Consider the following 69,028-nt stretch of genomic DNA (forward strand, 5'->3'; position numbering starts at 1 on the left):
ATATTTTTTATTTCATGTTCCTTATATTATTTTAATAGTGATGTAATAAGGTGACTAAATGATGACATCAAAGCATTAAATTAATTGATTGAGGAAAAGCAAACCCTTAATAAACTAAATCATCTGAACCGATAAGGGCAATAAAACATTGCATCAATTCCCCTCTTTTTCCAGATATGTAAAGGTGTTATTTAAAAAGAAGACAGTAGAATACAAAATCAACATATTTAATTTAATAATTGTCAGTGATTCTGCAGATTGTCCCACTTAAAATGACGAGAGAGGTCTGTAATGTTAATAGATACACTTTAACCATAAGAGACAGGATACAAAAATAATCCTGGAAATTACATTGTTAGATTTTTAAAGAATGTATTTGTATAATGGTGCAGTAAATGAGTATTTGGTTCCTGTAAACAAGCAAGAATTCTGTCTCTCACATGAATCCTACTTCTTAATATCCTCCACTGTTTAGACTGGTTATCTGCATAAAAGACACCTTTCTACATCCTAAAATGTCTTCAGAACGACTAAGACCAAGGAGCTGTCAAAGAACACCCGGGACAAGATTGTTCACCTCATCAAGACTGGGATGAAGCATCTTACAAAAGCAGGTTGCTTGGTGAGGAGACATCAACTGTTGGGAGCAAATATTAGAAATTTGTAGAAATACAAGATCACTGTCAATTTCCCTCTACCTTTAGCTCCATGCCTTAATGCACCTGGTGGGATACAAATGATCTGGAGAGAATTATGAAGAAAAAACCCAAAACCACACGGGGTTACTGGTCAATGACCTGAAGAGAGTTGGAACCACAGTAACAAGGATTACCACAATCAAATGTAATGGTTGCAAATCCTGCAGTGCTCCTAAGATTCACTTCCCTGCTTAAGCCAGCACATATCCAGTCCTGCCCAAAGTTCTCCAGAAACCACCTGGTTAATCCAGAGAAAGATTGGGAGAGTGTCAGATGGTCAGATCACACCCAGATGGAATTCTTTGGCCTTGTTCGGAGGGGGGAGAATGCTGATTTGAATCCAAAAGAGCACAGCACCCACTGTCAAGCACGGGGATGGAAGCATCATGCTTTGGGGCTGCTTTTCTACAAGCTGAAAATGATGAACTGGGCCACCCTGGGTGAGATTTGGGATAAAATACAGTTTTGTGGATAAAACTGGGCTGGATCTCCCAGCATGAAAATGATTCCAAACACATTTCTAAAAAGTAACTGCTTTCATGTTTTTTTTGAAAATGAAAAGAGCAATTAACCTATAAGAACTGATGTGTTTTAATGCTATTCAAAAATCTTAAAATAAAGACAATGTTTTTAATCCATTGGTAACCAGCTTGTTGTCTGACTGTCTCTGAGATTTCAGTAACATTTCTGTCATGATGAAGTTTGTTGTATGTATTTGCAAAGCTGAAACCTGTAAGGACCATTTCTAATGAACTCTTGCCGCTCTGCACTTTTCTAACTTCTTCAAAGGCCCAAAGCGCTTCTACAGCCACAGTCCTATTCACACATTCACACACTGATGGCGGCTCGGCACCCGAACACTGGCGCCAACCTTCCACCAGAGGCAAGGTGGGGTTCAGTGTCTACCCCAAGGACACTTCGACACATAGGTGGCCAAGGCAGGAATCGAACCTGCAGTGTTCCAATCAGAGGTCGACCGCCCTATCACTGCACCACGGTCGCCTATCAAAACAAATTGACCTCTACCATTTTATCATTTTAACATGAATTGAATTTATTATAAGCGATATTGGAAAATACCATTTGGATTGAGGTATGGTAGTTTTATTTTACTATACCGTAAAAAACGAAGGACCATCACACATTTGGATGGCAGAAAGAATGATCAAGCCATTATTCCAGTCCAATGTCTGGAAACGCTTTTAATTTAACAAAGACATGTGACCATACAGTGTGGTAAAATGTTCTAATAATGTTCCGTTTGTAATATTAAAAAAAAAAGATTTATCAATTATTGAAGATGGTTAAAATGATTGCTTTCTAACTGTATTAATTCACTTGCTCCAAAAAGTCATGATTTGTTATATTTATTTTCTGATAGTGTTATTTTTAATCATACACATGATTTTTCTAATGAAAATTATCTGAATATATTTTAGATAACTGATCTGTATGAAATCATGTAGTCATGTAATCATGAGTGTTACAAAATGGTTACAGTAGAACAGGGGTGGGATTATGTAAATACGCTTCCTTCCACTCCCTTTCAAGCAATCTTTGATTTAATATCTAATTATGTCTATGAAGACTCTCATTCATCCAGGTTGGTTCCATTGTAGTAGGTTTATGGGATGTCATCTGGACTTGGTTTTTAAAGTTAGAAGTTGGTCAGATTTTCTGAGAACGTTTAAAGCTAGTTCTGATCCGTCTGTAGGAATACTCAGACTCCAGATGACCGCAGATGAACTGTTGTTGCTTTATAATAACATATTTTAGTTTGAATGTACTGCTGCTCTGCGCTGCAGTCTGTGGGCGGGGCTCTCTTCGTGTTGCAGGTACTCCGCCACGCCTCCTGGATGCGGGAATCTGTTGACCAATCAGAACACACAGACTTCGTGACGTCATGATCACAGCAGCGCAGGGATATCGTTCCCATCCATTAGCGGCTAAATGGCTAAGGATCGCTAACGCCAGCTATGATTCATCTTTTAGCTCTTTATAAAAATGAAGACTGTTTCGTAACAGAAAAAATGTTTGGATCAAAGCAAAGCGGAAGCAAGGAGAGTGTTGGTTTATATCGTTAAGGAAGCGAGGTAGGAGATCGGGAGGGATTTCCTTCCAGAGTTATCCATTTGGAAACATGCTAATTAGCTTAACGGTACCACAAGGAGTCGCCTTAGTACTTAAAACGACCATACATATGTTGTTGTTTTACCTAAAAAAATACGATTTTATTAACTTAAACAAGGCCAATAATTAACAATAGACGGTTTTAAATATTTAGTAGTTTTGTTCACAATCAGACAAGCTAAACGATGCTAACACACTGGCAGCTTATAAACTAGATCTGCATCATCTTTACATGTATGTGTTGTTAGGTTGTGGTTAAACAAAAGCTAATCGACACTTTTTCTTGTGCTCCATCTTCAGATCTGTAAATAAATCACGTCCACTGATGTCTAAAATGTAGGATCTGCTTTCTTCCAGGGATGTGTTTGTCAAACTGATGCCAGGCTGTAGGTGGCACCAGTCAGGATCATGAATGGAGGTGTGGACCACACAGATATCCTGACCGTGGGAGATGTGGTCAGGGACAGGTGGAAAGTGGTACGTTTTCTTCCGCAGGAGTCTGTTTACTAAGGGGGGGGGGGGGGGGGGGGGGAAAGAAGTCCTAATACCTTAATCTGATTTCAGATCAGGAAGATAGGCGGGGGCGGCTTTGGGGAGATCTATGAAGTTCTGGACCAGTTGAGTCAGGCCACTGTGGCACTGAAGGTTGAGTCCGCTCAGCAGCCCAAGCAGGTGCTGAAGATGGAGGTGGCTGTGCTGAAGAAGCTTCAGGGTGAGTGATGGTGCTCCTGACTGTGGGAGGGGAGCTGCCTTTTTGTCATTACCTTGTAATTCTTTTACCACCTTATATGTTGATTCGGTAGCTTAACCAAAAATAAGTCCTTAGCAATGCTGATATGTTTCTTTTTGCACTTAAACTAGCAGCAGCTGTCATTATAGTTGCTGCATTTTTGCTCTTTTCCCATTTAAACAGAGACAACTATAGATGTTTAATTTAATTCAGTCATTTTATTTAATTTAACTATAAACATTTTATTATGTAAACTGTAAGCACTGATGCTATCTTACACATTTAGCAAGCTAAAAGATGGTGGTATTAAAGTGTGAAGGTTATAGTAGGCAGCTAAAGTCTTAACATCATATTCCACTCAGTTTTGAATCTATTTTCAAAATGTTCAGTGTTCTTTTAATTATCTTTATGCAATTCTTAGGCTAAATCAGAAATATGCCACAAAACCATGTTTAAAAACACAATTTTTATCAGACATTTACTTTAAAAAGTAAATGTTTGAACTCTGTCAGCTAAATATAGAATCATTTCGCTTTTATCTCTCATAATCAATGTTTGCTTGGAGATAATTTATAACTTGCATATTGATTGAAGTTTGTAAAAATTAATATGAATATAATCTTTTTAGGCAAAAACCATGTGTGTCGCTTTGTGGGTTGTGGCAGGAATGATCGCTTCAACTACGTGGTGATGGAGCTGCAGGTAATTTCTATTTCTACCAGTCATGCTTATAATGTTGCTGCTCCACTTCACACATGTGACAAACACCACTCATTTGCTGCGTTAAGGGGAGGAATCTGGCAGACCTGCGCAGAACTATGAGCCGGGGCACGTTTTCCGTCTCCACAACGTTGAGACTTGGCAAGCAGATTTTAGAAGCCATTGAAAGCATCCATTCTGTTGGTTTTCTGCACCGTGACATCAAACCAGTAAGAAGCTGTTTGTCCTTTGGGTGTGTGTGTGTGTGTGTGTGTGTGTGTGTGTGTGTGTGATGAACCAAAAATAAAATTTGACTACATCAAACTAAAACTGTTTATTTTAAATGCAGTCGAACTTTGCCATGGGAAGACTTGCCAGTACCTGCAGATGCTGCTATATGCTCGACTTTGGTTTGGCTCGTCAGTTTACCAACTCAAATCAGGAAGTCCGACCAGTAAGTGCTTTAACTTAATCGACTTTTTAAATTAGGTTCAAAATACTTCCAAAAATTAGTTTGTAGTGGTTTTTATTTAACATTGTAAGCCAATTTAACCAAACGGTTCAACTTCCTGTGTTTTGACAGCAGTTCTTGCGCTCTCTTTCAGCCTCGTCCGGTTGCAGGTTTCAGAGGAACTGTGCGATACGCTTCAATCAACGCTCACAAGAACAAGGTGGACTCTTGATCATTGCACATGTTGAAAGTTTAAATTTCTCTTTGATAACACTAAACCACAGTGTGTGTCTTGTGGCATGTCTGTCTTTGCCTTTTGCAGTGGTTTATTGCAGGAGTTCCGATCTAAAAATAACCCACAATAGGCAAAAATCAGCAAAATAGTCAGCTTTTCTTTTTAAAAATTATAATTATAGATGTTGTAAGGCTGTAAAAACACCTACTACACACTTTGTACACTTTTTTCATATGGACATGAACATTTTCACACTTACCCCTCATTTAAACTCTAAGTGTAAAGACCCACTCTGATAAAAATTGTGTCTTTGGTGTTTTTAACATGTTCTTGTGACATTTTTCCAATGATGGAGGACATATATAAAGAAACTTGAACTTAAAATTGCATTTCTGAATTTTTTTTAATTCAAATTGTAGTGAAGCAAGAGCAGCAAAAGAGCTTAGTTGTGATATAGAAAATACATTTGGAGGGCTTAAAGCTCCCTGCTCCGCTTCATTCTGAAGCATCCATAGGCGACTAGATCCAAGTGCGTCTGTTTTCCTCCTCTGAGCTGGAATTTGGCTCGAAACTGATGTTAACGGCTGTGAATTTGGACAAGTTCTATCCTTTAGATAATTCCAGCCGTTACATCGGTGAATGTCTTGTCGCCTAGCAACCGTGACTCCCGAACAGAGAAGAGTAGTGAACCAGGCATGGAGCTCAAAATTTTCCTGGCTTATTTGATCCAATTTTTAATCTTGGAGGTGTAATTATAAAAGATGAAATTATCTCCAACCTGGGTCCCGCTTCACAGTCCGCCATTGTTTTTCCAAATCTCCGGGTTCGGCTGCAATGCATCTTGGGATATGTATAGCATAGAAGGATACACCAGACCAATCCTTGCAATCGAGGAAAGGAAGGCCGTATTCGTTGGCCGCATTTGAAGGATTCGTTGAATTTGGACAGCGCTGGGATGTGAGCAGCCTTCAAATGCTGCCCAGGAGGAAAGCAGCCCTACAATCTGGACACAGTATGATTAGACTGGGACTCTAAACTTTTGTAAAAGTCACACAGCTTGTGATCAAAGATCTGAACACATTCTGTGCAAGAAACCCAGCACGGAGGAGATTGATTGACAATGCCCTACAGCCAACCAGGACGCACAATGCCTTGTAAGAAAAAAGCAAAATTGCACCAAAAAATTGACAAAAATGACAAAACTTCATTGCTGCAAAAGATGAAAGGTATTATAGCGATGGACTACTGTACATCTATATATTTACATCAGCAAAACCCCTTCGTCTGCTGCGATGCAGTTTCTTTTTCTTTTCTGCAGTTTGTCATAAATCCCCGCTCTTTTTCTGACGTTTCCTTATTTGTGTTGCAGGAAATGGGTCGTCATGACGACCTCTGGTCTCTCTTCTACATGCTAGTTGAGTTCATGGTCGGGCAGCTTCCCTGGAGGAAAATAAAGGATAAGGTGTGTTGACTGTGTAACTATAGGTGCTGTCACGCATGAACGCCGATCATCCACTCACTTTAGCGTGTTCTCGTTTTAGGAGCAAGTAGGAAATCTTAAAGAAACGTACGACCATCGTCTCATGCTGAAGCACCTCCCCTCAGAGTTTAGTACGTTCCTGGATCACATTATGACCTTGGACTACTTCACCAAGCCTGACTATCAGGTTGTCTATCTTTTGTTTTGATTGTTTTGCATACTCTGTGATTTTTCTCTGGCTGTCAGATGCTGATGCATGCTTTTTTTTTCTACCCCCCCAGCTCCTGACGTCAATGTTTGACAGTGCCATGAAGAGCCACAATGTGCTGGAGAATGACCCCTATGACTGGGAGAAATGTGACTCGGAGGATGTGCTGACCATCACTGCCGCAGCGAACACTGCTCAGCAGCTCACTCGCCTCACACCGGCTTACCTCGGGTACTTAAGGCTAAGAATATTCTATTACCATTGACGCTTTCGAGCTGCTGCAGCTGCGCCTCTGCTCTCAAGACTTCCTACTCTTTTGGAACTGAAACCCAGTGTGCAAGAAACTACAGCTAAAAATCTGCACAGTCAGAGATCCCCGGCAAAACTTGGCTCTAAATTGTGTTGTGGAAATGAGCTGCAGGGGTCACCTTCCTTGCTTCCTCCCCACAGCATGGCCAACGCTTCAGTGCTGCCAGGAGAGCTGCAGCGGGAGAACACAGAGGATGTCCTTCAAGGGGAGCGCCTCAGTGATGCCGACAACTGCCTCCCCATCCCTACACCGACAGCCCCTGGTGGAGATGTGTGGGAGGAGATGGACCGCAACCGAAACCATAAACGTGCCCAGCCCATGATCAGGAAGGTGGGGAGGGCACTTTACTGTAAAAGCTCAGCAATACATTACTATGAATTCAGTCATAAATATAACATGAGGATTACGTTCTGTTAGCTTTGAAAAACAATGACTCTGCTGCTCCGCAAGAGAATTCTGGAATTCTTTTGTGCTTGGAAGGAAAAGTTGTTTTGTCATGCAACATAAAGCCGTATTATTTTTGCCTCAAGTTTTGTTGTTTGTCTGTTTCACTCATACAGGTGGTGAGTGAAGATGAACACAGTCAAAATCAGGGGAACCAGAGTCCCAACACCGGCTCCATGCAGAGTTCACCCAGACGAGTCCGATCAGAAACGATGTTCTTAGACAGAGCTGCTCCGCTGCTCCGGAGGATGAGGCACAGCCAGAGCTTGGCGTTCGAGAAGAGGCTCGCCCCCGAACCCAAACCCACCATCGAACGCTTCCTTGAGGCCTAGTTAGTGCTTAAAAAAATTCCAATCAACCAAAGCTAAACTGTGAAGCAAAGAAGTGGATTAATTGTTTAATTTATTTCAGTCTAGGAAAACAGCGTCCAGTCCTTCCCTGTGTTGGGGAGAAGTCCATTCCTGAGAAAGAAAATGGGATGCACACCCCTTCCTCCAATCAGGAGCATTCTGGGACACCCACGGTTGATCCAGAGGAGGGTGCAGCCAGCAGCGGCTTTGTCGCCGTGACCGCCAGCCCCGTGCCACAGGAGGGAGACTCTCAGGAGTGGGTGATGCTGGAGCTCGAGCAAGGCAGTGGCTCCGCAGGAAGCAAGCCCCCCGCAGATGTGAAGCACGAGGACAAGCGTGGGACCCACATCCCTGTTGAAGCTCAAAAGTCAGAGCCGCATGATGAGAAGACCAGTCCTGCAGCTCCCAGCAGCCCCGTCCTGTCACAGATGGCCATGCCCGGCACGTGGTTACTGGGTCACCGGAGGCTGCCAGGAATGCTGGGACAAATGCCCTCAGTGGTGATGGGAAGACCCCCGATGGAGCAGGTAGGGGGTAACAAGGTTCTGTTGTTTCAATGTCAACATTGTTAAAAAAAAAAAAACTCTCTAAATTCAAGATTAAATATTCATGGTTTCTTAATTCTAGATATTTTTAAGTAGATTAGTTTGTAGAGTTTCAGACAAGTTTGATAACATTATCTTATTTTTGGGGGAAATATCTGGCACTTCAAGATTAAAAATAAAAAGTTTTTGCTGTAAAGCCTAAAAAGCAACAACCCAATAACAGCTGTTGTTAGAATATCTAAAACAACACGAAAAAAAGAACAAATCCAGTAACTTAGACACCCTTTTGTCACTTTTTTTGTTGCCAATTATTGCTTCTTTCAGTTTTACTGAATCTATTATATTAAAGTCCCACACAGATCATCTTTTGATCTATTTTAAAAGTGTTCTTAGTGGTCTTTTAATAATGATTATTCCATTTTAAAATGAAAAAACCTGTTGTGTTTTTTTTAGGAAATAGTTTCTGCAGAGCAACAGTTGTTCATTAGAAATTCACCTAGCTGGGGGGCTGTACTGTTGATGCAGAACAACACCGTCCCCCATTCCCATCATCCATAAGCGAGCTATCGATTTAGATGCTCTCCTGCTAGCTTACAGCCCCTCACAACCCAGGTTCCCGCTCAGAGGAGGAAAACAAAGACGTTCATGGATCTACACAGCATTTTTTTTCCATGTGCTTCTGATTTATAAGGATTTGAGTAAATGCAAATTTGGAGCCTAATTTTCTTTATCTATGTCCTCCGACACCAGAAAAATGCCACAAAAACATGTTAAAAACCCTAATAAAAACACAATTTTCATCAAAGTAGGTCTTTAAATCGTGATCTTTTTAGGATCTACTGTCATTTCTTTTACTAATCTAACCTGCATTTGTGCCCCACAGTCACCAGTTCTGAAAAACGATGGCGTTGCCTTGGAAGAAACATCCGTTCAATTGGAGGAACTTGCAGAAGAAGGCTTAAAGAATGGGGGCCACTTGGATTCAGCTGCAGCATTAAGCCCAGCTAAGGCCATTGCAGCCCACCTGACTAAAGATCGAGACCCTGAGAGTGACTCTGGTCTGCCGGACCGCTCCTCTGAACCGAATCAGCAGTTGCAGGCTGACACGGTCGGAGGCGCTGTGGAGAGCACAGTCACCGTCTCCTCTTCTCCTCCTCCAGCTCTGCTTAGACAAAAAGATTCTCCCTCTTCCCCGAGACTCAGTCGAATCCCAGTAAGAGACCCCAGCAACCCCTTGGACTCTCCAAGCAGGGACCTGAACCTGGAGAAGCGACACCGCTGGAGCAGCCCGGTCCCCGGCTCCCCTACGCACTCCCCCTCGCCCTCTCTGTCCTGCGATAACCTGCCCTGCGCTTTGCCAAGAGACAGACTTTCCTACGAAAGAGGCTCTCGGTCGGATTGCGTGGGAGAAGATCCCCTTTCTTTGTCGTCTTCTTCAGGGAGTAAAAGTAAAATCCCTCGTCCTGTAAGCGCTTCGTTTCTACCGGAGCAGCTCAACAGCAGATTTCTGCCTCGACCGCCTCCTGGAAAACCCCCCATCCGTCCTTGTGTTGATAGCAGGTATGAAGTATGATTTTTTTTTTTTTGTTTGTTTTGGGCAAGGTTTTCACCACTGCCACATGCTCAAAACACACACAAAAATGTACATGCACCAAGTACCTGGTGAAAATGAGTTTTGAGCACAGTGAACGACCCGACGATGACATCACAGCGTCAAAAAAAATCAATGAGGCCAAACTCTCTTATGTTGTTCAAAAAAAAAATCCACTCACAAAACCAGAACACAGGTCGGGGAAATCCTAAGAAAGTTTTGAAATTATTATAGGATGGCCACAGGACCTTTGGCATTTCACACATATGCTACCAGGTGAAGTCTGCAACCACAACGGAAGTTTTGTTTACCGCCATCTTGAATTTTCCATAAAGATCCCCTTTATATACCTTCTACAAATGTCAACTCCTCCTGGGGATTTCAAACGATGCTTGAGGAGTCATCTCATAACTCCTCAAGCATCGTTGGGAAGCTACTTACGAAAAAAATGTTGGATTTGGAAGTTGAAGATCTCAAACGGTGTTAGTGTGGCGAGCTCACAAAGTGGTGTTCCCTTTGCTCACACAGTTTTACTGGATTATTGTGATAATGTAATACATGGCTCCCTTGCACAAGCTAAACGAAACGAAATGACCTACAGTAATGAACATTTTAGGAATGTGGGTATGGTTAACAAAACAAAAAAAACTCTGTTGCTAAGGAAACCCAAAAGTTTACTTTTGCTGATTCTTGACCAAAACATAAAATGGTTGCTATGGAGATATAACCAACAGAAAAGACGCAGTTTAATAAAGGGGTTTTGTTTCTATATGCATTGGTCGCGTCTGACCAGGGTGGCTGGGGAAGAGGGTGGAGTAGCAGCCGCTCAGACAGTGAGGCTGGGTCAAAAGGGGGCGAGTACTGCCAGCGCGTCATACAATGCTGCCCATGGCTTTAATTTAAATTCTTATTAGTCTATTGTTTGTGTTTTGAAAATGTGAAACATTTAAAAAGACAAAATTGCTTCCACAGGATCCAACGTGACAAAAATGTCTCACTGGTTTGTTTTCTCGCAGGCGACGGCGCTTAAGGGTTCGTGCCAGCAGCACCAGCGATGCAGACTTCTTGGCCAGCCTGACCCAGCTCATGCAGGATCGTGGAGGATTGCTCCTCAGCCCCCCACATCGCCTTCGCAGCTCCTCATCCTCACTTCAGCGCTCGCTAAGCTCCTCCCCTTCGCGACAGGAGCTCCGGGAAGGCGGGGCGCTGCCGGGACGCTGCCATTCCCCATCCAGCCTCTCGGGCTCCCCGCCCCCGAGGCAAGCTGACCCGCAGGACCGGGCGGCAGGACCGGGTCTTTGGGGTCGCGGTTCCAGAGGACGGGGGCTACTGTGTGAGGGTAAAGGCAAAGTGACCCGATGACTGTATTTACCTCCGGCTGACCGATCTGGACAACTGTAGAGACACGGCTTCACTTCCAGTCCCTGACAGCATGTGTACATGTATTTACTCAAGGGAATGTACTGTATGTAATTTAAAATGTATGATAAAACGAGTTTATTTATTTATGGGTTCGTTGGATGTTGGGAGGAAAGTCCTAAGATTGCCAACTCCGTTTACTCCCCCGTTAAAACTCCAGAAAAGCCTGATATAAGACCAAAAGGATTTAATACTTTGTGGGATTTAAAAACCATACTAACTGTAGATATGTAACATCAGAAAAGTAGTAATCAGTAAATATAAAAACCATTTACTCACATCACAAGCTAAACTGTAGAGAAAAAAAGAAACACCACATGCCTGATTCAGCATATAAAATACAGAGCAGGAGCCTGTACTCCTGCATCAACCTTACTTTTATCAACTATTGTTGTATTAGCAATGAGCTGCTCATTTTGGCAAAAATCTGTGTGTTATTGTGCTTTTACTTTGCTAATAAATGTATTGCAGCTAGCATATTAGAATGTACATTGCAAGTGCACTCGTTTAGGTATTGTACATTTGCATGAATATTATTGCAAATATTTTTTTAAATTATTTATTGGTACAATCAGCTGAAACATCTGTATTTTTATTGAATTGCTTATCAAAATACATTGCAGCATAGACCAGCAAATACTAGTCTGCTTTGTTCCTCGTTTTCTTTGCGTTTGTCTTTCTGTGATCAAAGCATCACTTTCTTCTGGTCATTTTTTTTTCTCAACTAGTTGCAAAAGACAAAGTTGAAAATCGAGCTTTACAGGTTTATAGGAAGCTAAAGAAAATGTTAACACACACTAATGACAGGAAGAAAAAAGGTTATCTCCGTCCAGATGGGACATTTGTCTTGTGGCATTTCAGTGATCCCTCTTAAAAAAATTATCTGAACTCATAACCGATGTAAAAAAAACATATAGAATAGTCAAAGCCTTAGCCAGCAGTATAAACATGTTGATCTAAAAACTGCAAGTGTGATGCTGGAGGTCTAGAAAAGAGGTGCAGACTGTCTGGGGTCATCTGGTAGAACACTGATGGAGTCCTCTGCTTTTCCACACAGCATGCAGAGCATGGTGTACTCCTGGACAGTATGAAATGCATGTTAAGACAGCAATGGGCACATCTCACAGAACTGTCCTGAAGAGACAAATCCAACATTATTACCTGGTATTCATCAACAACAGAGAAGGTGTACTCATGCCTGGCGATGACATGGTCACAGTTCTTACAAACATCTGGAACGAAAAGAGGACAAAACGCAATGGAGATGATCACAGGTAATAAATTGGATATGGGTGTAAAAACTACTGCACTTTGGAAAAGTATTCACCATCTTGGATGTTTTTCCTCAAACACTTTTAATGTCAAAAGTGAAAACAGATTCTGACAAAGTAATGCCAGTGAAACAAAAATATATAAAGAAATATAGTTGCATAAATAACTTATGCCAAATAGCATGTGGAAGACTCCATGGAGTGGAAGAAGATTCTTTGGTCTGATAAGACCCACATTTAACTTTTCGGCCATAAGACAAAACAACACTGCACGTAATCGAAAACACACCATCCCCATTATGAAGCATGGTGGCGGCAGCATCCTGGTGTGGGGATGTTTCCCAGTAGCAGTCCCTGGAAGGCTTGTAAAGATAGAAAGGTGTATGAATGCTGCAAAATACAAAACCATTTTGGAAGGAAATCATTTTCAGTCTGCAGGGGAACTAGACAATGATCCAAAGCATACTGCAAAAACTAGACAGGAATTGTTTTTTCACAATACATTTTTGTGTGAAAAAGATGGTAAAACATCCAAGGAGGTGAATACCTTTGCAAGCCACTGGTATATTGCATTAGACAGAGACTCATTTAAAATGTTTGGATAAAAGTCCATTAATTCGAGATTCTCCAACACCAACAGATGGGGATTTTTCTCAAAGCAAATATGACTGCAGTTCATTCATACACAGGTGATGGTGATCCTGTCTACATGACAAAAGCTCTGATTTTATGTCAAAGTTGGAACACAAAAGGAGACACTAACGATCGTATGTCACTATCTCCTCTCCATCATCATCCTCGGTGGATTTGTTGTTGATGAGCACGAAGTCCCTCTTGTGGCAGTTAGCACAGCCCAGATAGTTCATCAGATACGAGCCATTCTCCAAACAAGTGTTACCCTGTAGTGAAAATAAAATACACTAATTTATTTCCGAGCACGATGATTCATTAACTCGTTTCAGCAAAGCTGGAAGCGGAGAATATCGTTAAAGAACGCTATTTATTGAGCTTAAATGTTGCATATTTGCTGAAATAATTGGTAAGGCTTAAATAGTAACAACCTACCCGGTCTGGATATTCCTTTTGCACGCAACCGTTGCACATTTTAGTATAAAATTTCACAAAAACAACAAATTAAATGGTAAAACTCTGTAGTAGCGAACTCATGCAGTTTAACGCAAAACTCCTCTTCCGTCAAAAACGGGATGTGACTGTGCAGATCTAAAGAATACACAACGGACCGCGTATGTTTCAAGTTCACATCTTGTTCGATCGCTATGTTTTGTAAATCTGCACTGTGCAGCTAAACGTCCTGTGTCGTGCCAAAAAGAAAAGTGTTGCCGGAAATTGGTTTGTCTGTGCGGAATTGTATTGTTTTGCGACGTTGGTATTTGCTATGTATTTATATGTAAATATAGTTATGTGAGAAAAACAAAGATTATTATACAATATTATTTAGTGAGGTAGATTATAAGATTATTTATTTTCATCTTGAACACATTTAAAGTGACAAGGCAATTGTAACTGTAAGCTTGTAAAAGTCTATTATTACTTAAAGTTTCATAATTTGTTTGAAATCACGTTAAAGGGAAAAACTTGACAGAGTTGGCGTACCTCCCATGACTGTCAAACTTTTTTGTGCCCATTGCTCTGATGTGGTGGTCTGCAGCACGGGGGCACCTCAAGGGACTGTGCTCTCCCCATTCCTGTTTACCCTGTACACATCAGACTTCACCTACAACTCCCACCACTGTCATCTGCAGAAGTTCTCAGATGACAGTGCCATTGTGGGCTGTGTATCAGGGGGGGACGAGCAGGAGTACAGGGGGGGGGGTCATCTCTGACTTTGTGGGCTGGTGTGAAGTTAACCACCTGCTGCTTAACACCAGCAAGACAAAGGAGCTGATACTGGACTTCAAGAGGTCCTCACCATCACAGTCACCGGTGAACATCCAGGGTTCAGACATTGAGGTCGTGGACACATTTAAATATCTGGGTGTTCACCTGAACAACAGACTTGACTGGTCCAACAACACGGATGCTCTGTACAGGAGGGGCCAGAGTCGCCTTCACCTGCTGAGGAGACTGAGGTCCTTTGGCGTGTGCAGACAGCTGCTGAGGACCTTTTACGACACTGTGGTGGCCTCAGTGGTCCTTTATGGAATTGTGTGCTGGGCGGGGGGCAGTGCAGGCAGAGACTTGAAGAGGCTTAACAAACTGGTTAGGAGGGCCGGCTCTGTCCTGGGCTGCACACTTGAGTCCATCGAGGAGGTGGCGGACAGGAGGATGTTAGCTAAGCTGACATCCATCATGGATAACCCCTCCCACCCCCTGCACAAAACTGTAGAGGCGCTGACCAGCTCCTTCAGCACAAGACTGTTGCACCCTCAGTGTAAGAAGGAGCGCTACCGCAGGTCATTCCTCCCCACAGCCATCAGACTGTACAACACCGTGTCAAAGTGACACTCCACGGTCCCAGGGGTGTTTTTCTGTTTAGTCATTGATTCATTTACTTTTGCTGTAGTTGTTGTTTTTCAATTTTAAATTGTTTTTTGTTCCTGAACAGTTGTTTGTTTTTGTTTTTGGTGTGAACTTCATTAGTTATTTCTGTATTTTGAAAAAATTTGTAATGTTTTTTTACAGTTTACATGTTTTGCAGACCGCATGTTTTTTTACACTTTTGCAGCTGTATTTATTTAATATTTATTTCTTTATTTAATAAGAATCTCATTTTTGATAATAATTTGTCATAATAATTTTAGTAATATTTTTAATTATCTAATATAAATGTAATTTGTGATGTCCTTTATTGATGTTATATTATATAGATTATTTCTGAATGTCGTGTTGCTGCCACAGATAAATGAAATTTCCCCATTGTGGGATTAATAAAGTCATCTATCTATCTATCTATCTATCTATCTATCTATCTATCTATCTATCTATCTATCTATCTATCTATCTATCTATCTATCTATCTATCTATCTATCTATCTATCTATCTATCTATCTATCTATCTATCTATCTATCTATCTATCTATCTATCTATCTATCTATCTATCTATCTATCTATCTATCTATCTATCTATCTATCTATCTTTTATTTTAGACAGTTATTACACTATATTTCCTAAATATAATTAACTTTGAGATTCAATTTAATGTGATTTACTGTTTCATATATTTCTTTTATTAGTTTGAGTCATTTAAGACCATGCAATTATGATCATTTTTGCCTTGCAGCGAGAAACACAACAAACTGAACCAAAAAGTAGCTTAATATATAAAGAGAAAGGTTTAGTGATAGAAGATTTAGATAAACTAGTGCTTCAGTTAATTTTAGGAGCAAATCCTTTTAATAAACCTCACTAAAAATTAGCAAAAAATACTTTTGCATCATGATTCGTTTTATTTAAACTTTTTAATTGGATGGTTTCTGTGTTACTCAGTTTTTATTTTGTCAGCACTTTGCTGTGGGAATGATCATCAAACCTTATAAAACATTGGTGGTTTATATATTTGTTAGGTATATAAGGAAGTTCCAGCCTGCTAAAGGCATTACATGCTCATAAATGCTTATTTTACCTTACATTCCCTCAGACGATAACAACCAAAATGTGATATACTGTTAGGTGATGTGATAATAAATAAGCTTAATTACAGACTCAAGGTCCATTTGCAGAACATATAAAAGACAAGGATAAAAATAAAACACTCAAACAAGTACAAGTATAAGAACAATGACATAAAAAGTATTTTAAAAAAAAAACAATGTCATAAAAGTATAAAAAAACAATGACATAGGAATATAAAAACAATTACATAAAAGAACAAGAACAGTAAAACAACCAATTATGATGAACTTATCATGAAAAAGACTAAAACTGCTGACTTAAAAAAATAGCTTGAATGATGACATTCAAGCTATTGAAAAAATATCTTACTCTTCTTTATTTTTAAGCAACTTTCATTTCAACTGTTTTGTAACCAAGTTATTCAGCTTCTTAATTAAATACCTTCTTTGACATACAGTTTTACACACTTGTGATTTGTATGTTATTCGGAAGCTCTAATGCAAAAAAGAAGAAAAAAAAAGCTTAAAATCCTTCAAAATGTTGTGTTCTCTATAAATGATAAAAAGTATAAAAAACATTTCAGCTATAAGAATTTTTCAAACATTTAAACACTTTTTCTTTAACTTGAACTCCGTTTGTAAAATATTCTTGTGGTTTTATGTAAAATATTATGCATAAATGCATCAGGTTATTGATTTAGGGAAAAGAAAAACTATTTTTCCCCTTTGTCCTTTATTTTAAAATTAAAAGGATTTTTTTTTAATGCAGTGCTCTTAGATTTTTTTACCTCTTGTTTGCGACCATCATATTTTAATTAAAAAGAATTAATGAAAAGAAATATTCAGCAAACTCAACAGAAGAGTTTAAATTTCCACCAGAATTGAAGAAAAAAACAAATTGATCAAAAGGTACTGTATTATTTTATGTAAGTAATTTCGAAATTTTGGCAATTATTTCAGCCATACAAATTCTTTTGTTTTTAACATTTTATTCCCGCAGGGTCGCTGACCGGAAGCCCACCTACGTCATTATCTTTTTCCGGTTTGAACCAGGAAGAATGCAAGTTGTATAGCAAACTACTCCAAGCATGTGATGCTCCCGCTGATCTGTTACATAAAATCCAGCCAGTGCTATTTTTTGAAAAACCAACTTGAACGTTTCAAGGTTTAAACTTTATTCATGTCATTTTTTACGGTTTTTTGTGACTCACAACCGTAATTAGAAATGGCAGCTGTTCAGAATCCGGCGAGGAACGTTCGTGTAAAAAAACACCCCAAGTCTTTCAAGGCTACAAAAGTTTACTGTATTTTGTGTCGCAAGGACTACTTAAAACCTGTAAGTGACTTTCTGCTATTTGAATGTTGCTAAATGTGAACTGCATGCAAAAATAAACAAACACAAAACAAATATAATGACATATAAAATGGCATTGATATCATGTCTGAAAAATGCAGGATGGACACGAGCACCTGCATAGCATGCTGCATCACAGAGAACTGGAGGCAGTCCTGGGCAAGTAAGTGACCATCAAGATTGATTCAAAAATATTAATCAGTTCCATCAAGTGGTTTTTGCATGAACTTAAATGAAAACTGTGTTGTTGAATCTTGGTGACAGCTCTTATTAAGTATAATATAGTATTCTTCATTTAAAAGAGATATAGTTGTTTTACAGCTAACTGAAATTGTTTTGTCTTTTGGATAGGAAAAGTCAAAAATAAAGTTACATTATTGATTAATTTTTATTTAAAAACATGTTTGGTAATGAAAAATAGTTTTCTCGGTGTTGTCATTTAAAATACAACTAAAGTGAAATTTACTTTAACCACGTTTGCATTAAAAAAAACTTAAAAAGCAGGATTTTCTCTAAAGCATTACCGGGAACTTGGTTTAAAGTAAAATTGAAGTGGATTTGATTGAATTGAATTAGACTTTATTCATTTCTCAGGTGAGAAATTTACATGTCACGTCAGCTCAAGAGAAAAACAAATAATGACTCAAACCACAAATGACCAAATAAACAAACAAATACGTAAATAAATTGATACATAAATAAATGGAAGTGACTGTTCGCACATAATTAGGATGGGGTTAGGGTTATGATGGAGGAAATATATAAAGAAAATTAGGCTTAAAGTTGAATTTCTGAGTATTTCTTTATGAAAATTGTTGTGAATCGGGAGCAGATGCAAAAAGTGCCATTTGTGAAGTAGCAAAAATGCTCCGCTGCTTGGATCTACGAAATGTGGGGAAGGGGGGCGGGGTTTCTCCGTGCCTACGGTCTCACCCACAAATCGGAGGCAATATCTAATGAGCTACTACCGCTCCGCTGAAACTATGTCCTAGAAAACGTCAAAGGTTTTTTTTTTTTTTTTTGGCTAAAATCTGCATTATTATAAATAAAAGACCAATAGGAATGCGTTGAAAATGAGTCTGACTTTAATTTTGATTGAGAATCTTTAAAATATTGAAAGCAGAGATATGTTGAAAAAGAGGTTATAAGCAAAAGAAAACCTCAGTCTTGAGACATGTCCTATTCTAAAAATAACTCAAAATATATTTCAAAAATGTGAAGACTTGTTGGTAGGTTAAGTAAGAATAGTAGATGTTATTTCACTATTTTGACTCTGAATACATCAGATATTTACATAACTTGTTTTGTTTGTTTTTATCAGGAATGCCCTCCATGATTGCCAGGCATGCAAGAAGTCGTCCCTGGGTCTAAATGAGTACGCAGAGCACATCTCAACACCACAGCACCAAGCAAGGTTGGAAAACCTGATGGCCAAAAACGTGAAGCCCGTTTCCCTGCATAAAAGCTTGAGCAAGGAGACAATCGAAAAGATCTTGAAGAGAAACAAGGCGCTAAAAAAAGAAGAGTGAGAATTCCACCTTTTACAGCTCCAATTGAGAGTAGATGCTTAAAAATTTTGTTTCAATGGTTGTTGATTTTCTTTTCTTTTTTCAGGCATAAATTTACTAAAAAGCATAAAAAGAAAACTAGGCAGGTGGCTGGTCAAAGGTGGGCTGGTCTGCAGCAGGGAACCATTACACAGAAGACAAATCAAAAACCCGACCAAATGCAGATGAGGTGGTCAAATCAGATGCAGCAAAGTCCCTTTCAGGGAAACAACTATCCAGTTGTGCAAAACAAAGAGAACAACATGTCTGGACCTTTCCTCTGCAGAGACCCGGCCCTGCAGAACCAAAGCTGGAGGCAGACTTGTTATCTGGGAAACTTTGTAGATCGACCGCAGCACCAGCTTGCTCAGGATGTGTTTCCTCAATCAGCTCGCCACCTCAGGTTTGATGACAGTTTTCCTGGCAGCCACCTGCCAACGAATCAGGTCAGACAGGAGAGTTCTCAAAGCGACGGACCGCAGATGAATCAAGGTTTCCCTGTCACGCAAAACCAGAAGACAATGCCTTCTATCAACCAGAACCAGTATTTCTATGGACAGCATACCAGTTCAAGACAGAGAGACTTCCGTAGGGATATCCTCCCGGAAAATGGATCTTTTGGGTTCGAACGTTGCCAAGGTGACAGAACGGAGTCCAAGACTTCCAACCCTTCAGATCGACTTGCATCTGAAAACAAAACAGCTCCCCAGCAAGACGTGGACGTCAGCACCATGCTCAAGCAAATCCGACGAGCTCTGGGTGTGAGGGAGCCGTGCAGAGCCGACAGAGAAGCCCGGAAGCAGAACAGCGAGGCCTGCAGCCACATGACCGTGTGCAGCACTGCAAAACAAGCAGAGGTAGCGGGAAACTCCCTCAAGAGTCACAATTGCGCTCCGACTGTGCCCTCCTCTGCTGGTGTTTGTAGCTCCAGAGTCACTGCACAGAAGCCAAAACTGTCTATAACTGTAGAAGGAATGTCAGACAGTGGAAAGGAAGACTCTCAGGTGAACAAAAGTTCAGATTCTCTAAACAGAAGTACTGGACTCTCTGAGCCCAACATGGGTGGCAGCCGTAAGGTTCGAATTGCTCACAAATCAAGTGGGATTCATGCGGAGGAAGAAGCTGTATCCAAACCCCCAACTGGAGCCAACGATAAACTGAGCTGGAGACAAATGTATGAGATGAAAATCAACAAAAGAAGTGAAGGGAGTCCGAGGTAAAGAAGACGAGATCTCTTGAAACACATTTGGTACAAAAGGTATTCAGACGCCTTTTTCTCATTTCAACCCTCTGCCAAAATCAGGAATGTTCCTTTTTTTCTCAATGATCTACACAGACGGGCCTGTCTTGATAGAAAAAAACACGAGCAAATATTTCTGCAAATGTACAAAAAAAAAGAAAAAAAACACTTTGCCGTGAGTATTCAGACCCTTTTCTTAGTATTGAGTAGAAGCAAATACAATTCTTCTTTATAGATCTTCTTCAGCATCATCAGGTTAGTTGGTGAACGTTGCAGGTCTCTTCAGAGATGTTCAATTGGGTTTAGGTCGGTCTTCTGGCTGGGCTACTCGAGAACGGTCACAGAGTTGCTTTGAAACCACTCTTTTGTTATTTGGGCAGTGTGCTTTTGGAAGGTGAGCCTTCAGCCCAGTCTGAGATTTTCTTCTAAAATATCTCACAGCATTCATCTTTCCTTCAGTTGCAACCAGTGGTCCTGTCCCTGCTGCGTAAAAACACCCCAAAGCATGATGGTGCCATGAGGCACTCAGTAAAGTTTATTGAGAAATAAGATGAATTTTCCTGATTTTGGCAAACGGCTGCAATGAAGCAAAGGGTGCAAAGGCGTCTGAGTAATTTCTGTACTCACTGTATTTGGCTTTCAATCCTTTTCAGATGACTTTTTTTTGTTCCTTTTAGGTTTGGAATCAAGTTGTCAAACCATCAGACTGAGCTTCAAAGCTCAGTAAATGACTATGACCTGCCTCTATCTGAAGGTTTTCACTGGGAGATGATTCCAGACTGCTCCACCGAGCCACATCTTACTCCACCGCCTCCACCCCATTTTAGCTCTACCGGGGTGGTGTCAGATGCTCAGGTGGAGTCTCTGCTGGAGCGTGAAGCAGCTCAGAGCAGCTGTAAGGGTCAGACCACAGTAAAGGTGAAGGAAGAGCCGAATCTGGAGGATTATGAGATGAGCACTAATGCCAACAAGAGAAAATTGAATGCATTGACAGTAGGTTGTGCTTTGATTTATTAAACATCTGACTTTATCATATATTGCTTTGATGCCTTTTTTAAAATTACATTGCAGGACAATACCCTAGCTGACAGTTCAAACAGAAAAAAGAAGAAAACAAAGTCAACCTTGAGTAACTCTCCTATTTTCTGATGTTTTCTTATTGTTTTTGTCTTTAAAGTTAAATGATGTATGCTAAAATGTTATCTATTCACTTTTAGACCAGGATCAGATGGACCATCTGCTTGCAGTGTCTCTGAAGGAGGATGAGCTGAGCCGCTCTCTGCAGGATGTGGACACATCTCTGATCCAGGCCAGAAATGCAGTGCAAGCTGCTTACGCGGAGGTCCAAAGACTTTTGCTGCTAAAACAGCAGGTATGGTCACTGAAACAATGCTTTCTCATTGTTTTTTCCCCTTTACATTTCAATTAAATATTTTTTCTTTTAGTTCACAGTTGAAGTAAACAGTCTGAGAGCAAAGCGCATCGAGATCCTGCAAGAAATGCAAGGTAAAGGGAAAAAGGTGCTAAACAGTTGGACTCTGAGTTATTTTGCCAAAGCATAGAATTTTTCTCCACTGATCTTTTGCAGAAGGATACTCTGGAGCATCTAATGCAGTAGAAAGAGCAACCACCTCTTCTGCAGTTGCAGCATCTTCCAGTCAGCAGCCTTTCACAGCAGCCCCTGCTCCATTTAGCACCCAACCCTTTTCTAATCCCCTTGTGCTGTCTGCTGTCCCATTAAATCAAGAAGTCAGCCATGTGGCCACGACTGGACAGGCCAGCCTTCTGCCCACAGCATTGTCCTGTACCGCTGATGTGCCTCAAGTGACTCTGACTCCGCCCGTGCCTTTGTTCCCACCCGATCTGCTCCCTCCATTGCTCCTCAGGCCACCACTTGTACCGCCTCTTACAGATGCTACCTCTGCTAGACGAGATCTGACAGAGAGCGGCAAAGCGGCATCTGAAGCCTCTGCCCAGCAGAGAGAACATGACACAGGAAAGGGAATAAACAAATCCCAATCAGTGGGGACAGGGTTGGTAGAAAAGGTTGGAAATGAGACTGCTGCAGACAAGTCTGTTCCCGAACGACAGAAGAAAGCTGACAGAGCAGAGGATGAAGGGAACGAGAGCGATGCCTCAGTTGAAATGGTCAGCTCCTCTAAGGTGGAGGTCATAGAAGTGGACGAGTCAGAGTGCGAGAACTCGGTGGAGACGAACTCGAAGGATCCTCCGGAGTCCGTGAATGTGGAAGTCAGTTCTACAAGCACACAGACATCTCAGCAAAACCAAACTGATGGGTGAGGCTCAGGGGAACCAGTTTAGCCAAAACAAATCACAAACTCACTCACAGATTCATGTGACTTTTAACTACTTTTTTTTTTTATCTTTAACTCCCAGTAAATTCAAGCCAGTAAAAGACGACGTTGCTCCTGCAGGTGAGTTCTTATGAGATGCTCATTTGATGAAATGCCAGACTAATAAAAAAAGCATTTTTCAGATTCTGTGGAGGATCAGGAACCATCAGTAGGATCCTTTTCGAGTCACGCTGGCCCCGTTCATGGCCTGCAAATCCATGACGGCATCTTGTACACGTGTTCCGCGGACAATACAGCTCGAGCCTACAATCTGGTGGTGTGTTTTTTCTCTCCTCTGCACCAATGCAATCCATTTCCTACATGAAATCATTTCAGTAGTTCTTATTGTTTTTAATGGACAAAGATTACACGGGATCTTCCGAAGCAGATGCATCCAGGCTAAAATGGTACGGAGGAAATGTCTTTTTCTCCATACTGGTGATACATTTCTTTTCTGTGTTTAGACCAGAGAGTGCCAGGCGGTGTTTCAGGGTCATACGAACAAGGTCAACTGTCTGCTGGTGTCTATAGTTCCATACCTGCCAGCACGTCTCTATACAGGCTCCAGCGACCAGACTATCCGCTGCTACAGCCTGAAGGTACTAAAAATCTTAACCACACTTAAACCAGAGTAGGGAATCTGCATGGGAAGAAGAACATGGGAATTTCTGGTAGATTTGGTTCAGTTTGCAGCCCAAACATCAGTTTTTTCCATTTTAAATGAATAAATGGAGGATTTTTGTCTTTTACTAAGAAGCTTTCTTCATCTCTAACTTTTTGTTGTCCAGTCAAAGAGGTGTCTACAGCAGATCTCCCTTCCAGACAGGGTGTTGTGTTTGCACGTAGCCTGGAATATTCTTTATGCCGGGCTGGCTAGCGGCTCTGTCTTCAGCTACGATCTAAAGGTGAGTGGAAGTAATGCAGAAAGCTTTTGGATTTATAAAAAAAAAAACCTCCAAACATGCCACATATTCATTTATTAGATTTTGACTTAATTCTTATTCATTTAAAATACTTACAAAAAAATGAGTTGCTTTTTCAAACCTGTCAGTTCAGAGAAATGACACATTGAATTCTGGGAAAGAAAGGCTTGAGAAACATACAGGATCAGTGTCAGATTCTGTGTTTTTAAATGCTACAACGGGCGCTGACGTCATTTAGAATGGGTGGAGTAGTCAAGTCTCAATGTACGTTTCAAGTATTTTTATGCATTTGTAGCTAATTCTGGCAATATATATAATAGCATACTACTCCCTATATCAGATTGACGTGTCTGTAACTGTGATGAGCGGCCAAAGTTTCACACCATTTGCCTCACTAGCTGTCTTTCAATTGAGAGGACAGCATTGTTTTCTGTCATTGCAGAGAATGTGGCATATTTGAGCCTTTCTACTAGTAGTATAGATCAGTATTTCCAGAACCCTGGTCCTCTGGGAACACATCTTTTGAATCCAACCCTGCTCAAACACACCCACCTTTAATGACCGTCATTGTCATGCCTCTGCAGAGGCTGATCAGCTTAATCAGGTGTGCATAAGGAGGGCAACATGGAAAACATGCAGGAAGGTGTGCCCCGAGGGCCAAGGCCAAGGCCCAAAGAAAAGTTCAGGGATTTTTTCCTTGCCTGACTTTCATTCCAACTTGGGAAACACTAGTATTGATCTCTATTATATTAAAGTAATATCAAAGTATCATAGGGCTAATTTTGAAACAGACAACTGTATTCAGGACTTATCGCTATGAATTTTCAATTTCTTTCAACTTCTTTGCATCCATATGCCTCGATTTCTCCTCATCTTCCTTGGTCAGGATGAGACGTTTTTGCTTCATGTCTGTTGCATAAGCAAGCGCCCTAAATTCATTAACCAACCTACCAACTAGCAAACTACGTTTCCGCAGGTGGTCCTATAATTTTCCCCTTAAATATGAATCATAACGGCTAAGTTTCGCCATGTTTGCCGTTCGATGGGCCTCGACCTGTGGAGCCGCACATATTCAGTCATATCTGTGAACTGGTCTGTTATTACAGAACTATTGTTTTCAGGATGTTGTCCCGCCGCCTCATGCTTTCTCCAACCACGTCTTCATTAGACTCTGAAGGAGCTGGATGTGTTTGAGTGCCACGGCCCCCGCGGGGTGAGCTGTCTGGGCACCGCTCAGGAGGGCGCCCGGCGGCTGCTGCTGGTCGGATCGTACGACAGCACCATCAGCGTGCGCGACGCCAAGAGCGGCCTGCTGCTGCGCTCACTGGACGGCCACACTAAGACTGTCCTCTGCATGAAGGTGATGAAATCCTGTCACTTTTGAACATCTAAACAGATTTTAGGTCCATATAATTGGTGCAAAGAGACAGGAATTGTGTTAGTTGTTACAGTGAGATACAGTTTTTGTTTCATAAATAAAATATTTTTAATCAGACATAACTTTAAGGACTAAAAACTTAGCCAACCATCTCTTGGTATTGAGTTTTCAGTGGTTGAGAAAAGAAAAAAGTTAAATCAATATAAATAAAAAGCCCATTTTATTACTTGCTTCACCCGAATTTTGTTATTTTTTTAGGTGGTGAATGACCTTGTCTTCAGCGGCTCCAGTGACACGTCTGTGCACGCCCACAACATCCATGTAGGTTTTGAGGATGACCAAACTATCTGTACTTCCGATTTCCTTCATGGTACCTTTGTCGCCTGCAGACCGGGGAGCTGGTCCGTATCTATAAAGGTCACGGTCACGCCGTCACGTCCATCGTAATCCTGGGTAAGGTGATGGTGACTGCCTCTCTGGACAAACTGGTGCGAGTTTATGAGCTGCAGGTATTTAAACTTCTTCAATTATTGAACATACGTTTTTCCATAAATGCCCGATGATGTGATGTTTTTTTTTTCTGTAGTCTCATGACCGCCTGCAGGTGTATGGGGGTCACAGCGACATGGTGGTGTGCATGGCAGTACACAAGAGTTTGGTGAGTGCATTTAAACAGACATCCACATAATGATCAATTTCACCAAAATCTGTACATTAAAAAAAAAATGTCTGCTGAACTTCCACAGATTTACACTGGCTGTTACGACGGCACCATTCAAGCCGTGAAACTCAACTTGATGAAGAACTACCGCTGCTGGGTTGGAACTCCCCCTCTCTTATGTTACATCCTCGTATCTTTGACCTCATTTGTTGAGTTTATTTGTTCGGTTTTCAGTGGCAAAATTGCTCTCTGATCTTCGGCATGGCGGAGCATCTCCTGCAGCACCTCGTCGGCGATCACAGCCACCCCAATCTGCAGACGGTCAAATGCCGCTGGAAAGGGTGCAATGCGTTTTTCTCCACGCAGCAGTCGGTTAAAAAAGTATGTAGTTTAAATTGATCTGCACTGTAGTCCTCAAACCGGACGTTTTCTGACGTTTTTTAACCTTTTCTCCCTGGTAGGAGCTGCCTGAACACATGCAGAGCCACATAGAGAATGACAGCATGCAGCAGCCTTGATGAGGTGATTGATTCTAGACACTGTTCTTCATCTGCAGACATCTGTTTGAAGATGTTCCAAAAGGCTGACGACCTAAGTTAACATAAACAGTAAATCTCATGATGTTCACTTCAACGTCAATAAAATAAACAGCAGTAGGGCAGATTTCTATATTCCAATTGATTGTATTCCTCTTTGGTAATTATCCTGTAATTCCTTTTTTAAGGAGGGGTATTTACAGGGGTTTTTTTTAGGACCGTTACTGCCTACATTACCCATAATGCCAGGATCCTTTTTCTGCCTGTGTCCCAAATCTTAACACTGTTGCTTTTAATTCATATTGGATATTATAAAATAAAAAATAATTTCAATCAAACTCCTCCTCAGATCTCATTTTTAACCCAATTATGCTTATACCATTATAAACTCATTAAAAAAACAACATGTCCAGATATATATATATATATATGATGCTGCGCAGAGTCTAGGGAGATTTATGGATGTTTAAACAACAAAGACAGATTCAAAGGTTTATCTTGATTTAAAATACTGCAATGTCTTCATATTTATAAGCAGAATTGCATCAAAGATGCAATTTAAAATTCATTGCAAAGTGAAGCGGTTAATCCAAAATTTGAACCATCCTTGGCTAAAAAGTGAAAGTTCAGTCACGTCAACAACAAAAAATGTTTTCATTTTCTCCACAAGTTGGTGATTTAAGAGTACATGGTCAGCTGAAGCCACTGGAAAAGAGACACAATGAGGATAATTAATGCATTTTATATATTATGAAATTCAGTTGCAGTTAGTTCAAATATTTTTTTATGAGTAAAAATTTGTATACAAAATAACTTCCTTAAGTTTTACTGCAAAAGGCTCAAACTCTGGAGATCATATGGTGTCGAATAGGACTGCTGCTTTTTTCTTTTTTCGGTTTTGTCTTCTGTTCATTACTGCTACCCAAAATAAAAAAAAAGTCTAACATTAAAAGCCCAGAAGAAATTTGTCGTTTGGTCTTACAGGGTTAAGTTACTTTGAAACTGCTATGTACATGATTTTTTTTTTTTTAGAGAACCTGAAGGTTTCCTAAAATAAAGTAACAAAATAAATCTTTTATTGTTGGTGCCTATTTGGAGTGTTTGCAGTTTTTTAAATTATGTTGTTTAAGACATAAGAGTATCTTGTAAGGAGCAGAAAAACAGTGGGGCTCACCTCGAGCACGTTGAGTTTGATTATTCCATCTCCATCTTTATCAAACGCATTGAACGCTCCTGCAAAGACAGAAAAAATATGAACAATATTCTGTTTGAGTTTTTTAACCAAAAGCTTTTCCTTTTCATCTCAGTGAGACAGGTGTCAACAATAGGAAATGCATACATAGCGTTTTTAGTTTATGAAATAAACCTGCACTCCTAAAAGTCTTAAATCTAGGTAAACACATTCAGAAACAACTCCTGGATTCTTTGTAAAAACACCACCAACCTCCCACTGCCGTGCTTTGCAGTTATGTAGCACTGACTGGTCATTTTTGTCTGAACATCTTTCTCTTCCTTATATTTTTTTTATTAATTTAGATACCCATCCATCCATTTTCTTAACCCGCTTAATAATCTTTCGGGTCAAAGGGTTGCTGGAGCCTGTCCCAGTGAAGGTGAGGTACACCCTCGACAGGTCACCATTCTGTCGCTGGGCATTTTTGACATTAAGACTAAAACACATTTATTTGATGACCTAAAGCTTTACATGCTCTTCAGTTGTGTAAACTTACTGAACATGCCCTCCAGTCTTACGAAACAGCAGATGTAACTGTCAAAGTCGATGTTGAGGTGCTTGTCTGCATAGCGCATGGCGATGATGTCATATAACTGTTTGTTGAGATTAAACCCTGTAGAGACACAGATATAATATGCAACATAAATGAGAAGAGGGTGCTTTTACGAGATTAAATGTTCAATAATGTTCCTGCCTTGTTGCCCACCTGCGTCATTTACAGCATTCCTCATCTCAAAACTGCTGATGGAGCACTTTCCATCTTTATCGTAGCGCTTAAAGATGAGCTGCAAATGTCAAGTGACAAACGGTTTTACAAAAAACATACAGCATATTAAAAAGCTTTCAAGGAAAAGACCTAAATCTTCCTACCTGCCACTCCTTGATCTTTTTCCACAAATGTTTGAACTCCTGCAGGTTCAACTTTCCAGACCCATCAGTCTGAGGACCATGAGTTACAGAGACGGCAACTAATATTACTCCGAGTACAATTAAAAAAAACATTTCAGAACCACACAAAACTTTGAAAAGGACCAAACTAACTGTATTTTGTAAGATTATTTAAATATTTTAGTTTGAAAATAAGTCGTTACAACTCCTTGACTCCACGAAAAAGCATAAAACCATGAAAAGGAACAAGAAATTGTTAGGTGTCCATCTTTGGCTCCTCATCTGGAGCTGCACCTCCTCAGTCGTTCTCAAAGGATACATCCATCAAAGCAATCATACTGCGGCATGTCTCAAGACTAAAGCCGTCTGACTTTATTTCGCTATCTGTGAACAGGAACAGAATTATGTTTTTGCAGAGAGCTGCAACATTAGTCTTCATATTTTTTGTCATGCTCACGCTTGGAGAGTACGTTCTTCATGATCGCCATCAGCTCGCTGGCGCAGATCTCCATGTCCTGTGGGGATGGGAGCCGTGATTATCCCACCACCAACATCTATGTCTGTTGGTGGTGGGGTGGGGGTGGGGGGGGGGTCAACTCTGATCAACCTACCTCACCAGCAATCTTTTGGTAAATGACTCTGAACTGCTTTTCCTCCTCAGTCTCTTCCACGGCTTGTAGCGGTTTACGCTAGTGAAAACAAAGAAACTGTATGTTGAGAAATTCTTAGAAATCAATTAAACAAAAACAACGGCTTCATTCCAACCCCTAAAAGAACGTTGAGATTCTGATTTAAAAAGCCCACACTTTGATAGTTCCACCGCCGTGCAATACAGTTTGGTGTGCTTGATGGTGTACCCAGACATCTAGAAGTCACAATTTTGCAAATTGAATAGGGATGCAGTGATTCACTTTACCCATAATCCTGGTCAAGGTTTTGTTTCATATATATATAATAATATAAGATATATAATTTGTGTGTTGCAAAACAACAAAAAATTTTGAAAAATCATTTTTTTTATTTTTCAAATAACCAAATAACAATGACAAAAAAACTATTCAGCTGACCCATACTAAGACTAGTATAATGGAATAAAACAATAAATACGGAATCCTTCTCAAATTTAGCACTAAACATGTGTTTGACACTTTCAATGTAAACATACCGTACTGGTATGCTGTGGGGATTCGGTTGAATGGTGTAGCATATAGTTCGGTTATCAATAAAGCATTGTGGCATCCCAGTGGCGACCCCCGAAGGAAGGACAGTGTCCTCTACAGCATTGTAAAATTATATTTTATGACATTAGGTTTGCATTAGAAAGGCTAATAATATGCAAAATTATCTGTATATCTATGTACGCTTAATTAAATATTCATACACTGAAGTTACTTTTACTTAAGTTATTGCTGCCAAAATGTTTTTTTCCTTGTGTTACCAGACGGGGTCAGCACTGAGGCACAGAGGCTGGGCAGGGCAACAGGTGGGCCTGAGCCGCTGGAGTTCAGTTAAAGGCTCTTGACATCATTCCCAGGAGCGTTACTTGATCCGTTTAGGAGAAATGATGTCGAAGCAGAGGTGTCAGTTGGCGGCGTGCGAGTTCTCGGCTCTAAGAGTGTGTGGAGCGTCAGCTGACACCCCGCTTTGACCCCCCACCCCCACCCCCCACCCCCTGGGATCTCACCTTTGGTTTCTTTTTCTTTTCTCCCCGAATGCCCTCGTGCTCAATTTCTTTATTGGTGCGTGCTCTGTCGGACACAAACACGATTGGCTGGTGTGTGGGATGACAAAGCAGAAGACACAAAATTAATACAATTACCATTTATAGTAATAATTTTGTAAAAGGTTATTGACATTAAAGGTTATGCTTACCTTTCCTTTCTTATTAGGTTAATGGCCACAGAAGGAAGTTTAAAGGGAAATAAATTATTGCGTATTATTAAGTTAAAGCATACATTTAATTAAATAAAGATATTTAGTTTTCTGAAATGGTTATTCAATAAATCACTAAATGTGAATGCAATAAACTGCATTAATTAAATAACATCTTAAGGTAATATGCAAAATGTTTTACTATCAACTTGTCTTATTTTGGGTACGGTACCTCAATTTTGTCAATGCTGGTCTCTGCCTCCCTGTGAAGCAACAAAGCACAAGCTTAATTATTCTACTACTCATTACTCCTTTGTTTTACAATTATTTTGAGTAGATTTCGCTTTGAAGATGACATTATTTTGATCACAAATCCTCACTCTGATGTGCTTTTGTTCTCAGAGAAAACCCGCAGGAGGAACTCTCCTTCTTCATGAGCTTTAAAGGTTGTAGGCAGGATGACGTACTCCCCCGGAGGGAGACGGAAACGCTCTGTTACCTCCCGCAGGTTAATGTAGGCCTTGCACTTTGCTTTGGAGGCATTGTAGAGGAAAAAGTCCTTCTGCAGATGCTGATTCTGCCCCTGCAACTGAGGATGGAGGAGTAGAGAATCAGTCAGATTCAAAACGAAAGAAATAGTTTAAAAATGTGGCCATTTTCATCATTACTTTTAATTATGACACCAGATTTATAATTTTTTTAATTAAACATTAGGAAGTACCTAATCAAGTACTTTAAAGACACACTCATCTTTTGATCTATTTTGAAAGCTTTGCCAGCAATCTTTTCTAATAATGATTATGCTGTTTTTAAGCCAAATTTGAAGAAAAAAAAATATTATTTTAGGACAAGGTTTCTGCAGAGTGGCAGTAGTTTATTAGAAGTTCATCTTGGAATTGTGGGCTGCACTGTTTCCACAGAGAGTAAGCCTGCCCTGACTTCCCATCATCCTTGTGTTTACACGCTTTCCCACTAGTTTACAGCCACTCACACCCCCAAGGTAGCATGACAGGTGCTACAAAATTGGTTAATAATATTCTAAGTATTCAGTCGCACAGTCTGAGATGAGCTGTCTGCAAGTGGTCGCATCTGGACGGAGCAGAGCAGTGAATTGGAGCACCTACAACAACGTTTTTTTTCTGCTCCTGATTCACTACAATTTGAATAAAGAAACACTAAAAAATTGCAATTTCAATTTGAATTTTCCATATATATGTTCCCTATCATGAAAAAAATGCCACAAGAACATGTTCAAAACACCAAAATCACAATTTTCATTTAAGTGGGTCTTTAAAATGTCTGTTTAGAATGCAGAATTTTGTAGCTGGCAACCCCTATCGGTTCCTTTTTTATAGAAACAAACAAACTGTAAGTCACTATTTAGATTGTAAGTACTGCAGAGGTTTATAAAAACGTTGATCAGCAACCAAATACTGTTTGCATACTGTTACAGTCAACCGAAACCAGAGGGGAGACAAGCCAAGGCAAAGTGATGAGATCATTAGAAACCCATCCTCCTTCAAGATGCTCCTACCTCTTTTGGCACCTGCAGAGAAAACAAGGGAGTAAGATGTCAAACTGACAGCGGGTAAAATATGGATGTGAATGTAAATCATTACCTCATAAATGGAAAATCCAATGGTGAGGAATTTGGCTCCAGCATGGCGCTGCATCCTCCGACCTTTCTGCATCAGAGCCACCACAACTGTGCAGAGTACCTGCTCTTCCTCGGGGTCGTCCTCTTCGTACAGCCGCAGCCGGTATTGAGGGTTGGTCCAAAATGTGTCTAGAGAACGCTCTTGTTTCAAACAGTCTGCTGGACTTGATTCATTTCAACAACCAGAAAGGAAAACAAACACCTGCCTGGAAAATTTCTGCAGCCACCAGCAGAGCTGCCCCTCACCCAGCGACCCTCGTTGATTGACACCGTCCAGCTTTGTCTCTCGTCCCCCGTGAGAGCATCAGGGGTTAAGTTGCACATCTCAAGTTTAGTGAAATTTTTCTTGAAATCGTCAAAAGACATCCTGGAAATAAAAATGATTTAGGATAAACACTGCAGCATAAAAAGTGGCCTTCTTTTCTCAAATGCACTTAATTTCTCACCATGCATGTATAGAAATTGGGTTATAGAGTCCTGCACACTGTCCAAACTCTCAAAAAGGCTGATTATTTCTTCAAAAATTCTGCACCAAAAAAAACTCAAAACTTAAATAAAACAATATTGATTAGAATATACTATAAGGGATTGACACATAGACAGAATAGCTATATGGTGCATGGAAAGTGGCTTATTTATAGTATTTTATCTATAGTGGGACAAGCAATCTAAAGTGGGTGGAGATGGAGCTAAAAGAAAGGTTGTCTGTTTATGAGCTACAGAAAGACTTCTTGTGAGGCACTATTTACAGTATCCAGAGAGACCTCTAAATGGGTTGCATTATACTAGATAATCATTTACAGAATGCATTTAATGCAACGTAACAAACATACACATTTGAAAAGCTTTCATTTTGTTCTTCCTCTAGTTTCTTTTTGTCAGGGGTCACTTCTATTAACTTTTGCAATTGCCACAAAATTTCACACACACACACACACCTAAAGGTTTAATTCACATCCACCACGAGAGTTTCGTTGACCTCTGACCTTAGGAACACCTTCAATATCAGCCACAAATTCAAACCTCTCCAACTCCTCCCAGGGCCTTGCTTCTATGGCCACCTTACTTCTTGAGCATCACTGAGAAGCTAATTGAGGAAAAAATGTTCGAACTCCAAGTTGTAGATTTTGAACAGTGTTAGCGTGGTGGGTTTGCAAAAGTGGTGTTCGCCGTTGTTGCTCGTAGATTTTTTACGTTCAGCTAGTGGGCCTAGGCCAGTAGGGGCGGCAAGGAGAGGGACAGCTTTCATTCTTTCATTTTTTTACTTATAAAATATGACAACCAACCATATTTTTACTTTTAATGTGCTTAAAAACAACAGATTTCACTCACCAGAACTCACTCATCTCCAACGTCTGTTTTTTCAGATTATCCCTGTCTGCAGTGGAGACGGTCGACCACTCCTTTGAACTAGATTGTGGTAAAGAATAAAAAGAGAGAATCATCACACCCTTAAGAGATGTGGTTTGTTGATTGACTTGTTGATTTATTTGTCCCTCAAATGTCCTACTTCACACTCCAGGGTCCCTTCCAGAGGACCCAACCCCAGGGATTGCGCAAACGAATCAGGCGAATTTTGCCGTCCTCTGAAACCTGGTCACACTGCAAACATGTTTTAAAACGTCTATTAAATTGTAAATATTATTAAATGGCATTTAAATAGATATATTTTTTAGTTGACCTCTTCCAGGGCTATGATGGAGTAGGCGTGACCTCTGACAAGCCCTTGATTTGTCCGGCTCTCGATGTCATTGGCTGTTGTGACCTGATGCACAATGCAGAGACAACTTAACATTTTGTTTTCTATCTGAGAATGAATGTACAAGTGCATCTACTTGAAAGAAATGAAAACAGAGCTGAATTTGAACACTCCATGCCTTTGTTATGTGATGCAAAGAACCACGTTTACTAATTGAGACTTTCATTGTTGTGCCTCTGCTGCCACATTTCATCATTCGATGCATTATTTGACTTTCCTGGACATTTTTCTTGTCCGCTTACATCAATGGAGCAGCCCATCAGTGAGCCCCTCTCCAGTGCTTTCTTCATGATGATGAACAGGCCTTTGGGCGCCTCGGACAACTCAAAGAGCTCGGTGACTCCTCCTGTGAAATCCTCCATGGCGTCCAACGTGTTCCCCCCTTTCAGTGCTTCATAAGACCCATGCAGCCTGGGAGAAAGTTTGGTTAACGTCATAACTGCAACTGCAAGGCAAAGCTTCTCCTGTCGGCTGCCAGTTTATGAAACACGAGTAGTTGCAAAAATATGCAAATCATTTGGGCACCTGGCTAAAATTAGAGAGAGCTTGTTAAAATATTTGGAAATACAAAAAACTGTAACATGAGAAGCATGACTTCAGAAAGCTCCTCACTTGGCATAAGCTTTCTCCAAAAGGGCACTCCAGAACTCATTCTCTCTGAATGACTTGGTGAAAACTAGCAGGTTGTTGCAGGTGGGGATCCGGTCGTCCACAACTATATCAATCCATTCACCATAACGCCAGAACTAGAAAGCAGACACACAATAATAATAAACCAGAGGAGAAAAACTTAACGGCCTTTTGATGACTTGCAGAAAACTCAGTAAAGGTTAGATATACTTATTAATAAGAACTGATTGTGCAGTGATGCTAAAAATGCTACTGTCTCTCACTATTATTATTAATATGCAATTTATTTTTTGTTATTCCTAAAAGAATGCAAGTAAGGGTTTTGTATAATGTCGAACAACATTTCTTTGAGTTTGTCAAATTATTGTGAAATAATGGGTATTTATTGTAATGAAATATGACAAGATATGCTTAATCCCTTGATGCCTATTGATACAAATATGCCTCAAACCAATTTCTCTTCAAAATGACATTAATTTAATATCTACATGAAAGCAAAAACCACAAGGGAAGTTTTGTTTTCACTGCTGTAAATAAATTCAGGCGTCAATGGGTTAAAATGTTTTAAGTGTGGTAAATTTCACATTGATTATTAGTGTTTAAGTATAAAAAAAAACTAAATTATTTATCTCAAAATGCTGTTTTTTGTTTCATACTTTCATACTACTAAAATAATTTAAGTAACTCTGACAACTACTAAAACTACTAAATCCAACAAAATGCTTTAACCTTGCAGTTACTGTTTATTTCAGCAGCTGTACGTTTTGCAACCAGATGTGAATTTATAAACCCCCATGGTTCAGCAGCTACTCTTTGTTTTTGTTTTTTCTGTTTTTTGTGCGCAAATTTCTTTTTATTTATGTATTGGAAATAATTTTAAAAGGTAACCAATTCAGAACATTTACAAAAGCTCTTTTGTTATTTTCTGTAAACCTCAACAAATTTTCTTTGTGAACGAAGAGAAAATTCAGTTTCTGAATACCTGGAAGTGAAAGATGCCAGCATAGTTTTCTGTGAAACTTTGCTCTGGTGGAATGACTCTGTACAGCAGCTTTTCACTCAGGGTGAGACAGGCGATGGCAGCAAGCAGCCAACAGTCACCTGCCAACAGAAGATGCATCAGCTGTAAGAGATGATTCATTTAAAAAAAGTTTCTTTACAAAAACACCACAGTAAAAAACTACATTTCTGCGGTATCTGAATCCATGCACCAAACTATTTGTGACTTTATGTCTGGTTTTAGGCTTTGAGCTCAATCTCTGGTGTTTCCCATAATTTTCTGATTATTTATAACTGCAAAATAGGGAAAAAAATAAAATATTTATTTTTAAATTGGATTTGCTATTCATCAAAAGGTCATCTATGTGATTTCATACTGTTGTGACTGAAATGTACCTGTTTTATTTTAGAGAATGTTCAAACTTGGCCAGAATTTATTATTTATTGGAAGATCACATCAATTTTATAACCCTTTCTGTGAAGGGGTATATTCGATTTTCATTACAGGCAACTCTAGAAAATATTGCAAACCCCAAAGGCTGTTTGTCTCAGGGGAGACAGAGCTCTGACTTCTGACACTATTACAGATAAGGTAATCCGCTTATACTTTGTTTTAATTGTGCTTTTTCTTTTTTTGCTTGTTTATGAAGGTTCTCACTCACCCAAGTGAAATTGCTTTGAAGATGAGTCATAGCATCCTGACACATCAAGAGGACTTACCATGACTCAACTTTAGGGCAACCACCAATTGTGCAAGTTTTCCCACTTTAAAAGATGAGAGAGGCCTGTAATTTTCATCATATGTGTACCTCAACAATAAGAGACAAAATGAGGGGGGAAAAAGTCAAGAAAATCCCATTGTCTGAGTTTTAAAGAAGTTATTTGTAAGTTATGGTGAAAAAGTTCAATTCAGTACTTTGCTGTGTACCTTCTGTTGTCATTTGTTCATTTTTAAAGTAAAATCACATTTATGACACTCAGAAATACAGATAATTCTGACCAGTAATGGTTCTATAATATTTTTTTTTGTTCCTGAAAAATTTATTTTCTGTTTTTAGTTTTTTAAACGCACAGACCGATGTTTCTGAAAGCAGAAACAGTAAAATTGTTACCCAGTTCTCCTTGGCAGATGTCAGTTCGGTTGGCTCCATCTATGATGAACTGAGGGTTTTCACAGATTTCCTGCAAGAGGCAAAGTGTAAGTAAGCCTTCTTTCTGACATTAATATTAAGCAGGGCATTGAATAAAAAAAAAAATTAAATAATAACAAAAAATCTGTTTTGTTGATATTTGGTTGATGATGTTTGGGCAATAGATTTCTGAATTAAAAAGTTAAAAAAAAATCTGACTTTTAAAGTAATAAACCGCTATTATTATCATTAATAATATGTTATGGAAGAGATGCACAGAGCTTATTGTGCACAAGATTCTATAGAAAATACTTTCGAGAAGTCACAAGAAGTTTCAGGTTGCAGAGAAAGACGACAAGACTGATTTCTTTTGTGTTTTTTAATGATATTATTCAGTTATTATTAGAGAGAGAGAGACAGAGAGAGAGAGAGATAGATAGAATTTATTCCAGACTTGTTTATTTATTTGTTTATTTTCTTAATGGTGAAATGCACAAATGTAACATATGGCTAAAAGGTTTTAAACAAAAATGGATTAAAGATCCCTTGATTTGCTTCGTTTTAAACCGTAACAAACAAAGAAAACATAAACCAAATTCAGCATTTCCGATTATTTTAGCCACTGCAACAGAAAAAGGGGAGTTTTAAAGGCACATTTAAAGGAAGGATTTTGAAGAAGTAGTACTTCCGTCTATATCTTCATGTGTTTTAAAGGAACTAAGGCTGTAAAACTGCAGCATAAGTTATGGGCCCGCCTGTTCTGAATTTAGAGCTGGCTTTACTGCTGACCTCTGGATGAGATGCACATGACACTAATCTGAGAAAAGTGTTTCCACCTACTGAACTAATCTGCAATCAAGCATTAATTATACCACAAAATGGGGCAGTTTATAAACACATTAGAGTGTATTTAAATCTAGTTATTGAGATTTTAGAAACTGTTTTGCGAACGTTAAACGTAGACAGTGCATGTAGTCACGTTATGGTTGTAAGCAGTGCTGTAGATTTGTTATATTTGAGTTTTTTTTAGAGGTCTGTCATTTTTGTGATTTATAAAGCTGATTATAGATTTTTACACTATTTTTTATGAGAAAAAAATGTTAGCTGGGATCGGAGTTAGGGAGGAAAACCTGTGCAAACTTTTACGTGCAAAATTCACAATTTGAGTAAAAAAAAGGTTTCAACAAATAAAATTTAAAAATGATCATGACAATTATGACACAGGTTGGTCATTTTCCAGGTTTAAGATAGTAAAAATCCAACACCATAGAACAATACACCTCCAACTTGGGGCTTTAAAGATTTTATTAAAAAAAAATGCTTAAACGCCATACAAGTTTACTGTTGTGAACATCTATAATATATTAATAGTTCATTTTTCACATTTTCTTTTGAGCTAATTATGCTTCTGTTTTTTTTTTAAGTCTGCAAATAATTTTAAAATAAAACTGTATTTTGCCAAAAACATTTCACTTTTCAAGTTAAAATCTCTGCCAACTATTAGGCTCCACTGAAGCCGTCACTGAGTCACTCTTGTGTGTTGCTGTGAGAGTCAGCTGTGCATGATCGGAGAGGGTGATAACCTAGAGATATGCACCCCATGCTCTGGCAAACACATGACACCCCACCCATCTGCCATGGAGGAAGTGTTGAAATACAGAGGCTTTTAGCTGAGGGTTTTCATAAACTTGTCAGGGACTCTTCTGGATTAAGTGCAACTTGACCTTAAGGACATTATAACAAAAAAACAAAACAAATTGGCACTCACTGTGGGACGTTTCCACTCAATCTTCATCGAAGGTTTGTGACTGTAGAAAAGACTCGAGTCATTTGCAGGGAACAGAGGATCCTCAAACAAAACCTTCTTCTTCACATATTTATCTCGCAGTTCCAAAAACGTCTTCAAACGCTTGGCATCTTTGACGGCCTCGTTTCTGCTGAGAATTGCTGAGTAGATGGAGTTTGCTCCAGTGAGGCTGTAATCAGTTACGCCATCAACATCGAGGGTGGCCTCAGTTTCATGAAGCACCTTCACCTTTGTTTCTTCTACTAGAGGAACCTTCTCCATGTTTTTCTTGTCCCCCATCACCTCAGCCTGTAGGGTCACTCTTTGAAGGAAGAGGAAAGTGTTTTTGTTCTCTTTGCAAAAGCACCAAATGAAGTTGCAAAACAGCCCTATGAACTTCCTGAATCCTCTTGATTTTTAAATACCTTTTAGTTCCTTTACTGGTTAGCTAAACTGTCACTACTTATGGACAGTCAGCAGGCTGTCCCATCATCGATGTCCCTGGAGCAGGCTGTACCTAAATATAGGTCTTCAGAAAAGGGGAGGAGGATCATAAGCAAACGTTTCCAGCCTGCAGTATTTGGAGGTCAGGTGTCCAAGATCTGTGAATGAATTTTCTCATTAATTTCTTTAAACACCCTTTATTTGACCATTGTTAGGGGTTTGAAATTAAATTGCTAAACAATTGACTGAATTGATGCATGCTTGCTGAGCAGATTTTAATAACAAAGAGTCACTTTTGTGTTTTCACCATGTTTGATTGCTTTATTTGAAGTTTATTGGTGTTTTTCTATGCCATGAATGTAAATCTAGGCTAATATTTGGCTAAATTCTGCCGGTTTATTTCAAAATTTCACACTTTAAATAGAAAAATAGGGTTTGGTTCAATAAGGGTTGCCAGGTTTTTAAGTGCCTTTAGTTTATACATTATGTATTTTACATATTTTTCTGATCCCACAAATTAAATGTAGCTTAAATTTAGCTGGAATGTTTTCCTAGAAAGAGTCGGATATTTTTATATGAATAAAAAAAATAAGTAGTTCTGAAAAGTTTTTATCGAACTTTTTTGCTTTGGAAGTATCCTGGATAAAAGACAGTACTGGATTCACTAGTAAAATGTTGAACAACTAAAATAGGGGATGACCGAGCGCTACCTGGCAACCAGCCTGGCCTGTGACGTGCAGATCAGGAGCAGCATTCATCTGGAAGTTGTCGCCATCAGCGGTGGCTAAATATTGAGCGAGCTCTTTAAGACAGTCAGCTGTTGTGTTTGACGACATTCAGTTCACATATTTTTGTTTTTTGATGTCGACTTTCTTTTGTAATATTAATAATCAGTAAACGCGTTTTGTGTTGTTTTATCACAGTGGCAGCAGAAGCACACATCTGTGAGTCTTGAGAAGTAGCAGCGATACAGCTAGCTAGTTAGCTAGCTAGCAGCATCGTGGGATACTTCGATTTAATAGACTAAAAGCAGATTTTCAGTTTTGTTTTACGGTTTTTCGGATGGTTTTTGTTGTTGTCAACAGATAAATTAAGTGTTACCGAAGTAGCGACACGCAGTTCCGCTGAGAACCCGGTCAGATTTAAGGCTAACGGAGCTTAGCAGCCTTCTGGGGGTTGGTCTGTCAAGGTGGAAATCTGATAAACTGGAGCTGGCATCGACACATTCCCCAACTTTAGCAGGTTTGTACGGATATCTGCTTGTATTTGTGATAAATGTATTTCTCTGCACTTTGTGTATTGGGTTATTCTCCCTGCTAACCTTTAGAATAGCTACGGCTTCGAACTAGTGACATGACATGTGAATTGAAACTAGCTCCACGGCGCTATCGCTTTTTGTTATTGTTGTTTTTGTATTCCGGACGGATTTATCGGGTGATATTTCACTGGAAATTGAGCATCTCTGTGTCGCGGAACAGGCTGCAGAGCCCGACAGCGAATATGTCCGAGGGAGAGAGCAAACACGGCCCGGACAGCGGCCAGGAAGTGAAGCCGGAGTCCGCGGCCGCTGCGCCTGCAGGCCAAGGCGTGTCATCCGTGTCCCCCCCGGTGTCCATGGTGACCCAGCCTCCGGCTGCCAACACGGAGGATGAAGAAGAGGAGAGTGAGGATGAGTCGGAGATTTTGGAGGAAAGCCCTTGTGGACGCTGGCAGAAACGCAGAGAAGAAGTAGGAGAAGGAAACACAATATATTATTGTAAAAAGTTGTATATTTATTTACTATAAACGCATCACTTTCTTGTTTTTCCCCATAAAGGTGAATCAGCGCAACGTCCCCGGTATTGATAATGCATATTTGGGCATGGACACGGAAGAAGGAGTGGAGGTGGTGTGGAATGAGGTCATGTTCTCAGAGAGGAAGAACTTTAAGCTGCAGGAGGTGGGTGGAAAGCTCGGCCATTGAAGCCAACACTTATTCCAGCTTTATTACACCTCCTTAGAATGAGCTGGAGATAACATTAGCACAAAATCTATGCTTGCAATGGTCAGAGTTCATGTTATGATTTGTATATGTGGTGAGGTAATGGAAAAAATGTGCTCATTGTTTGCACTCTTTGGGCCAGTGGCCTCTCTGTTAAATGTATGGTTAAGTGTTAATGAATCAGATGTGTGTTTATACAAAACAAACATATTTCAATCATGTTGACATCTTGCACTCAATTATTCTTTGATACGTTTTAGGTGTTTTGAATAAAAACATTGGAACGAGGGTAGTGTTTTGGGGTTAAATTAGTTCACAATATTGTTGAGAAGTCATTCACTTTTTAAAGTATCTTAAAAGCTTTTTTGTGTTGTTTTTTTCAGGAAAAAGTCAAAGCTGTTTTCGACAATTTGATCCAACTGGAACATTTGAACATCGTGAAGTTCCACAAATACTGGGCAGATGTCAAGGAAAACAGAGCCAGGGTAGGAAGTTAAAACACAAAATAAATGATCTCCTTCTTACATGAATTGTATTGTTTTATCCCCATTTCATTTTTGTTTTCTAGGTCATTTTCATCACTGAGTACATGTCCTCAGGAAGCCTCAAACAGTTTCTGAAGAAGACAAAGAAAAATCACAAAACCATGAATGAAAAGGTGTGAAATTCTGCAGAAATATGGTCTGGAAACTGATTTGGAAATGACAAAATCAGAAATACTGATCAGAAATCCCATTTTGCCTTTAAAATAAAAAATCATTTTCTTTATGACTTTTTTCTCCATTTAACAGGCCTGGAAGCGTTGGTGCACGCAGATTCTCTCTGCTCTCAGGTGAGTCACTGTTAAATGATGAAGCAGTTTCCAGCCTGTGGAAATAAAAACCTCTTAAATTGGATTTTAGGAGATTATTTGTCACCCAAGTTTTTTGCCACATCTTCTTAGCTACCTGCACTCCTGTGATCCTCCTATCATCCACGGCAACCTGACCTGTGACACCATCTTCATCCAGCACAATGGCCTCATCAAGATTGGCTCTGGTGGGTTTTAGCCATCTTCTCTGCAGCGAATTCCTTAAGTAATCACTTGGGCGAGGATGTTATTAAAGTGTTCTTCTCTCAGTTGCTCCGGACACCATCAACAACCACGTGAAAACCTGTCGGGAAGAGCAGAAGAGCCTTCACTTCTTTGCTCCAGAATATGGAGGTGAAAGGAAATGTCATTTATTCCTAGGTGAAACAGTGTTTCTATGATGCTGATGTGTGTTTATTTGTTTGCAGCTGTTGCCAACGTTACCACAGCGGTGGATATTTATTCCTTTGGAATGTGCGCCTTAGAGGTGAACATTTTTAAGTTGCAGAGAGTAAAGTTTTGTTCTGCGTACACTTTTATGGGACGTTCTCGGCCTCATTCTTCGTTCCTCCCCTCCTCAGATGGCTGTGTTGGAAATCCAGAGTAACGGAGATTCCTCCTACGTGTCCCAAGAAGCCATAAACAGTGCCATTCAGTCGCTAGAGGACCCATTGCAGCGGGTCAGTGAGGAAAAATCCAGGTTGCATCAAGAAAAACTGTGCAAAAAGTGGGCTTATTTTTCCTAGTTTTTACTGCACATTCAGGAATTCATCCAGAAGTGTCTGGAAGTCGATCCCAGCAAACGACCCACAGCCAAGGAGCTGCTGTTCCACCAGGCCTTGTTCGAGGTACCATTACTGAAGCTACTGGCTGCACACTGCATCGTCAGCCACCAGCGTGAGTCCACTGTTTAAACATCTCAATATTTTGTGTCTAGGACTCTCCTTAAGCAGGAAATGTTCAATTTTTGTCCCTAAATGTGCAGACATGATTCCAGAAAACGCGTTAGAGGAGATGACGAAGAACATGGACCCAAACCTGGTTATTGTTGAAGCTAAGAATGGCGTCCAGATGAAGTAAGATGATGTTTTAATTGCAAAAACAGCTGGATATCTCTTCTCTAAAAAGTCTTGGATCAACACAGTATTTCTCATTATGACTTCTCAGGCTCTCCCAGTTTCCTGCCCTCGAGCTGGACAAATTTTTAGAAGACGTGAGGTAAAAAAAACAACAACATTTTAGCTCATAGAAACATGAATAAATCTAAAATGTAAAGTTTCTGACTTGAATGTTTGTTATGCACCTCGGTGAGCTTCCTATTGCTTACAAAATACAGAGTTTATCAATTTAGATTCACAAATTTATGATTTCACATGATGTAAACGTCAGGATTTAATCAAAGATCAATTCATGTTTGTTAATAACTTTTAAAGTCAAGTTTTAATGAATATGACCATCTGTTTTATATAAGATAGCAACATTGGTAAAAGTTTTACTAATAAAATTATAAACTCTAAGTGATCATAAAGAGCTGTTTTTCTTACAAAATGATCAAGAAATAGTTTTAAGGGAAATCTAGGTATTGTTTTGATGAATTGTCATTTTTGCCATAGAAGATTATTTTAGTCCTTTATATTTTCAAACCAAACCCAATAAAGTTATCTTCTGTTTTTTATTGAAGGCGTTTGTGTTGCAAGTCTTGAGTTTTTCTGTGTTCTCTCTGGTTCATCAGGAATGGCATTTATCCTCTGACCGCGTTCGGGATTCCGTGTCCACAGCAGCCTCAGCAGGAGGCCGTCAAGTCACCCATAGTCCCCCCCTCAGTAAAGTCCCCGACCCCTGAACCTGCAGAGGTGGAGACGAGGAAGGTGAGAAACGGACGTTTTTCAGATATGCTGTTGTGCCGAAAAAGACAGCTTTTTTATTTTTATGTTGACACATTTCAGAAAGTATGTAATCACTTTCAGTCATTAGATTTCACAATATCTGTGATTCCGATTTTTTTTTATTTATTTTTTTAATCCCTATAAATAAGATATCAGAAGATATTTAGCAACATGAGATGCCCACAATTGCTGAAAAGGTCAAGTGATTGGCTAGAATCGTATGGCAAAACTGAAATACAAGTGATTTACATGACAGAAATAAGCATTTTAATACAGTACAGGTAAGAACTTGGCACAGAGTTTTGGCACCCATACCTTTGCATGACCCTGCATGACCTTACCATGACAATTTAAATACCCCCCCGGACATCTTTTGATCTATTTTAAAGCGTTCCCAGTGATCTTTTAATTCAGATCAAGTCGTCTTTATCCAAAATTTTTAAAAACTGTCGTTTTGGCGCAGAGCAACCCCGCTCCCGTTCCCCTCTCCGTTGCAAAGGGAGTTAAACCAGGAGCTTGTGCTCCTTCCAGCATATTTTCTAGGGGTGTAAGAAAAAAATCGATTAGTTCATTTGGCAATACTTGTATCGATTCAAAATGCTGCCAGAACGATATTTATTTAATTGTTTGTGAGCGTCCTTCAGTGTCTGACTTTTGTTGTCCACTTCAACCTCTGACCGCTAGTTGGAAGCAGAGAACACAGAGCCTCTTAGAGCAGCTCTACTCCACACAAGACAACAGGAAGACTGTAGCCAGAGGCAGCTTGTTCTGTTGTTATGAGACATTAAATACATGGTTTTTCTTGGGATGGATACCAAACAGACACTTTGTGCCATGTTGCTGCCAGCAACATATAAAAACGAGGATTGTGGTCATTTTTAGCGGCCCAGATAAATACGAGTGAAGCATGGCAGCGTTTAATAGGCTAATGCGCTTAGCATCGGCTAAAATGCTATCGGCAAAGCGGGCCAAGGTTCTGTAGAATCTCCCAGCAATGGATTCTAGTTTAGTGACCTGATGGATCAGAGGGATGTGTACAAAGGTGCAGCAGAGCAGACTGATATGTAAACAACCCTAACCCTAACCTTCTTTGTCAAATTAAAGCAACTTTCCTTCATTCTGTCATGCTGCCTCATCATCAAACTTTATTGTATCTGGAAAGAGTCAGTGTCCCACCCCTTATTTTTGAAGCACCATTCAGGCTCCTGAACCGTTTAAAAGCACTGGAGAATCTACATTAATGCTGAAAATAAACAGCATTTTTTCCCCAATATAAAATTATTGGTTAAGGCACATTCATTCTTTGTTTTTTTCTTATACTGAAAAATATTTTATTGTGGAAATCATACAATGTTGACTGTTCCCTTTCTATATTTTAACTTATCAAAATAAAAGCACTATGAATTTGCTTTGGTAAATGCAACTTATCTATGGGATACAGTTGCAGTGCTTAACATTGTGATCATTAAAATAAACTGAATTTGACCATTTCATTACAGTGAAAGACATTAAAATTCAGGTAGAGTTTTTTCAAAGTCATATTTAAAGAAAAAAAAGAAGAGAAAATATGTTTTTGTAAAATATCGGGATGCGTATCGTATCGCGAGGCGTATATCGGGATACGTATCGTATCACCAGACTCTTGCCAATACACACCCCTAATATTTTCTACACCACAAATTAATTCTTTTTCAAATTTCATTTTTTTGTTTACTTCTCGTCCGTCATGATTTGAAAAAAGAAACACTCAGAATTTTGAGCTAACTTTTCTTAATATATATCCTCTGTCATCAAAAAAATGTCACAAGAACATGTAAAACACGGCAAAAACACCATTCATTGAAGTTGGTATTTAAGAAAATTTAAAAGTTCCTCTTTTGTCTCCTCAGGTCCTTCAGATGCAGTGTAATATTGAGCCCGTTGATGAGGGCACAAAGCATCATGTGAGTCGGTTTTGAAACATATTTCTTTTGTTTTATGCTTTTTTTGTAAATCTTTTTTCTTTTCTTTTTTACAGCTCACCTTGTTGTTAAAACTTGAGGATAAACTGAACAGGCACTTGAGCTGTGACTTGTTACCAAGTACGTATTTGTCCTGCTGAGATATATATGTTGCATGATCCTATTTTTTAAAGGCTGTGCTTTGTGTAGATGAGAATGTGCAGGAGCTGGCGGTGGAGCTCTTTCAGCTGGGATTCATCAGTGAGGTAGGTGGAGTTTGTCCCGCCTCTTGAAGCGGTTTCCGAAAACGCCGTCTCACGCGTCCGTCTGTTTCAGGGCGACCAGCCGCGACTCGCGTCCGTTCTCGAAGAGGCCTTCTCCAAGTTTTACAGCCGAAACGGTTCTCTGAATCCGGTGACGGTCTCGTCGTAGCCCAGGACTCAGGCCTTCCCTCAGCACCTCCTCGGGCTCCTCAACAGGACTAGCTTTTTGCTCCATGAGTTGCCGGAAGAAGCTTTGCGTGGACCGGGGGAGGAAGCCTTGATCTGACTGCAGATCCTGCCGCCTGTCCTTGTATCTTCTAGCGGGAAAAGCTGCCACTAAGTGGTTTTCGCTTTCTATATATATTTTTTTTCACTCAGTACAGCCATCTGCTTCTCTTTGGAAAGAGGAAATTCTAGTTACAACTTAACAGAAAATACGAGCGTCCTCACTGTTTGGCTTATTTCCTTACATCATATAGAAACAGTAGAAATAAGCAAAATTAAACGAGTGAGGAATATTTTCCTTTAAGTCAGTGTTATAATTGTATTTTAAAAGTTTTTACCTGAAATTGTTTGCTAGTTGTCTGTCCTGCATACCGGCATGTGTTACGGTGTTGTGAGGTGAAGTCTGGTGGGTCTGACTTTTTGTCTTGAGCAACGAGGGAGGTGTCTGCCAACCTGGCGTTTGTGTCACCTAAAGAATTCAACAATCGCACAACAAAAAACTCAAGAGGCAACACAATCTGAAACCATTTGGACCGCCGCGAGTGCGTTCCTCGCTCCCAGCGCCAAGAGGCCGGTGTTTGAATGTACGAATCATACTGAAATTAGTGGAGTAAGTAGAATGTTTCACCAATCAGAGCTTTCTCACTGATATTGTTTGGAGATGCATTTCAGCGGTTGGATCTTCTTTGGCGTCTACATGGAAAGTGATGCGTGGAATAAACTTGCTTCTGGAGTTGGCTCTGTTCTCCAATTTTCAGATCTGTTTTTTTTTTTCGGTTCTTGGCTGAAATCCTGTGCATCAGCTTTGCCTCTTAAGTTGCAGGCTCAGACCACTCGTATCCGTCAACTGTCTAGGGATCTCTGCTAGTTTGCACATATGTAACACTGCTGTTGGAAATGTCCCGTGGCCTCCGAGCTCATGCACACCAACAGGAGTGATTTAGGAAAAAAGCAGAGGACTTATCGAAAGATGGAATCTCGTCGTCAATGCTGTGACTAGTTGCTGATGGGGGTTTTGTAAATAAGGCGTGGGACTGCCTGGCATGCTCGTAACCATCCCAAACACTGTATGCTGGACACTTCTGTCTCCACACGGCTTTTACTCCCCACAAAACCCCTTTTTTCCAACTTCCTTCAATTAAAAAAAAACAAAAACCTTCATGTTGTGGATTCTTTTGTTACCAGATGAGCAAATAATTAAGAAGCAAGTTTTATCTTTGAAATCGAAACTTTACATTGTAGAAGACTGAAGAGAAATAATGTGCACGCAGACACAAAATTCAGTAGTTTAAATCATACAAAATCTAATTCCCTGCTGGAATTAGCAAACGTTAGTTTTAGAAATGATAGCCCTTGTACGTCATGTACATAGAATGTGCTCACACATTTCATGCTGACAAACATTAGAAAATCAAAATACAGCAGTAAAATAGAAGTACAGCAAGACTAAAAAATAGATTTTATATAAAACACATTAGAAACACAATCTAAATAAAAAGCTACCAAATGGTCACATCCCATTTATGATTTTTTTTTTTTTTTTTTTTGCTGTGTGGGGTTTTCAGTTTTCTACATTGTGATAAAAGAAAAACAGTACATAGCACTTCAAACACATTACTTTTTCACATTAAATTAGTGTTTTACTTCCAAGTTTGAAAGTAATGTATGTAGGCACAGTATTTAAATCCATGAACCGTCTTTTATAGTTCGGCTTTAGCTCAAGGATGAAGCAACAGCTGCTTAGTTTGCCTCCTCACACAGCATCACTGCCTAAATGTCTATGAAACACCTTAAACTGTGCCTCCTCAGCAGGTTACCATAGCAACAAATCCTCCGCTCCGTATCCTGTCCCAGTCAGCAGCCGAGGCTTCAACTATTTTTTTATCACATTTTTAAAGATACGATTTGAAAACTCGAATAAAACCATTTTTTTTGTCTGAATTTCAGCACAATTTAAATAAATCCCTATTTACAAACAACTTGCCTTTAAAACTTGTTCTCCTCAAAGACTCATCATTTGGACCTAATATTCTATGTTTTATCAAATTAATAGAAACATTTCATGGCAGAAATTCACAAAAAATTGATTTCTTTTTCCAAATTTGTTTGGTGAATTAATAAAAAGTTCTTTTTGAAGTCATTGATACAAAATTTGCTGCATCTTCAAATTCCAAATACTTGGGATTTGTGCGTTTGCATCATCAAAGCAGAGGTCTGACATTCATTTATGGCTGAATTCCATTTAGCTGCTTTTACCTGATGCAGAGCAGGAGCCACAATTTAAAAAGTAAAAACCTGCAGTACTTTTGTGAAAATTTTCCATTTCAAATTTTTCCACAGTTTAAATACTCAATAATGACGTTTTCTAAATAGTTTTTAAAAAATGTACAATTGCGATACTTGTGTCAAAAACAGTTACATGTCAGGATGCTCACTTTACAAAGTGATTATCAAATATCTAATAGCTGCAGCGGTATTCTTTTGGTTCCTTCAATTTCTAGGTAGACGTACCTAAAAGTACAAATAATGTGAATATGTTTACAATTGAACAGAAGTGAAATACAGTTTTGGTTTCACTCTTTTTTCTTATCAGTCGAGTAGGGAGGTCCAGCATCACACCGTCCATCTGCAAAACTTATAATTTAGTGATAAAAGTAGTTCCACATGTGGGATTCCTCGGTTTAGAGCAAAACCATTGGACTTTGAGGAGCTAAATGTAGCGAGTGACAAATCAAGGTAGCACCAAGAGTGCAGCAGAAGGCATTTGACCTTTGAAGTCTGGAACGGTCTCCTCTGGTGTCGTTTAGCTCTGTGATGCCCTCCTTTGGTCCTGAAGAGAGGAGGTGAGGTGACGTCAAAGCGGCACAGCGGCCTCTCATTTCTTCAGACACTGGTACATCAGCGCCCGCGGATTCAGCATGTAGCGTTCAGAGTTGAGGAGCTTGGTGAGGTATTGAGGCACCTGTGGCCGAGGAGCCACATACGACACGTCGGGGCTAACCGCCATCACCTCTGCGATCTTCCGCTTCATCTCCCGGATCTCCCTGTCCTGCTTCTTTACTTTATCTGTCAGACAAGCAAAGGTTCATGTTATGACAGGGACTCTAGAAGATAAAACATCTTTAATGTCCCAGAAAACCCAAATACTGAGATTTCTGCAAAGCGTCACTGCAACTGAATCTCACATTCGTCTGCAGCTGCAGAATCATGAGACTAATGGTGATCAAATCGGAAATACAATGCCAAAAATAAAAGCTGTTCAAATAAAATCTTTACTTTTTAGAGTATCTTCCTCACATGCTGTAATAAAACGCTACAATTATTCCGTTTATTTTTAAAAGTTACCAGCAGGGGGCAAACTTTACCCCTGTAAACTGAAAATGAGGCTGAGTAATTACATCTAAAAGCATAATAACTTTCTTAAAATATGGCAAAGTTATTTAAAAATATACAATTATGTAATTACGATAGATTAAAAATGTAAAGTAAAACAAAATGGATTGTCAGAATCTTTCTGTCAGTAACCTCTTTGTGTAAATCAATACAAACAAACAAACAAACAGTTTTTAATTTTTGCAACTGGACTTCAAATGAGCATTTGGTATCAGCCTGGGAAAGAGTGTGAATTATGTCATTTTAAGCTGGTATGGATTAGCATTAAGATAAACAGAGGTAATTGAAACCCAGTTATGGAGTAAAAAAAAAAGAAGGAAAAAAATTTGTAAGATGAGTTTGCATTTTAGAAAACCAAAGAAACTTTCTTCGTTTTTGCACCACTTCTTGGTAGAAAACAGGAACGGCAGTTAAATCTTTTGCACAAGAGAAGCTGAAAAGTGACCTCTGTTGTATCTTTAAATACTCTTGCTAGATTTGTTTATCTGCCACCCCTTGAAATCTGAATTTTTATTTCTAATTATAAAAATAAATTAACCCATGTTTTTCCTTTCAAGTAGATGCTAAATTAAAGTAAGTTCTGATGCGTATTTGCATCACTAGGCATCGAGGGGGTAAATCTTCTACTTTTTGATTTAAAACAAAATTTTCTTCTGAGTCATTGTGAGCCCACAGCTATGCTTAAGCACATTTTAGAGAATAAAACGTTTTCTTAACGTGCTTTAACAGAAAAAAATATTTAGAGAGTAAAAAGCTTTAGCTTTTAGACAATATACTTATTTTTAAAAAGATGTCACTTCATTATACAGGTGGACACAGATGCCAAAGTGGAAGGTAATAGAATTTATGATTAAGAGAACAGACCTTGAGCAATTTCCAGCTGTCTGCGAGCGTCTCCTAGGGCAGAAAACAGGTCCAGCTTGATGCGAGTTTCAGCGCTCAGATTGTACTCCAGGTGCTGAGCTTTCTCCTGCATGGCTGTCAGAGTAGACAGCAGCATGTCTGTCTCTTTCTCCACACAGCGATACTTCCCCAAAGCCTGTGTGCAAAAGAAAAAATCCAGTAAGAACAAAAGGGGGCTTTGGACTCCCAACCATTTCCTATTTCTGTTTAGCTTCCCCCTCAGAAACAAAGGATTTGATTTGAGACCTGATGCACTGATGTGCGACTCAAAAAAGCATCAACAATATTTTTGAGACATCATTAAAAAAATTATCTTTTAAATTAAAAATGAACAGGCTTTTATTTTGGCATGCATCACGGAGAGAACGTCACTACAGGAGATGCCCACGACATCACAAACAATCATACAGCAACACTGCAAACAGATGTGATGACAAAGTGCAATGCGTGAACTGCAGGCCAAAAAATAAACACAAAGAAACCTCAGATGAGCACAAAAGAATTTCATGAGCAAACTCAGAAACAACAAAGAACTGGACCACTTGAGACTCACAGACACACTTCATTCCCAAGTAGAGTAAAAATATACCTCAACATCTCTCTCTAGATCTAGCACACGACTCTCTTTCACTTGATACTCCAGCTGCAGTTGTTTGTACTCTGTCTCTAGATCTTTAACTCTTTTCCTTAACATTTGGGTTTCACAGTGTTCCTGTCTGATGTGGGAGATGGAGAAAACAGCAGTTTTGAGTGGTCATATCATATTTTTACATTTCCCTTTTCCAAAAAAGAAAAGAAAAACCACACATCTGTCATGTGAAATAAAGCAAACTAAGAAAAAAAAGTACACAATATGTTGTAAAAAGTGGATTAAAGGGATTTTCTACATGTAGACACACTCCAATTATTTTGAGCTACTTTAAGAGTGTTTGTGGTGAGTTTTTTTATTATGATTATGCCATTTTTAGCCAAAATCACAAAGCATGTTGTTGTCAAGGACATAGTTTCTGCAGAGTGGCAGGAGTCCATGGAGAAAGCCAGTTTCCAATTCCTCACACCCATCTGTTTACACTTTCCTGCTAGCTCACAGCTCCTCACCCCCCAACATAACATTATAGGTGCAACAAAAATTGCCAGCAATATTGGAGCTATCCAGTAAGAATCAGAATAGAGGAGAGCAAGGAGCTTGTGGCCTGCAGATTGTAGCTTTAACTCCACAACTAAAGTTTTTTTTAAACTGCATTTTTTTGAATAAAAAAATTGCAATTTAAGTTTGATTTTAAATAGTATTCTTCGTATATTTCCTCTATCAAGAGGAGCCTCTCAAACCTGGAACACAATCCCAGAAAGCATTCGAAGGCTCTCCACACGTCCATCTTTCTCAAAACAATTAAGATCATGGCTGCTGGAAAACCAAACTTGCACTCATAGCTAACTTTAGGGACAATGCCAGAAAACTGTTTGCTAACAAAAATTAAAAAAAAATCATTGGGGGGTGAAAAAATTTGTCACATTTGTCATAGTATTGTTCTGATATTGGCGATTTTATTGATGTATATTTTGGGAAACTATGCATTTGAAACTGTTTCAAATGTTATCTGAGTTATGTTAATTTTATGTCATTTATTTAATGCAATTCTACGCTATATATGTACTTTTTTACTTTATTTTACTCATTTTATTTTTAGTCTCTAGGTGGTTGGCCATGGTCAGAACGGGACAGAGGATGGAAATTAGCCTAGGCTACAATCCTGCATATTTACAGTGTCTCATTACTTTTAGAGTACTCTACACTGTTTGTTGTATGCATTGTCCCTTAAATAAATAAATACAAAATACAAATACAAAAATTTCACAAAAAGACGGCAAAAATACCAATTTCATCGGAGTGGGTCTTTCAAAACTGAGACTTTAGATGATCAGGAAGAAAAACTGCTGCAGATTTACAGTAGATGGTAATGTCGTGACATGCGTCAAACAGGATGTAATGCTAGAAACGATGCTGTTTATGCAGTTTGTAGTAGTTTGCACTAAACCACTAGAATTGCAGTCTGTTGTCGCCTCAGTAGCTAAGCCACAGTTGGCTGTGTTTGCTATTTGCACAGATTTAAGATGATCTTTTCTTCTTTTGAACAGAACACATAGCACTTAAGTTAGATCACATTTGAATACAGTTTTTCTGTACCGCTGTTTTAATTCAAGAAAGTACCTGTTTGTTAGACTCCGTGCGGCGTTTGCCGCCTCCTCCAGTTTCTGAGAGTGAAGCTCGGCCAACTGTTTCTCAGCAGAGAGTCTGGCCTCAGCTTCTGCTCTGCTCTTTCTCTCCAGCATGGCACTGGTCTGCTTGTCCTTCTGCTTGGCTTTAGTCAAGCACAGAATCCTGCAGGGAAGACATTTACAGGAAAACATACAGGCGTGTTTGCCGTGAAAGCTGCAGCCACAGGAGAGCAGCTTCCTGCAAAAACTGGAGCATGTCCTATCAAAGCTGGTGTCGCTGCTGGAATGCATGACATGCTCATCTCGCTGATGATTTGATGCTGCTGGCTGATGGGGAGTGCTTTGATGTGCTAAATGCACTGGGAGTACATCAGTGATGGCACAAACTTTTCAGATATTTTAAATTTTGCTCAATAAACTCAGTTTTAGCAGATAAAAATAATATCATTTTTTGTGGAAAAACATAGAGTATCTGAGTGATTTCAATATGATCATAAAAAAGGCTTCCTTGGGATTTTAAATCATGTAAATAAAATATAAAAGTTTAGTCTATGTACAAGTTTGATGTGAATTTCCAAGTCATCTTTGTAGAATCCTGTTAGGGCATCTCTTCTACGTGGATGCATCCTTATTTAATGTTTATAAGGAACATTATGTAAAATAGGTTTTGTGGGCCACTCTTACTTGCTCTGGAGCAGCATGTTGGACTGTCTGAGCAGGGAAACTTCTGGTCTCAGGCTCCTCTCGCTGTTAGTTAGGTTGCAGACGTGACTTCGCAGCTCCTGCTCACTTTGTCGACTTGCCTGCAGGTCCCCCTTGAGCCTCCGCAGCTCTGCTTCCAGCCTAATGTAAAAAAAAAAATCTTTTTAGGAATGACTTAATGGATTTATTTTAAACTGAACTGCCTAAAACAAGTAACGGACTTGTTTATCTGTTCTGCGTGGAAATTCTGAGCAGCGGTGGTGCTCTTGTCCGCTGCATCCCTGCTGGGACTTATCGTTTTGAAGCTCGACCTCTGCTTCTTCTCCGACTTTCCTCCAGGTGGTGAAGGAGTGTTTGTGCTGCCTCTGCGGGCTTTCGGTGAGGAGTTCTTAGCCCCTTTTGTGGCTTTGCTTCCTTGCTCCTCCTGAGGTAGATTTTCTAGGTTTGTAGGAGACTCTGGGGCTCCTCCCCCACAGTGAAGCCGCTCTTTGGGCTCGGACACAGCAGGTTTGGACGGCAGTGGCCGTCGGTTTAATTCAGCTGGCCTGGCCTCCTGTGGTGCCTTCTCTGCTGGTTTCTCCTCGCTGAATATCTGAAGGCAGTCCACCGTATGTGCGTCATCGTGGGCCACCATGGCACCATTCTGACACTGATACTGACCCGACTCAGGCCTGATTTTCCATTTAGAGCCTGCAAAAACAGCAGGAAGAATGGAGGTCAATATTTCCACTTGGCCCTGAGAAGTCAAAAAATATTATGTTTTCCGGGTGTGAACAAAACAAATCAAAATAATCTCTTAAAACAGTTTACTGATGACTAGACTATTTCCTCTGATTGTCCTGGTCCAACAAAACTATAACATTATGACTCACTGGATACATTAAATTGACATAAGTGAAAGTTTATGCTTCATTTTCCATCTGAGCACTAAAAACGTTTATTTTTCCAAACATATCAGAAGAAATACAGAAACTTTGCATGGAAATTTTTTGAAATCATGTAAGTAGAAGTTTCCTTTTAAAAAAAAGAAGCTGAAAATCAGTTTTAAAATAACTATAAATATGATTATCATCCCCCACTAGACTCCTCTCCATCTTCAGAAACAGAAATATATATTTTCCCATCTTTTGCACAGAATGTTTACAGTTTTCTGTTGAGTGAGTGATAAGCAAAAATCTGCTGGTAGCAGGAATATCAGCTGAATGTTTGGTGCAGGTGCTATGACTTACTGCTGCCGCCATCTGTGCCGGTTTTGGAGTAAAACTGCAAACCTGGCGGGAGCGAGTGCTGAAGGAGGTGCATGTGAAAGTCGTTCTCGCTCTGCACGGCTTTCTGAATACGCAGCTTGAAAACGTTGGTGAAGTAGCAGGTGGCATCAAATCCCAGATAAACTACGGGGTATCCGATGCTGAAAGTAAACAATGCCGTTTAAATTCCAGCAACATGGATAACTAACACAGCCAAAAGCTGGATTGTTGACAAAAACTCTTGCAAGTGATCTACATAAAATTATCATGTATTATAGGTAAGATTTGTTTTCAAATGCATGCAATTTTGCAAACAAAACATCAAATTACCAGTGTGCAGCAAAAAGATGAGACAGATTGGGATAAGAAGTATTAAGATCTTTGAGTCGAAGGGAAGCCTCTGTGTACACAAGAAGGATCCACAGGGACACTGTCGAAATGCAGATGCCCTTTTCTGAGGAGGAGGAAAATAATACACAATCTGAGCGAAAAATATATAATTTTCCAATCGTAGAATGCACTTTTGATTTCAAGAAAAGCATAAAAAATTTAGATCGTGTGGTAAAACTCTAAAAACTATTGTCAGATAAAAAAGTTTCACTCTTTATGAATTGCTAAAAAGTTGTTTTAATTTTATAGCAGCTAAATAAAGAACAATCCCAACGGTCAAATAACCGGTAGTTGAATCTTAAACATTTAAACTGCTTTTAATAATCTCTAACAATGCTCAACTATAATATTTAATACATCGGTTTGACATTTTTACAAATCAGGAAAATTGTTGCACTTATTTTCAACCTTTTTCTCGTCTTTTGGGTTACTCTTACAACATTTAGGCTCATGTATGCATGAAAACATGACTTCCATGCAAAAATGTGCAGCAAAAGTAAAAATCCTCACCTGTGTGCCATATATAATTGAATAACACGTAAGTGCTTGCCACAAAAAACAGCCAGTGCAAAGGAACAAAGATTAAACAAAAGATGTCCAGAGTGAAGGCAGCACAAACGAAAACAACACAAATGACCTGAAAAACAGGAAGAAGGTGTCATCACTTTAATGCAGACAAATCTGTTTCACCTAAAACACAAGAAAATCCAACAGCACACATGTTACAACGGCACAAAGCTTTTTAAGGCTCTGCACTGAATTATAAATCCCACAGCGGGGGGTCCTTACCAGCCCGTGGCAGTGGAAAGTGGTGTACACACTCCCGAAGAAGAGCCAGCATGGCCACAAGTACTCCAGCCTGAATTCAAGGATGAAATCTGCCAGCAGCACCAGCGTCCACATCACCATAAACTTCACAAAGGTGTACGCGCTGAAAGGACACATGCAGCAAAACCAACTCTTATTCTCATCATATTTAGAAATAATTCTCAAATACATAGAGTTATTTGGGTAAAATGGGGGGGGGGGGGGGACAATTGATTCCAATAAAGAAATGATGCATCTTCAAGCTCCAAACCTCCACAGATGACCAGAAATCAGAGCTAAACCTTTAATCAAGCAGCTGCATCTTTTAAAAAAATCTCATCCACGCCTCAAAGCAGAACAAAGAACAGTAAGAAACTCTCCCCTTCATCATTTTATTAGACAAACACAAGCCAAACAGAAAGCTGTGGCTTCCTCCTTTGTTCTGCTCATCCTTAGACTTCCATCACATCACCCCTTCTTTGTTTGGTAACCATGGCAATATTTCATCTGGAGGAGAGTGGGGGGGGGGGGGGGGGACCACAGCATCCCCCCCCATATCACACTTACAGCTGCCTTTTCCATTGTTGCTTTGAGATAACACCTTCCGATTAATAAAGTGTCTTTTTAAAACTATCTCACACAATTTAACCAACCAAAAAAAACATTTATCTTAGAATAAATATTTAGGTTTCAAATTTTTCAAATTTATACAATTGTTTTTAAAAATCCAGCTGTTTGCAATTCATAATCATAAAAGTGACGAAAAGTTGTGTTGAAATTATAATAGAAACTGGATCTGAAAGGTTTTTTTAGAGTACAATTTCCTTTTGAAACAAAGCAGTCAATCATGCAAGTCTTTTCCCACAAAAAGAAAAGTAATTAGTTTATATCCAACCAGGCAGATTCAGGTAAACCACTTGAACACAACAAGGTGTTTGTTAACAGACACACAACAAGAAATTTCATTTTTTGGCACTTCTTATTTTCAAATTCAATTTATGAGCAAACAAATGATTTTATTTGGATAAAAAAAAACAATGATCCAGAGAAAAAGAAGATGGGTTGACTGTAAAAAAAAAAAGCAGGCCGACGTGAAATCGCACAGCTGCTGCTTTCTGTCTGTAAACACTGAAGTAACTGAAGTCACAAGATGAAGCTGCTGCTTCTGCTGAGAAAAGCGCTGATGAAGAGGAGGGATGCAGGTGAGCAGGATGACGACGGCTGAAATTCACACAAAGACAGGCACCACAACAAAAGAAGCCGCCTGCCGACGCGTCGCGGCACGGCGCGTCATGGCGCGGCGCGGCGCGCAGCTACCTCTCAGACAGCTTCTCCGTGATTCTCAGTTTTTTCATCTTTCGGAGCCTGTTCGCGTCCACATAGCGTTTCTTCATCTTATGGCTTCTGCTCCCGCCCTGCTGGTGTCCGAGCTCGCAGCAGCGGCGGCGGCGGAGGGAGGAGGCGCGGAAACAAAAGCAAACAAACCGGATTCCTCCTTGTGGACGAGGATGCTCCCTTCAACCTGAGAGGATGATGAGGTCTGCGAAGGCAGGCGCCGGAGGCTGTGCGCATGCGCACAGCTGCTTGCACCTACAAGTGTTTATCGCAGGAGGGGAGCATCAACACGGAGCAAACAATTAAAGAGTTTAATGCAATTAAAGCAATCAGACAAACATATATTATAAAGGTTCTTTCATACTTTTTTAGAAAAAAAATCTAATTATTCTAGATAAAAATGTTATAAGGAGCAATAGAAAGCTAAACAAATTAAAGAAAAATCATGACCAATTGTGTAATTTTGACTGCAAAAACTTCAAAAACATATTTAAATCTACTCCAAAGAGATCAGAAATATTGAAAATTAACACAATTTGTAATTTTCTTAATTTATTCTGAGGAGTGGCGGTCTTTCCTCAGGGCAACGTGGGCGGTGGCCCAGGGGGCAATGTTGTCGGGGGCGGAGGAGCACCCCAAAACAAATACAAAACAAAAAATACAAGTTTTTCTAAACTAAAACCACCCATTTTCATTCAATGTTAAAAAAATGCACCAGGGCGCCCCTACTATCATGTCAACTTGCCAGTATTTTGCGCTCTCTGCGTAGAATACAGCACGCTAGAGGAACGCAGGGGGACTCACCACTTATGATTCCAGACTCCACAACAAACTAACTGCTGCCAAAAGCTATTTTTATAAATAAAAAAAACAAAAAAACAAAACTTAAAACTATCTGCTTTTAAAAATGTAACTATTTTATATTTTTATTCCCTTACACTCACCAGCCATTTTTAAAATGAATTTACCATCAAAGACCCTTTATGGATCACAAACGTGTAAGCAAGTGTATATGTCTTTACCTCCCACAGAAATGGAACACTGAAGCTGAGGCCAATGCTCAGAAATGGGCCAATACCTGCTCCATGACCCACAGCCCTGCCAGCTCCACATAAAATCAGCAGTAAGCTCCATGTGACACCAAATCATCTTTTACTGACCTAATGAAATCTTTAGGAGCGATAACAACTTGAATTCTAATCGTTTTTATTGTTTCATGCTATCAATAAACACTCAAAGCTTTGGCCATTTATTTTATGTCATTTTATGTATTTTTTAATTTTGCTTGTAGAATTGTGTTTTTCCAAAATTATCTAACAAGCTCAAATTTTCAAGACAATTTGACAAGACTTCCTCTGTATGGTAAAATATTGACTGATTTCTAAAAAAGCATCATTTAATAAAGAGACTTTAGTTTCAGGTAAGCTGCAGCTCATTAAAGCTTTTTATTACATCTGTTTTTGTGTCAACAGAACTTTATGACTTCGTCTGTGCTTTTGTAAGTTACTTCCCCTAATTTATAGCAACAAAATATTTTGATTTAATACTTATTTTTTCCTTTTCATTATGCTTCTGCATGTTTAACCCCTTAAGACCTGAGATATTGCTTGATATTTATTTTTTATTTGTAGTCACTGGGTCCCAGTAAAGCATTTATAACTGCTGTGGTAATATAACTCACAATGTCATGTCCACGCAAAAGGACGCCAGGTCTTCAAAGGTTAAAGAGTTTTCTTGTAAGACGTTTAGATGAATTCGAGCTTCACACAAATCTGGGTGTGCTGAAACAACAGCTCTGATCCTAAATAATTGACCCGATCGAGCCTGAAAGATGAAAATGATGAATATCATCTGATTTTGTTTATGGATTATGAGGTCAAAAAGGAAAAATGTACATTTCTACTCTTTTCATTCCTTGCAACCAGTGGTTGTGGAGAGAACCTGTACATGTCCAGCTTTAAGAACTCTTGGACCAACGTGCTCCAGGCCTGGTACAATTAGGTGAAAGATTTGAATCGGTTTGTTCAAAAGGGGCCCAAGTCCACAATTTTTCAAAATAGAGTTACTATGGTCGTCAAAGGAAAAGCTGTCTGATTATGTGCAAAAAAGTCCTAAGTCCGTTGTAATGTATTGACTATGCTTGACATTTAAAATATATTAAGTGCAAATCTCCTGGACTTGGGCCTCTCTTGCATGGGTTTTGTTTTATCCCATAGATGGCAGCACTAGTTATCCAATATGGCAGCACCACTGTTAAATTCAAGAAGGGCCCAAGTCCACAGACTTTAGTTTGCTAGTCCTCTGAAATTATAAAAGTGAGGTGCTTCATATTAAAGCATTTGTAAGCTATGAACTAGTGCTAAATCTGGGTAAAGTATTAATCATTTGGTGTAGCCTCCCTTTAAACTATGCAATTCAAATAATTTTACTAGAAAAACAAACCTCTTGGACTTGAGCCCCTTTTGAACGATTCATTTTTCAGTATGGAGTCGGATTCATTAATGGAGGCGTAGTTGGGCATTACACCCAGGTGCAGCAGAATTCACCAGTTCCCATTCATTCAGGTTCCATTTAAACCAGCCTAAACCTAAAATGAATGAAATGATGTGCTTTTGCACCCTGTACAGGTTGTTTGATACAACTCCAACCAGATTGGCTGTCCCATGGCTTACTGTCCCATTTCCACCTCTAAGTACTTCAGTGTCTCACACTAATGCCCACTGTGAGCTCCACTTATTCTTTTAAGCAATTCCATGAAATTGAGGATTCTTTCTTATTTATCCTTCTGCTCTTCAGTTTGTTTGCGAGCTTTCAGAATGAATTTCTGTCGTATCTGTGGTGATATCCCCGCTTTCTGCCGTGTTAAATTTTTGATGGTCTGTCCTACATTACAGAGTAAACTACCAGCTGTCTCTGCCCTACAAGTCAGGACCCTCCTGCGCCGACTGCCCCTCTGCCTGTGAAAACAAACTGTGCTGTAAGTCGAGAACGCAGGAGTGCCCAATTAAAAATGAATTGCAGCAAATTGCTGCGGTGACCAGTGAGGAAGAAGTCACGGATGGAGGGCACTAAAACACATTCTGTCTCTTGCAGTGAAGTAGCAGCAGTGGGACAGCACAGTCACCACGATGTGGCACTTTGGTGTCCCCGCCTCCTGCAGGTGCACCAATCAGATTCTCCAAACAGCAAACCATTCTCTGACTCAGATTCAATAAAGACACCAATCCTTGAAACACGTGCTTCCAAAATCTTTATTTGCTTTCTCTATTCAATTAGCACTTTGACATTTGCAGTTCAAAACACCCAAAAGGATCTAAATATGCCAAAAGTTTAAAAATGGGGGTTAAACACTTCAAATCATTGTCATTAAGGGGCTGTATTTTGTTCATATTGAATCCTTGAATGTTTAGAAAGTTGAATCTTCTTATTGGTCATTTGTGCAGCAGCTTTCTCCTCTGTCTTTTCAATTACATGCCTTTTTTCTCATCCCAAAAAAAAAAATGTGCACATTGAAATGTGTTTCCATTTCACTTCATAAAATAATGCAGTCCAAACTCAACAGGAGATTTCCTATTGCTGCTTTGCTGTGCACAATTCCATTGTGTTGAAATTAGCCCTCTTCCATGTGATAACAGACCTCTTCAGTTTAAAAATAAACACTTAAATTTAATTTCTGTAAAATCTTGCCAAAACAAATCTCCCTGCACGTCTGGAATGTCGCACCACAGCAGGGGCCTGTTGTTTCTGTGTGGCCCCCTTCGTTTAAAATGAGCTGAGCTGTGGGACAGATGGGAGAGGCACCTGCAGAGGGAGCAAAAGCAAGATAAAGGACACCAGTTTTTCTTCTGCCAGCGATATCACAGGTCCCCTGGTTTGGTTGAGCTCGATAAGGCCTGCTGCCATGCCACCGGGCTTATCATATGTAACAGCAATCCGCAACAGTCAAGCCCAAAGACAGAAACTGTTTGTGTCCTGAAGGTTTGACGTTAAAGTACAAAAAACTCACTGATGTCCATGAAAACAAATCGTTTTATGGTGGTTTACCAACCACTCTAGCTTCAGCTGACAGCCTTAGGGTGGTGTAAAAGCTCACTCACTATAGGTGCTTTTGCTCCGCCTTTTTCTTCTAATCAAACAGAGAGAAACGAGGAAAGGAAGCAGAAAGAAAAAGGAAATTCACTTAGTGGAAATGCAAAAAAAGATATTTTCAAATACAGGAAAGCACACAGGAATCAGTTACATCAGTGTGTCTAGACGAAAGATAGCACATTTAGTCTGAGTGGTTATCTCCACACATCACAGTCCCCTTGGGTTGGAAACAGGATTAAAAAAAAGTTGTTCATTTTGAAATCAGCTAAAGAGCTCATGCTGTTCAGGTTCTTCTCACATTTATACATTTTTATAAGGGATGCCATAATTCTTGGTTTAAAACCAAACCGTATGTTGGACCAAATCGTAGGGAAAGTGAATCGTTGCACAAATTTGCATCTGTTTAAAGCGTCAAGCATGCATTATATTACATTTAAGAAGGATTCATTGTTTTTGTTTTTTGCATTACACCACACAAAAAAAAGAGGCCCCTTAGAGATAAGAATACAATTTTTAAAATGTCAACAACTCCAATAAAAGTTGTGTTTTTGGTGATTTTAACACTTTCTTGTGTGCTATTTTTCTGATGATGAAGGACATATATAAAGAAAATTAAGCGCAACAAATACATTTCTGAGGATTTCTTTATTCAAATAAGGAGGAAACAAAAAAATGCTGTTTAAAAAAGAGTTTATTTGAGGGTCACAAGCTCCCTGCTCCTATCCATTCTGATGCATCCGACTAGATCCATGTACGTTTTCCTCATCCGAGCTGGCATCTGGCTCCCAACTGTACAGCCGGAAAGCTCCAATATTGCTCTCCGTTTTTGTTGCACCGCTACTGTTAGGTAATGTTAGAGCATGTAAACAGAGCTCAGCTGATAATGGGAAGTGAGGCAGAGTTTCTCTGTGCCAACAGTCCCGTCCACAAGGATTTTTTTAATGACTGACTGACTGGATTTGGTGTCACCACCCCAAATACCCCAAAAAACTGCTTCAACCATCAACAGTGCCTCCTTGCCATGACCTGCTGCCCCCCCCCCCAGTCTATCCCATTAAAACTATAATTACAATCAGGTCTTCCATGAGGGGAAGTGCTGGGAGAAAAGCAAACATTAACTGCCTTCGTCCACTAAAGGAAGCACCAAAACCTGAGGAAGCAACTTCCACAACTACTCCAACCCCCTCTTTTAACATGGCCCTTTTTAACATTCGATCTTTGTCTTACAAGACTTTTATTATAAATGATTTTATCCAAGATTATAAAATTGATGGTCTCTTTTTAACAGAAACATGGCTGAGCATGGATGCATCTACTGTTCTCACAGAGGCCTCTCCACCCAATTTTAGCTTTGATTTTCAACCAGAGAGGGCCAAAAGGGTGGGGGTACTGCATCTATAATGTCCAACTCCTTTGCAGTAGCAAGGTTTCAGTAGATGAGTACCCCAGCTTTGAACATAATGCCTTTGTTTTTAATAGCCCTCCAGTTTTATGCATCACAGTATACAAACCACTTGCTTTTTATCATTTACATGCTTCCTCTGGGGAATGTCATCAGAAGCTACAACATCAATTTTCATAGCTATGCTGATGATACCCAGCTGAACATGGATATGTCTCCTAATGACACAAAACCAATAGAAGCACTTTTTAACTGTATTTTAGATGTGAAATTATGGATGGTAAATAATTTCCTCCAGCTCAACCAGGAAAAAATTGAAATTTTAGTTATCGGTCCTGAAGCCAAGAGAGAGAAACAGTTTCTGAAGCTACAGGAACTTTCATTAAGTCATTCAGAAACAGTCAAAAACCTGGGTGTTATCGTCGACTCTAAGATAACCTTTATCCCCCATGTAAAACAGGTTGTTAAAACTGGTTTTTATAATCTTAGAAATCTGGCTAAGGTCCGCCCACTACTCTCTCTTACTAATATGGAAATGCTGATACATGCTTTTATTATGAGGAAAATTGATTAATGTGATGCCCTGCTTGCTGGTCTTCCAAAAGCCAACATTAGGAACCTTCAGCTTCTCGAAAATTCTGCTGCACGAGTTCTCACGAAGACCAGGAGGGGGGCTCACATCGCCCCAATTTTAAAATCCCCATATGATTCAGGATTGATTTTAAGATAGTTTTAACAGTTTTTAAATGTCTTAACGGTCTTGCGCCTTCTTATTTATCAGATCTTTTAGTGAAGTATGAACCCTCGCGGACCCTGAGATCCTCTGGCACTGGTCTGTTAACCATTCCGATTGTAAAAAACTGTTCAGCCGCTGCGGCTCTGGATGGGAAACTGCATCACCGCTTAGCTGTGGTGGAGCGGTCCCCGCCTGTGATGCTGCATTTGGCTGTCTATGCAGCTATTCACAGAGAGAGAGGTTCCAATTATCAGCGTTTACAAAATCTTGTTTTCGTGCTCAGACTATTTCTCATTGTCTTTCCCCATCAGTTAGGGGGTGGGAGGTGTGAAAGGAGTGGGGGGCTAGGTACAGGGAGGGGGGCCCTATTTTTTAATTTTTGTGCTTGTTTATTTTAACCGTCATCCTTGTTTTTATATTTTTGTTGGGTTTTAATGTAAAGCACTTTGTGTTATATTTTTATATGAAAAGTGCTTTATAAATAAAGTTTGTATTTGATTTGATTTGAATGAACTATGCCGCTTGCAGTAGTTCTAGAAAAAACTAGAAATCGACAAGGGTTTTTGTAATTTGGCTAAAAAAGGCATAATTGTAATTGAAAGACCAATTAGATTATCAATAGATCAAAAGATGATGGGACTTTAGAATGAACAACTTTTTTAATGGAAAAAACTGGTGCAAAAATATAATCTGCCACAGGAATAAGAAAAAATGGTCTTAGCAAGAATTCTTATTTTAAGACAAAAAATCCGGTCAGTATAAAGGACATGAATTTCTTGCAAGACAGAAAATAGTACAGCTTTTCTTGACACAAGGGACTTTTTACTTTTTTTACGATTCAATGTTTGAGTGCAGGCTTAGTATAATCTGACTAAATGTTTTTTCTATCGTTGTTACTTGCTTATTAGAAAACTAAAAAACAAGGATTTTTCAGAATTTTTTTTTTTCTAATACACAAATCAAGTCAAAACAAAGCATTGATCCAAAAATTGAGGTTTGAACTGAATCATAGGGAAAGTGAGTGGCTGCATCCTTAATCTTTACCAACATTGGAAGTGGCTGATGAAAGCCCAAAGCTTCAAAATTGTAAACTTTATTTTTTTCAGATATTTTGTTTTTACAGTCAAAAGCAACAGTTGGGGAACTTTTTTGAGATCAGTTCAAAATCTAACTGGATTTGAAGAAAACACATTTTTTCAAGGTTTTCGATGATGAGCTGATCCTCACCAAAACATGAAAACGTTCAAGTGAAGTCTTTTGGAAAACAAGACAACTCCTCATCCGTAGCAATTGGTCCAAAAAAAGGTTTCTTCACCTGTACCGCTGAGTTAGCAAAGAGGCTTCTGAGTACTTCAGTCTTCAGCTTCCTTCCGCTCATTGAGAGTTCTTCGATACAGTAAAACAAGGCTCGCTAACAGGCGTCACAGCTCACCTCTTAAGCTTTCAGCACAAACAAAAACACGCCTGAAAACTGATCTGCGCTGTCACCCGTGCTGATAGATGTGAGGAAAGGCACACCGCTGCATTTCAGGCACACGATTTCTAATCTGAATCTGGGAGCTGGCACTAGAAAAACCTCATACTTCCATTAATTGTCCTGAGAAGTGTACAATGTATGGAATGACTGCACAGTGCGGCGCTCCAAACGCTTCCCATGTTCACTTGAGTGTGTGTTGTTTTATGGGCGAGCATGATGTATTTAAGTTCAAAGGCCACAGTTCTGAGCTGCCCAGAGCGGCGCACCAGAGGCCTGGTTCACATCAGCAATCAGCCGAGGGGTGTCGGCCTCTCAAACATGCATGTCCATGATAGATTGTCTCAAACAAATGTACATTAAACAAACATTAGGAGAAGCAGCAAAGGAAACGGTTGTAGGATGTTAGCTCCAGACACAACATGTGGCAAGAAAATCCATGTGAGCACAATCGGTGCTCCAAAAAATAAGGAACTCTATCTGCTTTTCAGATTAGACTTTGATCCGATTTTTAGGAGTTTACATTTTGGTTTTCATCCATTTGAGTGATTTCAATATTCCACCTTTCCCTAATGCAAAGTCTTCTTTTAATAAAAGCAATATTGGCTTCATTTTATTTTTACAGTTTTCCCATTATCTTTTATCCAAATGTGCTAGAAATTGCTAAAAAAAAATCTAAGAAAGTGATTTTATTTCAAAAAGCAGTTTCGTCCATAAATGTCATACAATTTAAAATCTTTAAGCAACAAATATCAACGTTGACCTAAAATGAAGCAACGTCGCTTTACATCTCGCACACATGGATGACGGGAATCGCCAAAGGAAACAAAACTATGTGTTTTGCTCAAAGATGCATCAATAGTAGCTGGTAATGGAACCACTAACCAAAATTACCCAAAAGCTCTCAATCAACTGCTTTAAATGATGCACTTATGACAACAATCCGCATCAGTTTAACAAACTTATGTCTGTCTGATGAGCAGATTAAAAGGTCTATGTGTGAATCTGGAACTTCAATTAGCTACAGCACTTGTGTCCGTAGCACAGGAATATTCTGTGGTTTGATTGAATTTTCAGAAGAAAAGAGCTCTTTGATATCAGGATAACTGGATGCATAAGGGAAGGAATTTATGCTGGTTGTTGGTGCAGGCCCTCGCAGTGCACGAGATTCTTAAAGGGTAGAAAATCATAAATGCGATTCTATATGTTCGGGAAAACTATTTGTCTCTGAACCTCTGTGACCAATGAGAGTCACAAGATGTGTTGCATGTTCATATATTTTCATGCATTCTTCCTGTTGACTTCCACACTTATACTTTGCAGACATTTCTCGAAATACCTTGACAAACAACATACTTGTACTTATGAAATCAAACTTTTCACTGTTAGTTTCCCAGTAGAAGCCTGACAAGTTGCATGAGAGCCAATATTTGTAATGCTCCAGGACCGTTCCCCACTCTCATAAAAAACAAAAACAAAAAAAACCTCTTGAGGGTTCTCACATCTTATCGCTGTTACTCCAACAATCTGACGGACATTTACCATCCCTGCATTTACACACAAAACTGGGAAAACATTCCTGCTTCTCCATCTTGCAAATGTGTTTGTCATTAATGTGATGCATGAACCGAATCTTCAGCTTCAGTCAGGATGGTTATGCAAGGGTCACCCGTGGAGCTTCGGAGCAAGCTGCAGATGGTATAAATCCCAGTATTCCTGTTGGCACACATAAAATGTGACTTTGGTTGCAAACAAATCACTTTTAAACAAGAGTGGTTGGAAGCTGTAGGGCATTGTTGGTACTAACACCCCATAGAACATGTCAGAAAACAGATAGAAACATCTGGAAACAGTACTGGAAGTCAAGCACTTGGAAAATTTGTCCATGAAGACTGATGTTTAAGTTTGTGTTTGTTTGCTAAACCAACATTTCTTTGCTTCCAGTTTATTTAAACTATACTTCACTATACTTACATGGTTTAGATTGTCTGGGAGAAGGAGGAAAGTAGATACTGTATATACACTTGTTGTGCATTTGTATTTGTATATTGTTATATATATTTGTGTACATATGTATATGTATACATTTATATATGTATATTTTTTTAGATACTTTTTTGTATGTAAGATAATTGTTGCTGTTTTTTATTATGTTGTTTTCTTCTCTCTCTTTGCACCAATGTGGGACAGTTTGCAATTTCGTTGTACTGTTGTACCAAGAGTGACTGTATTCAATTCAATTCAATTCAATTTTATTTGTATAGCCCAAAATCACAACAACAGTCGTCTCGATGGGCTTCGAAGTAAAACATGAAATCAAAAGGATCACGAATACAAAGAGTTCAATAGAAAAATACTAAAATGAACTAACAAACTGACTAAGCTATACTGGCATCCCTGCCCTTAGACCCCCCTTCGCGGTAAGGAAAAACTCCCAAAAAAACCGGATTCCGGAAAAAACGAAGAAACCTCAGGGGTGCCCACATGAAGGAGGGATCCTCCCCCAGGACGGACAGGCGATTTACCAGAAATCTTAGAGAAGAATTAACTTATCTAAATCTACAACTACATATATAAAAGTCCAGCAGACGAGCTTCATCCAGCCGTGGTTGTGGGGACAGTCAAAGGCGCGAGTCGAGCCGGAGACAGGAACCACAGCCAGGTGTAGGAGCAGGAGCAGAGACGAGGTAAACGGTCAGGTACAGAGCAGAGACGAGCCAGAGATGAGCCAGAGGCAGGATCCACAGCCAGGATCCACAGCCAGGTGTAGGAGCGGGAGCAAAGGCGAGGTAAACGGTCAGCAACTGGAGCACGGATGAGCCAACAGGAGTCTGGAAGCACTCCCACTCCCCAGGAGGGGAGAGGAAAAGAGGGACAATACATGAATCGCACTGCACCAAACAGAGGCATGGAGAACTAAATGATAAATTATGATCAAGAATAGAGGAGAGGAAGGGTAGAAGTAAAAAAGGAAAGAGGACAGAACCCCAGTGCACCATAGTTACCCCAGCTTCAACTTCTAGCAGCCTTTTAAAAGAAATAGTTATTATTAAGTTTAATTTAAACAAACTAACATTAAGTTAAATAATCTCTGAATACTAGCCAGTCTGACAATAAGCCTGTCCAAAGAGGAATGTTTTCAGTCTAGCTTTGAATGTAGAAACTGAGTCGGCCTCTCTTACATGAGCTGGGAGTTTATTCCATAAGACAGGGGCTTGGTGGCTAAACGCTCTACCTCCAACCGTACTTTTACTAATTCTAGGAACCACAAGCAGTCCTGCATTTTGCGAGCGAAGTGTTCTGATTGGTTGGTAAGGGACTATGAGGTCCTTAATATAGGACGGGGCCATTCCATGTAAGGCCTTATAGGTTAACAGGAGGATCTTGAACTTAATTCTAGAATCAACTGGGAGCCAATGGAGCGAAACTAACACAGGAGTGATGTGATCTCTTCTGCTGGTTCCAGCTAACAATCTAGCAGCTGCGTTCTGAACAAGCTGGAGACTTCTTAAGGAACTCTTAGGACACGCTGCTAACAAGGAGTTACAGTAATCCAGCCTCGACGTAACAAATGCATGGATGAGTTTTTCAGCATCACTCTTAGAAAGTATATTTCTGATCTTAGCAATATTTCGCAGGTGAAAAAAGGCAGTTCTACATGCCTGAGATATGTGAGCCTTAAATGATAAATCCTGGTCAAGTAAAACCCCAAGGTTTCTAACTGTGGAATTGGGGGCTATACTTATACCATCCAGGGAGACTATCTGAGCAGACAGAGCATCTCTGAGGTTTTTAGGACCAAGTATAATGACCTCAGTTTTTTCTGGGTTCAAGAGGAGGTAATTAATTGTCATCCAGGTCTTGATGTCACTGATGCAGGCGTTCAGTTTCTCTATCTGGTCATTCTGGTCAGGCTTCATGGATAAATACAACTGCGTATCGTCGGCATAACAATGAAAATTAATGCTGTGTTTCCTGATTATGTTTCCTAGGGGTAACATATAAAGCGTAAACAGGATCGGTCCCAAGACTGAGCCCTGTGGGACTCCATAGTTGACTCGAGTGCACTGAGAGGAATGTACAATGACAATAAAGCTTTATCTTATCTTATCTTATCTTATCTTATCTTATCTTATCTTATCTTATCTTATCTTATCTTATCTTATCTTATCTTATCTTATCTTATCTTATCTTATCTTATCTTATCTTATCTTATCTTATCTTACTTAAATGCATTTAGTTTGTAATTGTGTTGTGCGAGATAACCTCGCTGACATTTCTTACATGTTTAAGTGTATTTTCTAAATACTGCACCTGTTTCAGGAGGCTGAAGGAGGTGAAACGTATTACAGAAAAACAAGCTAATATGTCATAAGGACTATAAATGACATAGCATGCAGGATTCAGGGAGGGTAATTCCTTTTTTAGTTGCATAATCAGAGTTCTCTTTTTAAAATGAATTACTTTACAGGCATAAACATGAGGGAAGAATGTGTGGGTACACAAGCTGCTATAAAGTATCCTCATGATCCTCTAGTTTAAAACTGTGTCACAACTAACCACAGCTCTGATTTCATGAGTAATCACAGGCATGCAAGGCATTCTGAGTAGATGTGTGCGAGATTTTTGGTTTTTGCTTGTCTCTGCCCTTTTTAAGTGC

General features: G+C 39.6%; 6 protein-coding genes across 9 annotated transcripts; 3 read left to right on the forward strand and 3 right to left on the reverse strand.

Moving 5' to 3' along the window:
* The first annotated feature begins 2,573 nt into the window (after positions 1-2,573).
* On the forward strand, positions 2,574-11,927 carry ttbk2b (tau tubulin kinase 2b). The gene is made up of 15 exons (XM_004083569.5): positions 2,574-2,791; positions 3,186-3,305; positions 3,393-3,540; positions 4,187-4,260; positions 4,347-4,487; positions 4,607-4,711; positions 4,863-4,928; positions 6,313-6,405; positions 6,485-6,610; positions 6,705-6,862; positions 7,082-7,271; positions 7,502-7,716; positions 7,797-8,262; positions 9,164-9,840; positions 10,888-11,927. The coding sequence occupies exons 2-15, from the start codon at positions 3,237-3,239 to the stop codon at positions 11,231-11,233; spliced, it is 2,874 nt and encodes a 957-aa protein (XP_004083617.1). The 5' UTR covers positions 2,574-2,791; positions 3,186-3,236; the 3' UTR covers positions 11,234-11,927.
* On the reverse strand, positions 11,867-13,885 carry churc1 (churchill domain containing 1). The gene is made up of 4 exons (XM_004083447.5): positions 13,627-13,885; positions 13,325-13,460; positions 12,452-12,522; positions 11,867-12,368 (listed from the first exon to the last, which is right to left on the reverse strand). The coding sequence occupies exons 1-4, from the start codon at positions 13,663-13,665 to the stop codon at positions 12,276-12,278; spliced, it is 339 nt and encodes a 112-aa protein (XP_004083495.1). The 5' UTR covers positions 13,666-13,885; the 3' UTR covers positions 11,867-12,275.
* A 3,270-nt stretch (positions 13,886-17,155) lies between these two features.
* Positions 17,156-26,467, forward strand: znf106b (zinc finger protein 106b). The gene is made up of 20 exons (XM_011491568.4): positions 17,156-17,472; positions 17,592-17,653; positions 18,812-19,015; positions 19,105-20,253; positions 20,955-21,270; positions 21,349-21,406; positions 21,495-21,649; positions 21,723-21,783; positions 21,866-22,574; positions 22,675-22,712; positions 22,775-22,908; positions 23,096-23,230; positions 23,420-23,536; positions 24,723-24,914; positions 25,191-25,253; positions 25,322-25,441; positions 25,519-25,590; positions 25,679-25,750; positions 25,828-25,974; positions 26,055-26,467. Exons 1-20 carry the CDS (start codon positions 17,362-17,364, stop codon positions 26,109-26,111), a joined length of 3,972 nt encoding a protein of 1,323 aa, XP_011489870.1. The 5' UTR covers positions 17,156-17,361; the 3' UTR covers positions 26,112-26,467.
* Positions 26,468-26,608: 141 nt separating this feature from the next.
* capn3b (calpain 3b) lies at positions 26,609-38,609 on the reverse strand. Of its 3 annotated transcripts, XM_078942637.1 has the most exons (23): positions 38,510-38,605; positions 38,067-38,406; positions 36,281-36,350; positions 35,152-35,270; positions 34,152-34,285; positions 33,782-33,950; positions 33,462-33,545; positions 33,291-33,382; positions 33,113-33,190; positions 31,987-32,147; positions 31,743-31,909; positions 31,658-31,669; positions 30,504-30,712; positions 30,356-30,386; positions 29,936-30,022; positions 28,863-28,940; positions 28,709-28,766; positions 28,571-28,635; positions 28,234-28,302; positions 28,070-28,148; positions 27,860-27,976; positions 27,304-27,362; positions 26,609-26,834 (listed from the first exon to the last, which is right to left on the reverse strand). In XM_078942637.1, the coding sequence occupies exons 2-23, from the start codon at positions 38,382-38,384 to the stop codon at positions 26,808-26,810; spliced, it is 2,283 nt and encodes a 760-aa protein (XP_078798763.1). In that variant the 5' UTR covers positions 38,385-38,406; positions 38,510-38,605; the 3' UTR covers positions 26,609-26,807. The 3 variants fall into 3 exon arrangements, with proteins under 3 accessions (XP_078798763.1, XP_011489869.1, XP_078798764.1); XM_011491567.4 differs by having other exon boundaries at positions 38,067-38,609; XM_078942638.1 differs by lacking the exon at positions 26,609-26,834 and adding an exon at positions 26,913-27,044 and having other exon boundaries at positions 38,067-38,609.
* nrbp1 (nuclear receptor binding protein 1) lies at positions 38,536-46,832 on the forward strand. Of its 2 annotated transcripts, none has more exons than XM_078942639.1 (19): positions 38,536-38,670; positions 39,614-39,770; positions 40,007-40,256; positions 40,345-40,467; positions 40,893-40,994; positions 41,078-41,167; positions 41,301-41,341; positions 41,453-41,547; positions 41,630-41,713; positions 41,788-41,846; positions 41,941-42,039; positions 42,124-42,256; positions 42,345-42,435; positions 42,527-42,577; positions 43,092-43,227; positions 45,135-45,188; positions 45,263-45,326; positions 45,396-45,451; positions 45,522-46,832. In XM_078942639.1, exons 3-19 carry the CDS (start codon positions 40,029-40,031, stop codon positions 45,615-45,617), a joined length of 1,602 nt encoding a protein of 533 aa, XP_078798765.1. In that variant the 5' UTR covers positions 38,536-38,670; positions 39,614-39,770; positions 40,007-40,028; the 3' UTR covers positions 45,618-46,832. The 2 variants fall into 2 exon arrangements, with proteins under 2 accessions (XP_078798765.1, XP_011489867.1); XM_011491565.4 differs by lacking the exon at positions 38,536-38,670 and adding an exon at positions 39,241-39,472.
* A 50-nt stretch (positions 46,833-46,882) lies between these two features.
* Positions 46,883-56,941, reverse strand: si:dkey-12h9.6 (macoilin-1). The gene is made up of 11 exons (XM_004083567.5): positions 56,650-56,941; positions 55,315-55,456; positions 55,036-55,162; positions 54,466-54,589; positions 54,118-54,296; positions 53,110-53,578; positions 52,871-53,029; positions 52,179-52,349; positions 50,559-50,685; positions 49,931-50,105; positions 46,883-48,739 (listed from the first exon to the last, which is right to left on the reverse strand). Exons 1-11 carry the CDS (start codon positions 56,724-56,726, stop codon positions 48,549-48,551), a joined length of 1,941 nt encoding a protein of 646 aa, XP_004083615.1. The 5' UTR covers positions 56,727-56,941; the 3' UTR covers positions 46,883-48,548.
* Positions 56,942-69,028: the final 12,087 nt, after the last annotated feature.

The sequence above is a fragment of the Oryzias latipes genome, chromosome 24, assembly GCF_053564925.1.
Source record: "Oryzias latipes strain Hd-rR chromosome 24, Olatipes_Hd-rR_3.1".
Taxonomy (NCBI): Eukaryota; Metazoa; Chordata; class Actinopteri; order Beloniformes; family Adrianichthyidae; genus Oryzias; species Oryzias latipes.

Bases quoted from the DNA above. Each gene is read 5' to 3' on its own strand.
- znf106b (XM_011491568.4), top strand. From the start codon at position 17,362: ATGGCAGCTGTTCAGAATCCGGCGAGGAACGTTCGTGTAAAAAAACAC. The intron at 22,713-22,774 runs GTGAGTTCTTAT...AGCATTTTTCAG, and splicing joins AGACGACGTTGCTCCTGCAG to ATTCTGTGGAGGATCAGGAA. The intron at 23,537-24,722 runs GTGAGTGGAAGT...CGTCTTCATTAG, and splicing joins TCTTCAGCTACGATCTAAAG to ACTCTGAAGGAGCTGGATGT.
- ttbk2b (XM_004083569.5), top strand. From the start codon at position 3,237: ATGAATGGAGGTGTGGACCACACAGATATCCTGACCGTGGGAGATGTG. The intron at 4,712-4,862 runs GTAAGTGCTTTA...GCTCTCTTTCAG, and splicing joins CAAATCAGGAAGTCCGACCA to CCTCGTCCGGTTGCAGGTTT. The intron at 6,406-6,484 runs GTGTGTTGACTG...TTCTCGTTTTAG, and splicing joins GGAGGAAAATAAAGGATAAG to GAGCAAGTAGGAAATCTTAA.
- capn3b (XM_011491567.4), bottom strand. From the start codon at position 38,384: ATGGGGGACAAGAAAAACATGGAGAAGGTTCCTCTAGTAGAAGAAACA. The intron at 35,271-36,280 runs GTAACAATTTTA...TTCTGTTGGCAG, and splicing joins CATCTGCCAAGGAGAACTGG to GTGACTGTTGGCTGCTTGCT. The intron at 27,363-27,859 runs GTAAGTTTACAC...CTGTCTTTGCAG, and splicing joins AAGACTGGAGGGCATGTTCA to GAGCGTTCAATGCGTTTGAT.
- nrbp1 (XM_078942639.1), top strand. From the start codon at position 40,029: ATGTCCGAGGGAGAGAGCAAACACGGCCCGGACAGCGGCCAGGAAGTG. The intron at 41,548-41,629 runs GTGGGTTTTAGC...TTCTTCTCTCAG, and splicing joins CCTCATCAAGATTGGCTCTG to TTGCTCCGGACACCATCAAC. The intron at 42,040-42,123 runs GTCAGTGAGGAA...CTGCACATTCAG, and splicing joins TAGAGGACCCATTGCAGCGG to GAATTCATCCAGAAGTGTCT.
- si:dkey-12h9.6 (XM_004083567.5), bottom strand. From the start codon at position 56,726: ATGAAGAAACGCTATGTGGACGCGAACAGGCTCCGAAAGATGAAAAAA. The intron at 50,686-52,178 runs GTACTTTCTTGA...CTCCCACATCAG, and splicing joins GCACGGAGTCTAACAAACAG to ACAGGAACACTGTGAAACCC. The intron at 48,740-49,930 runs GTCTGTTCTCTT...CTTGTCTGACAG, and splicing joins ACAGCTGGAAATTGCTCAAG to ATAAAGTAAAGAAGCAGGAC.
- churc1 (XM_004083447.5), bottom strand. From the start codon at position 13,665: ATGTGCAACGGTTGCGTGCAAAAGGAATATCCAGACCGG. The intron at 12,523-13,324 runs GTTAGTGTCTCC...TTTTCGTTCCAG, and splicing joins GGAGATAGTGACATACGATC to ATGTTTGTAAGAACTGTGAC. The intron at 12,369-12,451 runs GTAATAATGTTG...CATACTGTCCAG, and splicing joins CTGTTGTTGATGAATACCAG to GAGTACACCATGCTCTGCAT.